Source organism: Dysidea avara, chromosome 9 (genome assembly GCF_963678975.1).
Source record: "Dysidea avara chromosome 9, odDysAvar1.4, whole genome shotgun sequence".
NCBI lineage: Eukaryota > Metazoa > Porifera > Demospongiae > Dictyoceratida > Dysideidae > Dysidea > Dysidea avara.
The window spans coordinates 10,699,424-10,771,512 of NC_089280.1; the positions used below are offsets into that span (position 1 = coordinate 10,699,424).

A 72,089-nucleotide genomic window follows, 5' to 3' on the forward strand; every position below is an offset into this window, starting at 1 on the left:
GTAACATGACATGGAGCAGAACAGTTTATACCAACTCCGGACACTTGTGGATGTGGAGACAGAGTAGCTACCCCTTCAGAAAACTTGTCACCATAACAAGTACATGCACTCTTTGTCTTTACAGGCAAACAAAAACCATGCCTTAGTTTGTGGGAATCAACAAATCTGTGATGATGACAGCTTCAGTAAGAGTAGGGAGTGTCTCTACTACTAACAGATCAACACCAGCTGAAAGTAGAGCTGATATTCTTGGTTGGTGCCACTCCTTTATCGCATCTGCTGGTACAGTGTCCACATATTCCCCAGTAATACTCTGAATTATCATGTAAATATGCACCGTAAGGTCCCACAGAACCTGCAATCAAAATGTCAGTCTGTTTTGAAGATTCTTTAGATATTCATGTCGTGCTTCATGAGTGTATTGTCCGGCCTGTCCTGGAATATGCCTATCCAGTGTGGCATCTTTAATTTACTCCAATACCATGCAATGTCAATCTTTTGGAATCCATACAACGTAGGGCTGCCCGTTGGGCTTCCAATAGTAGGTTGAATCCGTTATCATATTGCTGGAGTAAATCTTCTGATGACTGTATGCAAGAGTTACACTGGCCTACCATCAAACAGCGCCACAAGTATTTCTCCATTTGCCATGTATATGATAGTCTGCACCATAGAAGCTCTTTACCTTTTCAGTCATTTTCAGTTACCCGAAACCTCAACTAGATCTCATCCTTTATTGATCCGGCCAATTCAATTCAATTCAATTATTAGCTTTATAGTGCAATGTTACAGGTGTACATGGTTGTACAACAATAAAAGTGAGTTTGTATACAATTGCACTAAAGGTAATCTGGTAAGTACCAGATCCCATAGCATAAATTAAGTACTTATCATTACTTATATAATTACAATTAGCTGCTAAAGTTAGGTGGCTTGGGATGTTTGGAGCAGATGCTACAAGGACATATAAAATGGAAACTATGCTGGTTGTCTGGATCGAAGTTTCTTGTAAAATGCTGCCATAGGATTTTAGTTAGTTGAAATTTAATGGTAACAAAGGGTTGAGTTAGGTCAATTACTGGTAAGCTGTTGAAGGTTCGAGGAAGTCTGTTGAAGTAGAAGTTTCTTTGTTGATTAGATGATGTAAAAACATGTTCAAGTTTGTTGCTGGAAGAAGGCCAGTTGTATCTACTATTAGCTAATTCATATCGCTTCTCTTTTTTGTAAACAGCCCTTTTCTTTGGAACACCATACCGCATTCCATCCTACAGATTACGAAGTCAAATCTATTCCGTGCTGCCCTTCGCCGATTTCTATTCAAATAACTTTCTCTTTTTTGTCCTGTTGTGTATTGCTCTGTTATTAGCTATCTGTCTCGTCTTAGTTATTGTATTCGTGTGCATTTAATGTTACTTTATGTATGTATGTTTAATTGTGGGCAGGGCCACCCAGAGAAATTAAGGGGCCCAGGGCAAAGAGTTAAAGTGGGGCCCTTCACCCAAGCTGTAAGTTGAAGACCAAGAAAAAAAAAAAAAAAAAAAAAGGTCACAACCTGCTGGCAATGACAATAACTACCCATCACCAACCATATCTCCTTATCTATAAGCTTGCTACACTGCTCCTCTGAAGAATACTGTGACTGCTCTATTAGAGTATATCGATCTTTTAAACAGGTATTCAGGGGGCCCTTCATGGGGCCTCCTGGGGCCCGGGGAAAAATGCCCCAGTTGCCCCCCCCCCCCCCGTGGGCGGCCCTGATTGTGGGGAGTACGTTTGCAGGCTTGTCCTTCTGTACGACCCTGCCATTTTGACAAAATTGATGATTATAATAATAATAATAATAATAGCTAAAGTAACACTGCGTTTAATGAGGTCAATTGCTTCTGATACCTTCAGGTGCTGACAAAATGGCTTGGTATGAAGCAGTGATGATGACCTCACTGCTCAGCACCAGCAAATGAGTGTCTTTAATATCTTCAGGGTGAGAATGAAGGAGGCTGGCGTTCCAGAGTGGACTGTCGAGACGAGGGTAACGACGTCCTAGCAGCGAACCCACCGGCACCATGCACCATCAAGTAGTCTCGCGTAGCCAGACCCGAGGCCAGACGCTTTTTTTTCTTTTGTGTGGGCGTCGGGAAAAAAGGTCTGGTACACCTGCACTAAGAATTCTGTGTAACGGCACCACCATCAAGTAGTCTCGCGTAGCCAGACCGCTTTTTTTCTTTTGTGTGGGCGTCGGGGAAAAAAGGGTCTGGTACACCTGCATTAAGAATTCTGTGTAACCATGGTGTAACGTTCCACTGCAGTCAGAGTGAATGTTGATTGCTGCTGATTGGCGAAGCCCTAAACTTCTTAGACCTGTTAAAAGCGTCACGCGCGCCCTTCAGCTGCAATACAAGAGAACAGTACCGGTAAGGCCATACCATAGATAATTAACGAGCCATACCCCATACCTATTTGAAAAGTTGTTGCTCGGACCCGACCGACCCTCTTTTTATAAAAGACCAAAAAAAAAACTCACGTGATTGTTATGTTGGCGGACTTGTAGCCGAGATGGCGGCTAATGCGTGGTTATCTGTTATAGCGAAGAAAGGAGCTGTTGTTGTGTACCCTCGTACAATTCGTTGTCAACAATGGAATGACACGTTTGGAATGGTTTTTTAAAAATATGATGGGTTTTTTTTGGTTTTTTTTTTGGACCTACTGACCCTAACTTTTCCTTTAAAAATCCGAGCGGCAACAATTTTTCAGATAGGTATGGCCTAAGGCTGCACTTTTTAACAGGTCTAAGAAGTTTAGGGCTTCGCCAATCAGCAGTAATCAACATTCACCCTGACTGCAGTGGAACGTTACACAGAATTCTTAATGCAGGTGTACCAGACTCTTTTTTCCCGACGCCCACACAAAAGAAAAAAGCGGTCTGGCCAGTGTTGCCAGATGATTTGCTCCAAATGTTCATGTGAAAAAATAAATTTGTTCATAAAAAGTTCATAAATCCATAGTCACTTTCCGAAAACTAGCCTACACATTATAAATAGGTGGATCTCTGGGTTAGTAGGGCACTGAAGAGCAAAAAAAAAAAAAAAAAAAAAAAAAATGTTACCACCTAAAATTGCCAAAAGTTCATAAAAAGTTCACAGATTACTCCAGGTTCATAAAAAAGTTCATAGATTATTTCAGGTTCATAAACCAGCCAAAAGTTCATAAAAAGTTCATAGATTATTTCAGGTTCACAAACAAGACAAAAAGTTCATAAATCTATGAACTTTATTCACAGCATGGCAACACTGGGTCTGGCTACGAGAGGCTAACCATTGTCACTCCAATAAGCACTCGGTATCTACGACCGCGGACAAAGCCGGTCATTGACCGTTGACTTTTATCGAAATTAATTTGTCTTGACCATTGACCTGGTTCCATTTATTTTTGCTATATTTTCGTGCACTACTTGCTCGCGAAACTTTGACCGTGCTGGGAAAACAGCTTGATCGTTGTCCTTTCTTGAAAAATCATGACTGCGGTGGCAGATCATAGTACAGTATATATTGGAGTGACACCCCCTTGACACGTTGAGCTTACTGCCATCTACTTTCTATAATAATCGATTGTGGGTTTATAAAATGCTGAAAGCACTCGAGAAAACTCTACCAAAATACAGAAGAGTGGTATGTTTAGCTTCCAGGTAAGTATTTTAGCAGCAGCAGCAGTTTAAGCAGTAAGTACACTTCGTACCCACTGCAGGAATTTGAGCGAGCTACCTCAAGCCACTACTGACGATAAAGAAATGCAGAAATTTAGCAAAAGAGCCAGACGAATGTGGGATATGAATGGTCCAGATGTGGCCCTACACTACCTGAACCAGTTGAGAGTGCCACTTATCAGAAATGCTCTACTAAACTATCCACTGGAGAGTCAGACAGCGGATTGTAGGTGTTTAGTAGGTTGAAAACCCAAGGGCAAGGTTTGATTACCAAGGCATTACAAAACGTGTTGATAATGCATTACGTCCAACACTGCCCTGCTATAGCAACATGCCAGTTTCCAGATTACTTATAACCTCACACAAATGATCTATACTCGGTGTTACTCACATCTTCTATATGTACAGAAACAGTTTACCTCAGTCAGTATCCCTGCACCACAGCCAACATCCAGAATACTGTAACCTTTCAGTGGTTTTGGTTATAGTATTCTGGATGTTGGCTGTGGTGCAGGGATACTGACTGAGGTAAACTGTTTCTGTACATATAGAAGATGTGAGTAACACCGAGTATAGATCATTTGTGTGAGGTTATAAGTATAAGTGAGGTTATAAGTAATCTGGAAACTGGCATGTTGCTATAGCAGGGCAGTGTTGGACGTAATGCATTATTAACACGTTTTGTAATGCCTTGGTAATCAAACCTTGCACTTGGGTTTTCAACCTACTAAACACCTACAATGGGTACCTGTTTAGTCACGAGTAGTTTTCACTAGTGGTATGCATGCAACTTGGATTTTAGGATACAACAGCTGTATGTCTTGCAAATGTTACAATTAGTCTCTATTGTAATACATGCTCAGTGGTGATATAAACCTTGGTGATACTGTATGTAAATTATAGTTTTCTTTATCATGGCCACATTGGATATTAAATTTTTGAACAGCTGTGCCTCTATGAAAATTTAACTTGTGTACTGACACAACACACACACTGTCCAGAGATGTTCATCCCCACCCTGATCATCCATGGGAGGTATTTAGGTATTAGTAGTTAATACCAGGAGCTTATAAGTGCCGAAAACTATTAATACCGATGTAGTTTTCTAAAAATACCAAATTTAATGTAGTGATTAAATTTTTGATGGTTTAATGGTGGCCATACCAAAACCTATGCCCCATACAAACTATGTTTACGCTGCAGACAAGCACAGTCCTATGTGTGTCAAAGCACGTATTCACAATGTTTTACTTTTCGAACCTTACTTTGTGGTACAATTGTCATTTTACTTTGAAAAAGATAATTTCTACTGCTAGCACAATGGGTATAATTGTAACTCATAGCTTACCCTTGTTTTTAATATGAAAGGTATTTGGTGATACTGAGATATTTTCCTAATACCGTACTGTTCTTCAAAAATTCCTAGTATCTACCCACTCAGCCAAGGAATGCTGTTATAAGTGATTTATTTGGGCCAAGTGAGTGAACACCTCCAAGGAAGGTGGATTGGCCATGGAGAATAGCAGACACCTGAGTCTCTATCCTCTTCTGTGATGTATGAACTGTGTGCATGGTGTAAGCCCTATTGTTGAAATGCAAATCCAGCACAAGAGAACTCTGACCCTGCCTGGTCTCTACCACATGGTCAGGGCCACGGGTACTGCCATTAGCCACACCACCTACAAGTGGTGTGTTACTGGGCACACCACCATGAGGAGATTGACAGCATGGGCCCACACACCACATACATACACTCACCACACCCACTAAATATACACATATGTACACACACACACTACACCAGTGCTCCCGATAACGGTCGGACAACGGACAATTTCCGGACAAATTAGCATATGTCTGACCATAATTGTATTTGGCAGGACTTAATGTCCTATCAAAGGAGCCAAAAAAGCCCAGGTTGTGCATATTTGGTTTACTGTTTACTTTACTACTAATAGCTGTCTTTTGATTGCTAGGAGATTAAACATTCAAGCCACCCAAGAGAGTGACCAATAATGTACCAATGCCAACCCCTCTGCTGTACATAAACCTCACAAAATCACTTGTAATAGTGTCTCAGCACATAAAAGAATGTCTATCCTCAGCACAACAAAGGGAATGCCTACAGCCAGAGTACCTTACATCAGAGAATGCTTACTACAGGCAGTGTTATAGGTCACTTGTGTCCTTACAAAGTATAAATTTGTCCGGACAAGTTTGGATTTGTCAGGACATCGTGTCCTAACACTTAAGAATTCTTATCTGGAGCACTGCTACACTCTAAACTCCACACATACTGTACTATAGTATGTCTAAGAAAATGACAATGTAGTGTCCAACTGAAGACTGGTACCAATAATAATCTCGAAAATTAATGGGGGTGGCTACAGGCAAGCATTCATAATATTAAGAGAGAGTGTGTCTCAAACTGCCAATATAAGCAACTTTGAATATTGAATAATTAATGGCCAATTTGTACATGTATGCTGTAGTGGCTGTACCATACATACCATGGTTAAATGGCTGTTACCTAACTACATGTGCTTTCTTTTAATCAAAATAATATAATGTAGGTTTTAGCTCATCCTCTAGATATTTTTTCCCCTGGGTGTGGTTTACCTTGACATAGCCTCTCTGAGTATGAAGGATTTGTCATTCATAACAAATCAGTCTAAGCAAATGACATCTACATGTGCATCACACAACCGCTTATTTTGCTAGTTGACATATAAAGGAGAACAAACAGTTTATTTTGTGAAAATTTTCAATCAGTGCCAGAAAGCTATCTAACTGTTCACAAACAGCTCATGAGATTTTAAATCTCATTACTTGTAAACTTTTTTCTCCTCAAAAAACAACTCTATACACCATGTATGGTACATGGATGGGCAAGCCTACACCTCAGTTTTGTCAATATACAGTCTTGAAGCTTTGTATGGTGAGCAATGTCTTGTGTCATGTCATATGTACCACTGTACATTCATATGTAGTAAATGGAGTAGATCCCATAATACGTTCTCCTCATTGTATTGTATTAGCCACTGGCTAGATTAGGAGCAAGTGTTACTGTAGTTGATCCTGTTGAGGAGAACATCATTGTTGCTAGGGAACATGCTGCAGAAGATCCTTCACTTAGTGACACTCTTCAGTATGAGTGTTGTACTGTTGAAGATGTTGCCAATAGATCGCAACAGTTTGATGTTGTGGTAGCTTCAGAGGTTTTGGAACATGTGTCTCATCTTGACATCTTTGTGTCACAACTGTGTACCACTGTAAAGGTGAAGAATATGTACCATATTACCATTATTAATCTGAAATTGAATGACTGTTCTATTAGAGTATATTCTATACTTAAATAAGTATGTTTCATTAGAGTAATTGAACAAAGAGTTGTTAAATCTGACTTTTTACCTAGATATAATTCAGTTGTGCATCGTATAAGGACATCTTGCTTTATATTACTTCTTAAGATTGTGTGTTGGTAACTTCAATTTGTACAACTGTTATCTCTCGTACAATGATGAAGTACACTCTTTATGTGTTGTGTTTATAAAATGTTTGTTAAATCTCATTTCATAATCCTTTTGAAATTCCTGGTAAAGTAATTTAATAGGGCTGTACAAATACATCCTTTTGGAAGTGTTACTAATTAATAAAAGCTTTTCAGCATCCAAATGTAGTGAAACCGAACAGAACTTCATACTATTTGTCTCAGCCCTAACTTTACTTAAGGCTACAGTATATGTCTGCTACTACAATCCATCCAACCTTTTTGAATTTTGACTGTGTTTATTATTATACATAGTAGGGATGACGAACATGTGGGTGTGATGCACAATAAAAATATCACCCAAAAACCTGCCTCGATTTCCCTCATGATGTATTGGTCAGGTAAAATCCAGCCCAAAAATGCCTTCAGATCAACTCTAAATACTTTCGTCAATTTGCTACAGAATTATTTTAAAATGGAATTTTCTACTGCCTGCCTGCCTGATGCATTCAGTCAAGTGTAGTGGAAAAAGTGGCTACAGCTATGGCCCTACTTCTTCCACAGAAACAATTCAAATTCACTTAAGAAGAAGCCTTTGGTATATTGATAGCCATACACGACATGCGCTATTGTCTTACTTTTAACCTGAGCGGCCATAGCACAGTACAACTTCAATCTCCAGGTATGCATGTTTCAAAATGTTATTGCACCAAAATATTGGAATACTCGTGCGGGTAGTTCAGTGAGCTGTCTCTACAAGATGCTGCCTGCCACTAGGAAATGGACTGCTTGTGGAACAGTATGCACAAAGCATATGTATGGAAGTTGTGAGTTAGTCTGGCATAGTTGCGTGTAAGTGAATTAGTCCGGCGGCTACGCCAGATGTTGGTGCAGCTGGAACTTAAGTGGACAACCTTTGTGCTTTTATGAATAGATTCATGATTGGTGCAGATCATGTATATCCCTATGACTGCTCTATTAGAGTGTTTTTAGATGTTATTTGATGTAAATTTTCTATTGACTGTAGCTGCTATAGCCAATGCATAGTGTTTAATGACTTCTTTCCCATCTCCAGCCTGGAGGATACGGAGTATTCACCACCATCAATAGGACCTTCTTCTCATACATTGTTGCTATATTACTGGCTGAATATGTGGCCAGGCTCCTACCAGTAGGAACACACCAATGGGAGAAGTTCATCACACCATCTGAACTGGAAGAACTACTTAAAGGTAATGGATTCAGTGTGATCTTCCAGAGAGACACTTGGTATAATCCTCTGTTTAAAAGATTGAGTTGGTGTAGCCGTTCTGATGTTGGGTATGCCGTGGTCGCCAGCAAGCCACCACTAATAGATGATGATGATGACAATATATCAGAATAATATAATCAGTATATTCAGTCTATTGAAACATTCCATTTTAGTTGCTAGTTAATTTATACTGGTAGATAGATAGATTGATTATTGATTGTGGGTTGAATATAACATCACATCTTTTACAGACTGTAAACTTACAATTACTTTCCACATTGTTATTTGTAACTCACTGATCTGCTGTACCTCCTGAGTGAGGCATAGTAAATCAGTGATCGTTAGTGAGATCTGCAATGCTACTCAGCACATCAGTGATCATTAGTGAAGTGTGCTGTGTGTTGACTAGTATATTCTTCAGGTACGAAGAATATACTATCTATGACTCCCTCAACTGGAGATATGCTGCTAGAAGGTCTCTAACCAATTTGAGAACCTCTCCAAAGGTCTCTAGTGATTTTATGCACCTCATTATCTCCCAAAGTTCAAAGGGTTTTATGCATACATCTTGATTTTTGTACAAGGTGAATATTCAGCAAGTCAAACAAATGCTTACGACACTATTCCAGTTCAAATCCTTCCCCCACTAATCCCCATATAAATATTCATTCCTGGGTGAGGAATAACTTGTTTTTGTCACTACAGGTTTAAATAAACAGTAAGTGCATAGCATAATACAATAGGGTATGCTTGCAGGATGGCATAAGGCTCATGCATGTACTTTAAAAGTGACGTCAGCACACATACTATATACACATGAATGGAACTGATGTGTAATGCTTCGCTGCCATTACACAGGGCAAGTGACTGCCACTAAGAGCCTTTATGCCTCATCAGTGCAACCACCCTCAACTTCAGCACCCTTACCCAGCTTAGGCCCATCACAGTAACTCGCCTAATGACCTTAACCATAATATTATCTCATTAACTTTCTTCCATTAAAAATGCATATGGCTTATTATCTAGTTATGTTTAATTAAGTTGGGTGCTGTGTAATTAAAGTGTCAATATTATTTTTAAGCCAAACTCCCTGGGATGGGAGGATTTTTTTCCTCGGCTCTTTTGCCCATTTTCTGTTCCACCTTATCATTACTATAGTTAATTGTATAAGTGTAGTCATCTTGAAGTCTCCAGTTTGGTTAGGTAATCCAAAGGCTGCAGCACAAGTTGCTGTCAGATCTTCAGTGCTGGTTGCTGTAAAGCTTTTATGTTCTGTTAGAGCTATTGATATCTACTCTATTATTGAGTACATCATTTGTTTGTGAAATTGTTTTGTAGCTAGTTGGCTGGTTAAGCATGCTGCTGTGCCCACTTTACTCGATCATTCCTGTATAATTATGGCTAAAGTTATCATCGACCAACAGAAGATATCGTGGTGACATGATTAGGGTTTTTAGCGATTAAAAAAAATGTGAATCTTGACTCCTCTTTATTTTTCTCTTTTTCAAGTTTACCTACAAGAGGTCATCCTTTCAAGTTATATAAAACAACATGTACAAGGGACATTCGCCAACATGCATTTAGCTAAGGTGTGATTAACTCTTGAAATGGTATTCCTGTGGAAGTTGTTATGCACCTATCAATGTAATCCCTATAGAAACACGTGATACACAAATACTGCATAACACGCAGAGATCCCGAGTCTGTACAGCGGTTCTAAGAGACCTTGCTAGACAACAAGATGTCACGTGCGATAATTATTGTTTGAACTTCAAAAATGAATTGATTTGATTGGACGAAATCTTTTGCACGTGATTTTCACTTGTTTTGTTGTCGCTCAAGGTCTCTTAGAACCGCAGTAGACAGTAAATAGCATTAATCAACGATCATGTGCACTGCTGTTCTCACTCAGAAGAAATTGGTATGTAGATACAATTATAACATGTGCATGTTAGCTAGCTATACGGTTAGTGATACTGTCAGAGTAGCTCTTACGTATATAGCTACAGTCTATATCGCGGTGTGTGACTCCGCAGTCCTTGCGGCCCCGCCTATCGCTAGTCTAGACGATAGAGTCCTACATCTAGTAACTGAGTTGTGCGCATTGCAGTAGCTAGCTATAGCTAAAGCTACGTACTTATTAGAAATTTTAAAGCCACTCAGTGCGTGCAATGCTAAGTTTTCCCTTACTTCACCTTTAAGCTTATACTGTGTCATACGGGCGATTTTAAGGGAAAATCTTAGGGACTAAAGATGCAGAGTAGCTGGTCTTATAGCACTGCACCAGATTGAATATAAACATCACTGACATGATGAATGATATAGCTATAAAAACTGTGTGTCTCAATTGTGGTAGGCCATACCTAGCTGGCTATCTGTACTGAAGTGATAAATGTAGAATGAATAAAATTAATGTAGGTAGTTGCGACACCAGATAACTGGATATTAGCACTTATTGTATCAATTGGTGTGGTATGTGAATCATTCCTTTTACCTTACTCTTGACTGGGCGCATCCAGGGGGGTAGGACAAGCCCACGTCAATTCTTAATGGCATTACGTAAGGCCCTTAGCGCTACTAAAATATATTCAAAAGAAACGGATTCTTCTACCTCTCTGTAGGGGAAAAAAAAAGAAGATCTTTATAGCTAGATTTGGTGCTTTTACTGACAAGAATTGAATTAGCTACTAGCTGCATAATGCATACAACTTACAGATTGTTATAATAGAACGGTCAGTGTACTCAGCAACATCACCAAGGGCTTCACCAACTCTGAAGGTGTAAATTGGTAGCACTATATAAGAGTGCTCTATTTATTGGCTGATCTAGTGGGTAGCTACTCTATTATCGCAGGGCTGTTCTTCTATATTAGAGCTTTAGGAGTGTAGCATCTTGATTTTAAATCCTCTTCAGTCAACTTCCGGCTTTACTGAGGCAACTGCTTTGGTTACCTGAATGATGTATGCATGGCTATGCCACTATACAATCCTAAGGAATATGACCTTACAATAATGCTTTCATTGTGAACTTATATGGTATTTTGTTATTTAATCTGATTATGAGCTAGTGTAATATTATTTTCAAGTGCTTCATTATATTGGACTGTGTGTATAATCCTGGTGTTGGCTTTAACCTTTGAAATAGCTATCAAGCTGACAACAAATTTATAACTAACTACATGTTCACGTGCATTACTACTACTACTATGTGTGTGTGGATATGGAATATGCAGATACTACTGTACATGTGTCTGCGTTGGTACGTATACATATTATAGCACATGCTTATGGTGGCATGCTTTTTTTCCAAAATTGTACATAGTATATAGGTTTGGTCACCTTCCATCTTATGATGTACAGAACAGTTACACAACATCATTTTGAAGTGTGAACATCATAAAGTATGTAATGTTCCACAACCAAGTTTAGGCCTCTTCTCGATTTCAGATTTCAGTATATCAATTGCATATGTTCTGCATGCTCATGTACAGGAGGACTTCATGGGGATTTATGCGACATTCACTGGGAAGTATACTTTGTACCACTGAGAACAAGTAGCATATCATGTCCATAATATAATTATATAATTACAGTACTGTATACATTCCATTCAATTGCTAGGCCTGACTCCATGCAATTTCAACCTGGTTGATATTGGTATACGTAGCTATCAATATGTGACTGAATTTTGACATATTTGTGCATGAAATAACTGAAATTTGGAACTATAGTGGTGCTATTAAAAGCAAAAAGTGCTTCTCAAAATATTCTTGTAATTCAAGGTATTTATATCAAGGTAGACATTCACCATTAAAACGCTCTATTTAGCAACTATAAACATTCAATGTGGCTTCACTGGCTTCTTCACAATCACCCATATGGGTAATATTCAACATTTTATAATTAGTCATTTATGTGGAATTATGTAAAACTGTGATCAGTTCAGTTCTTAATACAGTCAATATATATATATATATATAGAATTGATTTATTCTTGCAATAGATATGCAGGGGCGGGTCAGAGTTTTGCAAGGGGGGTGCACCAAGGTAGTAAGTATAAATGGAGTAGGAGTTGTGCCCCCCTCTAAGAAGTTAAAACAATTTCATGTTTCAGGACTGATGTGCAGTGGCACATTATACTGCTTTCTAAGTGAACTAAATTTATCAAGAGTTGAGTAGTCAGTTCAGCTAGCTATAGCAGACACAAGACCATGTGCATTTCATTTGCAAAATATTCTAAACAGGCTAGGTATATACCCATGCATGCATAGGATAGTGCTACAGATGCTAGTTTTCATACTCAACAATTGTGGAGGATTCTCGATAGTAAGAGTTATATGTTGTGACTGTTCTATTAGAGCATTTGACTTTGACTGACTGCTCTATTAGAGTATCTCGATCTTGCATATTTTTGAATGAGTGAAGGGTGAAGGGGAGAGGGGTGCTTGGATCCGCCGCTGATACGTTCATTCTGTGTGTAGAAGGCAATACACCCATAAATTTTATGAGTCCTTTAACAGACCCTTTCATATATGTAATGCAATCTTATTATTTTTGTATAGTGGTTGATGATATTTTCAATGACCTCTATAATGCTGTGGTTTGAATATTATGATTATCAGACTAGCAAAACATTGATTTTTCCTTCAGTTACCAACATCTACAATTATCTCATTTCTTGCAGTTACAATAAAAATTGTAACACAGCCTCAGTCTATGTTCACAGCAGTAACAATAGCACTACCAATCGTACTAATACTTGTGATGGAGATTGCAAAGCTATGACAAACAACTTACAATCAAGAGGATTCACGATTGTCTCTTTATACTCAGAACAACAAGTAGGAGCAGCAATGAACCTTCTCACACTTTGTAAATGGAGCAAATATGTAGGAATATCACCCGTTGAACCATTTGTTCATGAGTCAGAATATGGGCTACCTAAATCACTTTCACAGACAGCTAGATCAGTGGTCCTTCGTTTCAGAGATTATTTTAATATCACATTTTGGAACAAGTTGTCTCCACAATATGGTGCAGCCAAGTTGGTATCTTGGACAACTTTTATGAAAAACAAACCACAAAGGTTTATTTTTGTAGTTCTTATGACTAACCTAAAATCTACAAATGGATCAAATCATATGTTTCTTGATGATGAAATAGAAAATGAATTATTGTGTAGAAGAGGATACTTACACCTACTTGCTAGTCACAAAAATAATATTAATCAAGTTTTACAAATAAAGTTGGTGCGACGTGTATGCATGTCATTTTATTTGCCAATGAGCATTGAGGAATTCAGTAAACAAATTTATGGTGAATTCAGCCCAAATGAAGTTACTGTGTGGTTTTCCACATGGAAAGGAATTGCTAAAGGCAACAGAATTAGAATATTTGAGGAAATGTATCACAGAGCTCCCGAGACAATTAAAATGATACAAATGAGTGGTAGAATCATGCAAGACAGCAAGTTATATGTTGAGAAGATGCTCGGATCATCTTATGGCAATTATATTGCTATATCTGTTCGTACTGCCAGAAGAGCAAGGTTTATTGATGCAAAACATCAGTATTCATTCTATCACAACTGTTTTACAAAGCTGAAGCAGAGTATTATCGCTGCAGCTATTAATATCAGCTCAGATAAGATATTTTTAGCAGCTGACCTTGGAAGATTTGGAGATACTTATGCTTATAAATATATGAGTGACAAGATGATGAAAACTGTCTCAAATGAACTATTCCAGGTGACATACAATGGATCATTGACAATAGACAAGTGGGAACAATCATTTGTTGACATCACTAATGGTATTACAGATAGTGGATATATTGCAGCATTGCAAAGTAACATATTACAAAATAGTGGATGTCTGGTAGTGTTTGGTGGGAAATCATACTTTCAGAGTACTGCGCTGTTCAAGTATAAACAAAGTAGTATTGGAAATACATGTGTTATTGAAGTCTGTTATATTCCAGAAAAAGGTACAATTGACTTCATATAAAAATTATAATCTGTATTTACCTAATGACCTTGTACGCATGCATTGCACATAGTCTATATATCTTACATTAGCATTTATCCTAGTAAAGTCATAATGTAACAGTAGTTATTGCCTGGAAAAGTACTGTACAGTTTAATAAGGTGTTAATATGAGCTCAAAGGAGGTACCACACATACTATAAATAAACAGCATACAAAGCCAGTTAACACATGCCTTGATATATATAATATAATATATATATATATATGGTATATTGCTCCTGCATGGTTGAACAGCTGGGTGGCTGGAGCAATGGGACAAAGTTTCTTGCTCAAGGAAATAACAGTATCAGTAAGTCCCAGCCTTGGCATTGAATCTGGATACGCATGGCTGAGTCAGATAATTTGTTCTCCTTGTGCAAAGCATGCATGCATATGACATGAACCTCTTGTTAGCTTGCAACTTGTTGTGAGTTACTTGTTTAATGATGCATGAAATTGTCAATATTATAGTGGCAGTAAGTAGAATTCCTTTTTATTAGTGTTTTATGCACACCAAGTAGGGTTAAGTCCATGAAACCACATGGCCAAATCTTTTTTATAGAACAGGTTTTGCTTCTGATCGAATCTGATGGACGTCTGCTTTACAGAATGGATAACTGACAGCGTTCATAGTCCACATATAATCTTGTTGCAAACACAGTTGAGAAGATCACAAAATATTATAGTATAAAGATGCCAAGATGGTGCCTGATGGAGCACCTGCTAGAAGGTTTCCTTAATTGTTATTGAAAACAACCTGTTGTGATAGATTTGTTTAAATCCTTTTTTATCCACAGCAAAAAAGAGGAGTACATATGCTGTAATGGTGGAGCTTGTAGAATAATTGCGAGTGAGGCACTTTGCTTTCTTGAAGTCCAAGAATAGAACATCACATGCATATAAATTTCCTTCCATCATAAAGGTAGCCTACAAAGTCATGCAAAGTGGTGCAACATTGCTAATACCATGTTTCTCGTCACACAAAATAATTATAAGCACTTATGTAAGTGCACTGATATGTTAGAATAAATGATGTGCTCTAGTACCTTTGAGCTAACATGCATGTAAGTAAAATCAGACTATTGGATCAGTCTGTATAGTTACTAGAATTCCTTATTAATACTGTAACTGTTTTTGATATCAGGGAGGACTGCACACTGACCTAAGGATGTCTGAAATAACTATAGATAAGACAGGAGGAACTTAAGCAGCAAAAAACGAGCTGATAGATTGTTGGTTGGGGCCCCTGGATTGTTCACATCCAGGTTAGTAAGTAAATGTTGTCATTGCGGATGTACATGCTGGATAGATGGGATCAGGTAAGGGGTCTTAATTCCAAGAAGGAATGTTAGCTAGTTATCAGTATTTTCAGTAGTCAAGGCTCAACTATTAAATCTACCTTTTCTTTGGGATCAGTATACGTGGTTCCATTGTGAATAAGCAGCGAACACTAGTGTGATCATGCTTCTTGCTCTTGATGAAAAACCTCTGTAATGTTCAGAAATAGCTTAGATTTTGTCTGTATGCAGAATAACACTGTAGACAAGTTTCCTTTTTTTGATGTTATTAGCTATATCAACCTAGTCAGATATTTGGTCTAGTGAGTTGTACCAAGCCTCATAATGAATAATTTTGTGATTTCAGTGAATACTCTATTAGAGCATGTAATCATGGACTGCATAATTATACAGAACACCTTCAGAATGCTTGTACCTATAGGCACTTGATAAAGTGCTATATACATTAGGGCTGAAACAAATACTGCAAATGCTCTCAAGTACTCATTTAGGGTTTTGGTACTTGGATAGCAAAATTGGTACCCAAGTACTAGTTAAGATCATATGACCCAGTTGATATGCCCCAGATGATATGATACATTTGCCATCAGGAAGTGAGATAATGAAGGCTACAGAGTTTAATTGGCATAATTTCTTGTCAGGAACACTAACATCAGTACTTGTTGTTACTGTATAAAGTCAGTATAAAACATGTTAACTGTGTATATGACTACAAGTAGCAGGTATTCGTGAGTACTCAATCATTAACTCTTGAGAGTATTCAAGCAAAACCATGATTGTTTCAGCCCTATATACATCATATAGGACTAATGAATTTACTTTAATAATGAATAATATTTAAAGAAACCAAATATGTTGTACCTGTCTCATTGGAGTGTATGAATATACTTTGCTGTTGTAAGGATCGATCTGATTGCCTGAATAAACAACTAGCTAGCTGAAGATGTACAATTGTTTCTAATATATGATAACAGTTATTTTGAAATGGGTCGTATTGAAATTCTCTTGAAAGCAATTAATCAACCAGATCTTTTAACAGTGAACTAGCTAATCACTTGAAGAAAAATTGAAGGGTGTTTGCATTAAAGACAATTGCCTGTAACTAATTCCCTTTAGTAATGAATCATGTTAAGGGACATAGAAAGACTTGTACTGTCACATATTACCATAATTACCATATAAATATAATTGCAATTGTATAAAATTAATTTGGTTAGATAGGTAACTGATCAACAAAGATGTCTGCATTCAAAGATATCTCTTTCATTACAAGAAATTTGAGACTGCTTTATTAGAGAGTTTTGATGACATTTAAAATATTTCTCCTGTTGTCTTTAGAGTAATTCAGCAGGAAACCATATACTTGTAATTCCCTTACAGGTGGTCAGCTAGCAGCTTATCTAACTAATGAAAGCCATATAAGTGCCAAATATATTCATAAGAGGCCTTGCAAAGGCACATTGAATTTCTTCACAAGGCATTTTGTTAATGTGATTCATTATTGCAATGAATAATTTTACCTATATGTCAGCTTACATTACACTATAAGAGGACTGTAATAGCAGAGATCAAAGACACTTAGCTATGCTTTGATGCAGGCCGAAATAATTTTAAAACTCTCTAATAGAGCATTCAATAGTGACCTCCATTTCTTGTAATGTTGTATGGCAGAAAGATTTTCAAACTAATAAAGCTGAATTTTTTCAGAATAAAATAATTATACTGAGTGAAAGAGAGTGTCTAACTGTCAATGCAGCCTGTACAAAATCTCTGGGTAACATTTAATACAATGAATAGACCAGACAATGATCTTTGAACGAATCAACAATTTTACTGAGATAGAGAACTGTTGATAGGTATTGAGTGCTGTTGATAAGTGCTAAATAAGGTAAAACCAGGTATGGATGCCCTCTAAGTTACACAGCGATTTTGCCTGAAAGTGCATGTCCTGGTTAGACACTCTCCCTCTGAGTCACTGAGTTTTTCTTATAGACCCTCACTATTTTTTTATCATGAACTCTTGCAATTGGTTGTACACATGCTGTTTCTTTCATGTTGATGTGTGTCAACTCACTCTTTGATAGTACGTCTAACCATGTCAGTTGACCATGTTAAAGTCATGCAGCTTGAGACCATGTATAGAGTGTGGGGAATCAGTTTAGTGATGATATATGATTTCACTGTAACAGCTCCATCCTCATGTTTGTGGATACAGAATAGTATCTTATACTTGAGAATTATATATCAACACAGACAGTTTTTTACATGTCAGTAAATGCCTCAAGTAGCTAGCTAGATGGAATTAATTAGAGACCGGCATGAACTTCATGCAGGTCACTAATTAATTCCATCTAACTTCATGCCGGTCACTAATTAACAGGGCCGTCCACAGGGGGGGGCAACTGGGGCATTTTTCCCGGGGCCCCAGCCTGAAAGGGGCCCCAGGAGGCCCCATGAAGGGCCCCCTGAACACCTGTTTAAAAGATCGATATATTCTAATAGAGCAGTCAGATCTAAATACTCTAATAGAGCAGTCACAGTATTCTTCAGAGGAGCAGTGTAGTAAGCTTATAGATAAGGAGATATGGTTGGTGACGGGTAGTTATTGTCATTGCCAGCAGGTTGTGACCTTTTTTTTTTTTTGGTCTTCACCTTACAACTTGGGTCAAGGGCCCCACTTTAACTCTTTGCCCTGGGCCCCTTAATTTCTCTGGGCGGCCCTGTTAATTAATTCCATCTAGCTAGCTACTTGAGGCATTTACTGACATGTGAAGGCTCTGTAAAAAACTGTCTGTGTTGATATATAATTCTCAACTGAGTATAAGATACTATTCTGTATCCACAAACATGGGATTTTCCGTGGCCATTAGCTACTGCAGCTGGCCATGAATTCCAGTTTTCACCTGCATGTGGCTACCGGGTATAGCTACCAGAAACTCTTGTAGAGTCTCTTGTGTCTGCAGTCAATGAGCATGGCGGCCAATGTGGTCAAGCAAGTGATGCAATAATCCTATTTTGATTGTGCGGGCGCCGTAATGTAATTCCTCTAATTAGATTTTACTTAGAGACTGAAAAGTTATTGGAGTCTGTCATCTCGTCGATTTCTAGTTTAAACAGCGATTCCTTGTAGCTAAGTACTGACTTAAGGTAGGGTGATAAACCGTACTACAGCCGTATGTGTATGTATACGTACCTGTACAGCATCAGCGGCGGAAGAAGTTGATATGAGGGGGGGCTCCGCTGGGCTGACCCAGACTTATTTCTATAGTTTGGTAAGGTGAGACCAAAAATAAAAATAAAAATAAAAATAAAAAGGTCACAACCAACTGACAAGAGTTTTCCACCTCACCAGCTACCATTTCTAGCTGATAAACTACATAAAAATCCTTACATAGCTCGCTACACACTGAATACTTTATTAGAGTGACTGCTCTATTAGAGTATCTCGATCTTTATCACGGTCTTCAAGAAAGATAATTTCGGTGTGATATCATTCTGAGGGGGGGCTAAGCCCCCCCTCAGCAGACCGAAGGGGGGCTTTAGCCCCCTAGCCCCCCCCTTTCCGCCGCCTATGCGGTGGGGACTATTCTACGGAACGGAACGGAACGGAACGGAACGGAATGATGGACTAAACTGCGGAACGGAATGCTTTCTCAGATTGAAGCTTGCAGCTTACCATTGCTGTACAAGTTATCAGTGGCACTTCCAGCAGGTAATCAAACGTACCCCAAGAAAGATAAAACGAATTTAAGGATCGATTGTGGGTTCTTGTTGGTTGTCATTAGTAACGAAGTACTAATTGTGGGAATAGCTGACTCAGTGTGTTCATCTTCGGATATATCAAGTAGGGAACTTAATGTATGACTTTTTTTACTAGTATGTGAGTTATTTTTACTTACTTGACTTTAGAATGTACAGTCTGAGGCCCAGCCTTTCTAATCGGCATAAATTAGTATGTGTATAGCTACACTATACAAAGGAAACAAGTATGGTGACAAGCTGAATCGACTCAGTCTAAGCAGAATCTAAAGGAATTTTGTGCAGTGTGTGAGGAGCAAACATTCAGATACCTCAAGGAGGCTATATTGTGTGAACATCAATAATTCATTAACAGAGTAGTGGACTATTGTCAGATATCTCAGCCTGAGTACTGAGTTCAATTCTGGATGGGGTCTATTTTACAGAATGGAATGCTTTCTGAATCAACTTGCAGCTTGGCTAGCTGCTATCATTGCTGAAATTGCATTTTATCAGTGGAACCTCCAGAAAAAATGGAATAGGATAATTATAAAACATTAATTAAGTGATTGTTTAGGTAATCATGACTTTATTCAGTCTAATAAACAGAATATATGGTTGATTGAGTGAGGTATCACTTTCAGAATGTTCAGACGACCAGTGATGAGATGCATGGATTCATCGAATTTTTGTTGTGGTTGGAGGCATTAAATATCCAAAAGCAAACTGACTGTATAATATTAATTCACTTTCTTTATATTTTCTCAATTTTGAGCCTGTATACAAATAATTGAATTTTCCTTGTCAATAGAAATCCTAGAATAAGATGGGGGAGAAACTTATCCTTGTTTACCTATACTGTACAACCAAGAGTTCGTAATCCTGATTTGTATGGGGGAGAGTGTCTAACTCTCAGTATGGCCTGTACAAACACCCTGCGTAAAGTTCACCTTTCATCAAATCAACACCTTTACTGGGGGATAGAAAACTGTTGATTAGTGTTGCTGAAGAAGGTAAAGCCTTTGTTCTGAAATAAGGCCGAGGTGTTACTTTAAGCAGGGTGTTTGGTGAATGCGTTCAAGTTAGACACTCTCCACCTTATTATGAACTCTTGGTACAACTTCAAAGGAAAATGAAGAAAACATACAGATGAATCAATAAAATCACTACAGTAAGGTGAATTACAGACTAGTGAGATCTTGGTTAATTAATGACAGTGGTTGGAGATCAAGTGTGGTAGCTTCTTGTTCTTGAATATGTTGCTAAGTGGAAGTACAAATCAAAATGGGATATCAATTTCATTATGAAAAATTTGTATACATAAATAATCTAGCATTACTATTTCATTTGTCCTCCACTTAAACATGCTACAACAGTACTAGTGTCAGTACATTGGCAGTGAGTCTACCTTGAAATCTCAACTCTAGAGTAGATCCAACACAGGACAGCCCGCACTGTAACAAATACATGTGATCCCATTGTAATTTCATGGACCAGCTGGACTGGGAATCACTTGAAAATAGACGAACAAATTTAACCTGTTTTGTTTGAAGTGAAGCATGTGAAATGTTACACTTAAGAAATCCTAGGATTCTTAGGTGGCATGTAATTAATGTGAGTGTTCCATTTCAGGTCTGACTAGATACATTGAAATTACACACACATCCTGGTCCAAATCACGTTTGCCTGGTGGCTATGGGCATGGTTTCACATGCGGCTTATAATAGAGATTTGGCTGATCTTGGAGTTTTGGCATTTAGCCTGATTCAAGGCTAGCAGTCAGACACATCCTTGAATTGTGCAACAGATAAAATCAGCTCACTATTGAATACGGCATTAGTCCATTGCACCAGCTGTTAATATATAAATAACTCCATGCATACACTTCAGTGATGTTTGCAGAATATACCCTCCTTGCGGTCTGCCAAAATATTTGCTCCTCACACACTGCACAAAATTCTTCAAGTTTTAATTCAGCTGGCTCTTTCCTGTTACCAGTATCTTCCTGCTTGCTTTATTTATACACTGACTTATGACTTGAAAGACCGGCCCAGACTGTTTTCTAAAGTCTAAATAAGAAAAACAGCTCACATAAAGTTCCCTTCCGTATGGATGAACATCACTGATACAGCTCATCCCACAATAATACTTCGTTACTAATGACAACCAACAAAAACCCACAATCGATCCGTTAATTCTTTTTATCTTATGTTTAATCACCCACTGGAGATGCCACTGCTAACTTATAAGGGAAGTTTCAGCAATGGTAAGTTGCAAGCTTCAATTTGAGAAAGCGTTCCGTTCCGTGGTTTAGTCCATCATTCCGTTCCGTTCCGTTCCGTTCCGTTCCGTTCCGTAGAATAGTCCCCACCGCCTATGCTGTACAGTGAATGTCTACCTGAGCTAGTCAAATTTTTTGTCTTCCTTGTCACACCCACTTGTGGGGCCGTCTGTGTTTAAGACAGGCCTGCCAACTTGGAAAGTAGAAAAATCTTGAGATTTCTGTACCTTTATTGTAGTATTGCAGTGTGTAGTAAAAAAAACTGGTAGCTAGATGCTATGCTGAGACCAAAAAAAAAGGTCTCGGCGACTTTTTAAACTTGAAATCCGTGACATTCGCGCTACAAACCGTGAGATTCTATCCAACGAAGGTTAGTGAAACCGTGAGAGTTAGCAGGCCTCAAAAACCGTGAGATTCGATCTGCTGCCCTTGAGCAGGGTAGTGAAACCGTGAGACTCACGGTAAACCCGTGAGAGTTGGCAGGCCTGTTAAGAGTGTGTCCGATGACTCACCACACTTAATGTTATACACATCATTACGATGGGGTCCATGTACGAAACTTCGCTAGATATAATCATTCAAAAAAATGAAACTGGTCTAGGCGCGCTTCGGCGCTTGGTATAGTGACAGATTCAATGTATTGAAGTGACAGATTGTATTGTAATCTGTGTAATCGTAAGATAATTATGTACGTAGAGATGTACGTACTGTAGAACCATATTTGCTATGTCATCTTGGACCATAGATAGTATACCACAGTGTCTGTGGTATACTATCTATGCTTGGACTCAGTTCACTTCGAACTCTACCTAGTCTGCATGGGTAGCTATAGACTGAAGTCTATACCGCAGCCACATGCCATTTCCTGTTTATTTACTAGTCAGATTGCAGCTGTCATGCTATGTAATGCGGTTATGAATACTTGTGCTGTCCATATAAACTAGCTCATCTGTGCAGTGCACAGAGTATATTAAATACTGGAACCTTTGTCATTAGCACTGGGCACCGTCTTAGGGGTGGCTATATACTAGCTAGTGGTGATCAACCAACATAGACCCTAATCTTTGCACTGGCTGTTTCTTGTAAATAATGCCTCTGTGGCAAAGTATTGGTATTGGCCAGGTAGGAGCCAATTTTCCACCAAAAAAATGTATCAATGTTAGATCAGCTGGTAAAAAGTGGTATCAGTGCATATAACAATGAAAATGAAAATATTTTAATGACAATTTAATATGCAGTAGAATCAACAGCAGACATGGCTTCATGTAAGCCTACAGATAGCAGCACATAAGTGGGCAGGTTCCAAAATAATACGTCTGTAGAAGGCAACACATTTTTAATAAGTGGGAATGGCTCTACAGAGACCAATACGCAATATCCTGTCTAGTTTTTTCCTAGCCCTTATTAATTGAAGATCTTATTCTACATACTTATATTGCTGTTGGAAAACTAGTTGATTATCGTAATCATTCAGCAACAACACTCTTGCAAGTATATGCACATTATTTTCTATATGTATTATCAAGAGTAAATAATAGAGAAGAGAGTATCCAACTGCCATATACCATATCAAAAATGATCCTGTAAAGTCCACTCTGCTTGTTAAAACATTTTCAAAGAAGGTGTTAAATTAGTCTATTAACAAGTGGTGTGCACACAGGCTTTGTATTGTGTGTAAGTGTTGAAGGTGATGATTACTAGATATGAACACTTCTATGATACCCTAAATTTTACTGAAATATGCAGAAAGACTTAACAGGATCATTTTTGATATGGTATATGGCAGTTGGATACTCTCTTCTCTATTATTTACTCTTGGTATTATCAATTCATTATCACAAGTGTAACCATATAATTGTACTACTAGTATGTTTTTTAATTGTTAATTTAAAAATGAAGTAGGGACCTGTGCAATAAAAAGTAGTGAAACAAGAGATGAATGATGGTATTACAGCATAGCTCGGTGGGAAGTCCCTACTTTGACATTGAACAAAATAATTGCTTTAACTAGGAGACTTTGGCACCGAGCCATGCTGTAATGACATCATTCATCTCTTGTTTCACTACTTTTTATTGCACAGATCCCTACTTCATTAACATTTTTTTTTTAAATACTAGTTTGTTTAGTTTTTTGTTGTAGCATAGCTATAGCTACAGTGTAACTTGTGACTGGTCTATTAAAATATCATACATGACCGTTGTATTAGAGTATCTCGAGTCAGCCAAGGGTGATTAGACCAAGGGGTCTTCTTGTTTGCTATTAAGTAAATAGCTACTGAGATTGTCAAGAGGTGTGGTCTTCGTACTCTATCGCTATTAGTAAACATAGATCTTTATTTGATATGTGTGATTGCAAACCTATCGCAAATGGGATCCTAATCGCAAAGTTGCAGATATCTAGCTAGTATATCTCCTCTTATAGTAGTGCCGAGACTGCTTCTGAAATCAAGCACTGAAATAAATCTGTTGTGTCTAAATATACTGCTGAAAGAAAGTGTTGATATGCAAATTAATGTCTCGGTATGGTTTCGTTGGATGAAGAAGACAAGCAGCCTGATTGAAGATAAAACTGTAACCATTCTGCGAAGACATCTAACTCTCTAAAGTTCTAGCTGGACTCGAAAGCACATTATAATGTTAATAGAATTTTCATTGTTGTATACCCATTTTATGGCGGTAATTTCACATAATAATATATACACAGAAGTATCTCTGGACTGTTTTATATTTATGTTTGTTATGTTTTCTTATGATAATACTCTAGATAAAGCCTCAAGGCTGCTCTTACACCTATCACAGGGAAGCACACCCTTTTAACTTAAAGGGATTCACCATTCTTGGTAGCCGTGGAGGTCAGCTGTATTATTTTTCAATAAATGTCTGAAAATCCCATATGTTCGGGACCTTCAGATGTTACATCCATGTTAATTTTGAAACTGGCATGAGTTATCCAATCTACCCTGCAGAAGTTTATTACAGGCTCTATAGTCCGCTTTAAAATGTTGATGTGCAAGGAGAGTACATGCATGGACAAATATACAAATCGTGTTACTAAACTGGGCATGCACCCACAGCCAACCTGTGGCCGGCTATGGGAGCTTGCATGATTTAGGCACTACTTAGCTACTATGCAAGTACTCGACTTTAAAGTAATCAATATCAGTCAGATAAGGAACATGATATGGACCAGTTCTTGTTTTATCCAAGCATCAGAATACTAGGATATTAGATTTAGTTATTTGTTGTACATGTGTGTGTGTTGCGTGTGTGTGCGCACGCGTGCGTGCGTGTATTTGTTTTCTTTGGGGAATTACTAATTAGTTTCTCCCTGGGTGCATTGGCAACTGCCATCTAACTATAAATAAATGAATAAAAGAATTTACTGGTTGTATTTATGCTCAAGTGGTGTATATAGAGTGTGTCTTTTCTTGTAGGAAAATGATTGTGTCTAAACTACGACTGCTAATATATGGACTATTGCTATCTTCTAGCTGTATGCTACTTTATTATGTGTCCAATTCATATACATTTGCTAACTTTAGATTGGCACATAGTAAGCTATTGAATATTGCTAATGATATCAATAGTAATAGAGACATAGTTATGCTCAGTTCAGAAAGAAGAGGTTTTGTGTTTGCTATTCACATTATTGAACAGCAAATTGGAGCATCAATGAATTTACTAACATTATCAAAGTGGGCTAAACATGTTGGAATTTCTCCTGTAGAACCTTTCGTAAATAACTCTGTTTTCAAGTGGCCTCCTATATGGTCACCATATGAATTATCTACAGCACTTCGTTTCCGTGACTATTTCAACCTTGATCATTGGAACAACATGTGCTCTAACTTTAATGCAGCACCACTAGTTCCATGGGAAACATTCTTACACAAAAGAACTGACAAATCTATTATAGTTTGTATTTTAATCACTAAACACTGCATACCAAAACAGGTGTTCATTGATGATGAAATTAACAGTGAAGATGACTGCAGGTATCATTTCAGTCATTTTGAGAAGGCCAATGATTATAATTTTAATAAAGTTTTGCAAACCAAAATTGTTAGACGTGTATGTATACCATTGTGTAAAAGAAGATTCCATATTGACACCATTAGTAATTATATTTACGGGAGTTTAAAGCCAGAGGAAACTACTGTGTTTATTATTAGATGGTTTGGAATGGGAAACAATAGCAGGTTAAGGATTTTGGAGGAGGAGTATAAAAGGACAGTGCAAACTGTGGAAATGTTACAGACGAGTGATAGGATTATTAAAGATAGTAGAAATTATGTTAAGAAATACTTGGATTCTGATTTTGGTGAATATGTAGCAATATCATTTCGATCAGTGACGAGAGCAAAACACTTAGACACATCTGAGCAACCTAATTTCTTTAAAAGTTGCATCAAAGAATTGGGACCCACAATTAATTCTTTTAAGTCTAGAAAAATATTTTTAGCAATGGACTTGGGGAGATTTGGAGATGTTAAATTACACACATACATATAGCTGATGATGTAGTGAAAATGATGGAACACGATTTGTTTCAAGTAGTTTTTAATGGCACATTGACAATGGAACAATGGGAGCAATCATTTACCAATATTACTAATGGTATAACGGATAGTGGATATATGGCAGCATTTCAAAGTAACATATTACAAAATAGTGGATGTGTGGTATTGTTTGGTGGGAGGTCATTCTTTCAGAAGAACATTCTGTTTGATTATAAACAAAAGCATACCAATGACACTATGTGTATTAAAGAAGTATGTTATATGGAACTCTAATATATACCACCTGTGTTCATGCATGTAGCCATTGGTTCATAGCAAATAATTCAGCCTTGGAGCTGCTTGTACATGTACATAATTTTTTATGCACATCATTGTGTTATCACATTATTATGTACTAATACACTAACTACGCATGTGCATGCCATTGATACCAACAATATAAATGCATGATAATTATATTGTTGAAATTTATGGCGAGTGTACATTGTTTGTGGTATATGCAGTACATAAGGCATCGTCTCCCAGTTGATGTGAAAAATTCTTACAAATGAAAGTGCATCCAGTGAAGGTATATATATACACCGCAGTTTATAAGAACTGTATGGTAATGATTGCTCAACAAATAACTACTATATATACAATCCAGTATAAAGTGTCAATATGAGCTCGAGGTTATTAAAGGAAGGTGTTAAACAGTTTAGGGGGACCCCCCTCCAAGTGTATGTCAATTATGGTATGTTTGATCATGTTAATAAAGTCAGCTTGAGACACCATGTATAGACTGTTCATGTAGGAGGGGAATCAGTTTAACAATGATGTTCGAATTTACTGTACACTAGTCCACAAACGTGAAATTTCCTTGGCCATAATCATATCTAGGCCCAGCTGTTACAGACCTGCAGACTGGACCAATTGCATGCAAGATCTCAAACGTAGCTACCAGCTACTCTTGTCCGGAGTCTCTCGCCTGGAGTTAATGAGCATGATCTCAGGTCAAGCAAGTGATGTTAGTAACTTTAAAATTGGCGCAGCGCCCCAAATAATAATATTCCGGGATATTTCTAATTAGAACTCCACTGAGAGCCGGAAGGAGGTGACTAGAAGTCTCAGTGTCATCTCGTCGATTTCTAGCGATTCCTGGTAAGAGTGGTAAACTTTACTCTATAAGCGTTATGTGTATGATACTACAGTGTATCTGTACAGTAGTTTTTTTGTCTTTTCTTTCGTGACTCCTTCCTTGCCACACCCACTTATGCATGGGGCCGTCTGTGTTAGTGTGTGTCCGAGGACTCAGCACACTTTTTATTATTATTAGCACTTTACAGTGACCAGCACTGAAGGTCTGACAGCAACATAACATGTGCCGCAGCCTTAGGATTACCTAACCTAATTTCAGGGACTTAGACCTAATGACTTAATTGACTTACTGACTAACTGATAAGGTGTAACAGAAAAGGGGCCAAAGTAAGGAAAAGAATCCCTCTAACCCCAGGATTCGAACTGCAGGTCACCCAATGTCTAGTCAGGGCCACACTCAGTCTTCCTCCAGGAGGGATGGATTTTCTTCCTTAAACCTAAAGTATTTATTATTATTAGCACTTTACACTTATTAATGATATACACACATTGCGGTTTTCACCATTAAGATGGGGTTCACTTGTCTACCGAAGTATTATGAAAACCATATGAAAACGTGTACAAATATAAAAACATCCAATCCATTAAATGGCATAGACATATCCAATCTAATTAGCTACGTGTAAAGCCAACCAGACACTAGCTTTGTTAAAGCGTAATCTAAAAGCATCTCTGTAGTTAAGAGAAAAAGAGCTTACCTTACATTGGTACGACTTAAGCTTGAGTATGCCACCACATATACCTAATAAATGATAATAATGTGTTGGAGAAAGTACAGGAATGTGCTGCTAGATATGTAAAAGGAGAGTATATTATGATGTCAGTGTTACGGAGATGCTAAATGAGTTACAGTGGGAATCACTGAATAATCACGTTGGGACCAGCTTAGTTTGATCATGCTCTATAACATCCTACAACTATCTACCATCAGAATAGACGGGTTACCTTTTAGGGCATGTCCTTGTGTAACACAAGCAAACGTGTGTTTCCCTGTTACGAATGTTGGTCAAGAAGTCAACAAAAGTCCATTGTTAAAAATAGCTTAGCAAACGGTATGGATTCTTTAAAGATACAAAACGTTTTAAAACCACATTCTGACTAGTAGCGAAGTCTTAAGAAGAATGTTTTCAGTGAGTTTTATTGCTTTCCCAAAACCCGAGATTGAGAGGAAATCACCTTCTCTTTCATCCTTAACCTTACGTGCTGGATATGTTTTGGCTCGAACCTAATACTATAACATACTTTCTGTTCTAAAAGCTGGCTAGTACTAACATGCTAAAATTAACTGAAATGTTTGTTTTCCCCATTGGCCATAATACATTTTTGACTTAGCAAACTCGGAAAGTATGCGATAAGATTATGGTAAAATGACCACGTCTTAAAAAGGCAACCAGCTGCAGTCTATATGTTCCAGAGTTTCACTCCCAGACATCACAATATATCAACTGCAAACTAGATCAAGCCACGTGTTCAGATTAACTGAATTGTGCTGTAATACAGACACCTACAAGCGCTCCTTCTTAATGTCATCACCAAGATCACATTGTTGAATGTACCACAACAGAATCTTTCAAATTATTGTTACTAAACTATTAGGGACTTTATAGTTGGCTATGATCTTCATTTTTGAAGTTTTCACAGTAATGATAATTAATAATAATAATAATAAATAATTTTATGTGGGTACTCGTGTTGGTCAGTCCTCGGACACATGCATCCATGACCTAAAAAGGCCTGTGTGGGCATGGCAAGGGTGTGGTTATACAAAAAATTAAGTAGTTACAGATTAATTAAATGACTGGATCCAGCCATTCTTTAAATGTTCTTGCCAGAAATATCCTCTCTGACACTAGGATCCTCTGGTGGGCAGCATCATCTCTAAGCACTTTAATTTCTGACATGAATTGTTGAACAGGGTTAGAAAATTTGATGCTATTCCCAGTAGAGGGTGGTTGATAATGACCAAGTGCTGAGATTTCAATGGTCTAATAGCAATTTGAGAAGTAAAATCAATCAAATTCTGCTGATATTCAACCTTGGATTGTTTCCTATTGCACGCTGATTAAATATGATGGATATAGAGCCTATAGGAAATGTCATTTCCAACATAGCAATAGAAGCACCTTGCAAATTGTAAACAGCAATATCTGGCCGATATAGAGTTGGTAGAATGGAGGCTGAAATGGTAGGATGCTTCACAGGCCCAGTAGTTATCCAAGTCAGCAAACACACGAATATATGGGCAATCATTGAAAACTTTGATGAGCATAGTTTCCAGAATATGAAGAACCTGGTTATGGTTATAAGTGATATGCTGCTGAGTCAATGCAACAGGGCAGCCATTTAAGACATGTTCTGTTGCCTTGACTCAGTTCATGTGCTGTAACTTCTCAGACATGTGCTGTTGCATCGAGTGGAATCACATACGTATTGAGCCCATTTTGCATTACACATTGATGGAACACTGACAGCAATGGGTAGAGTATCAGAAGCAGCTTGTAAAAGAAAAGATAGCTGACCAGGATGAAAACCTGCCAGATGACAGATTCGATGTATTGAAGTAACAGATTGTATTGTAATCGTTAGTTTAATTATAACACACTGTGTACATCGAGATGTACATACTGCAAAACCATATTTACTTTGTCATCTTTGGCTCAGTTCACTTCAAGCTGTATAGTCTGCATGGCTTAATAGACTGTGGTCTACTGCAACCACATACCAATTGCTGTTAGTGATTGATGTAGTAGCTGTTATGTGATGTAATGCATTTATGTGATGAAATGCGTTTATGAATGCTTATCAGGGTGTGACTATTCATTGGAATACTGAAATGGACTACTAGACTGCATGGTTTTTGTACATTATGCAGTTGAATTTATTGAGTCTCACCAGTTAATGGCTGTTCAGGAGCCTGCAGCCCACTATTAAACACTGAATATATGGGCAGTGAAATATACAAAAACTGTCCTTTAATAATTATGCTACTGTTCAGCTATGCCACCATACAGCATGAAGCTCAACAGCACCATATATTGCTGCTATGTGACAGCAATAGTTATTCAGGGATCATCTTGCCAGTTGATGAAGATATCCTTATAACAAGCTTAACGAGTTAGCTATGTAGTTTTGTGTGACCTCTATTTCAGCACAGGGGTTTAGGTTTTCAGCACAGGTACTTATAATCTCTAATTTATAAGCCCCTGTTGCTTTGAAATAGACATCTAGACACATGAGACTACATAGCTTGCTCGCTCTAAGGATATCTTCATCAACTGGCAAGATGACAGGTGATTGACTATTGCTGTCACATATCAGCAGTGTATGGTAAGGAGTAAGTGCTGTTGAGCTCCATGCTGTATAGTGACTAGCATAATTACATATTAAAAGACATTTTGTGTATATTTAACTGCCCACATTCATTGTTTAATAGTGGACTGCAGGCCCCTGAACAGCCATTAACTGGTGAGACTCAATAAATCCAACCATATAATGTGCAAAAACCAAAAATATGCCAGTCCAGTGTTCCAGTCCAGTACCCCAGTCCACTGAATAGTGACACCCTGCTGATCATGTGTTTGCCATTTTTTCACACAAATTCATGATCTGTTGAGGTTTACTCAGTGTACAGAGTAATACTGGAACCTTTTGTCATTGGCACTGGGCACCGTCTTAAGGGTACTCAAGTGGTGTCCTAGAGGTAACGAACAACATAGACCCTAATCTTTGCATGGTACTTGTCTAGTATTTATATCAAGAATTTCTATGATTACATTATGTAACGGGGCGATGGTTTTTGCCAGTGGCTATATGTACAAACAATAATCAGATTATTCTTGCAGGATATAAGTCAAGCAAGCACTATAAGTTTTGGCTGGTCAAATTCACCACTAGTGGAGCAATTCTCAGAATAAATCTCCACTATTCGTCCATGTACACTAGGGAGTGGGGCTTAATATTGATAGATGCATATCACTTAGTTTATATCTCTATAATCAATATAGAGTGCATGTGCTGAGTAGAATCAGCTGGCCACTGCATGCAAGACCGGCTAAGGGTGGTCATGTCCTTATATAGACCTCTAGATGTGTGTCCATTATTTAGATGTCTTGAGATGTTGTTATAATTTTTTGGAACATGAGGCTCATCCCCTCATACACAAACACACACACATCAGGGTTGAAACCAGGTCCATACTGACTGCTGAGTCCATGCAGATAGTAATCTGTGTAATTAATGACCTGATTTAGTATATTATAATGTACATCCGCTATAAGAGAAGTATGCCATGAAATGTCTATGACTACTGAAGGCCTGTATTAAATATGCCAGTATAATCAACTTTCCCGCCCACACACATTTTCTAAATGCAACTAGATGTTTTCTACAAGGGATGTTATACTCTTATATTATCCATGCTCATTTGTATACTATAATGTACTACTTAATACTGTTTTTAGTTGTCTATATGGTGTTGCCACATGCATGTTTAAAAACAGTGATAAAGTATGTGATAAATTTCTTTTCTGAAGTCATAAATTGACTTTACAGCATCATAAAACAAAAACTAAACGGAATATCAAAAAAACTGTCATCACAAAGTTTTGGTCTAGTCATTCTTCTTCAAAATATAATGAAGTCAAATTCAAATTCTTACGTATGTGTAACAAATAATAAAACGGTTTTTCAAAACACCATGAAAGTAGGAAAAATGGATATAACTTTCAAATTTTCAAAATCCGTCACCACAAATTGTTAGGCTCAATGAGAGCATTTATGAACTACAATTGTTTGGCAAAACTCAAAAGTGACTAGGACTAGTTTCAAAATAAGTAATTTTCACAACACGGCATAATCGTGGTGGTTAGCATGGAAAGTGTACAAACTAATGAAAATTTGTGAGTATAATCATATGCAAAAAAAAGATATCTATTGTTAATATAAAGTTATGGTCAAAGTAACTTTTGGAAGTAAATGTCTTGGTGCACTATACCTTTTAAAGGAGCATTTGATGAACTGCAACTAACTAACTTGTTATATTCGTTAACTCTTTAATTGTCAATCTGAATAAATATTTCCTTTTGTACAGTGGCTTGCACAATTCTGCTTATAGTGTACAAATCTGTTGTTCTGCTCTTCCTGCCATCTATCACATTATAACTCCAAGTGTATAACCAGACAATACTGAAACTTTAACAGCCCAGTTGGGTTTTTCCCTCTAGACAAATTATATAAATTAGTTGGATTTTTGCACAACAGGTTATGATCTATGTGCTAATATCATGAGTGTGATGGGAGCCCTTTGTCATTTAAAATGAAGATTTTTAACCTTATTGCTGCATAGAATAAGTGGATTAAATTTCTCACTTGAGAATTTCAAGTTGATATTTTTACTCTTGACAGGTTCCACTGAGTCAATATAGTTCAGTAGTTGTAAACCCTATGTGAAGCATTCCTGAAATGTAAAATTATCATATTCTATAGACAAAACCTCAAGGCTGCTCTTCATTGTTGTACACCTATATTAGTTAGGTGGCTTAGCAAAAAAATGTGGACACAACTGACAAAAGCACCAATTTTTTTCTGTGAGTTCCTTATCACATTAGATTATAAAATTTTTTAATAGGATCCACCTCAGGCATGCATGCTGGGAAGCCATCCAAGGCTCGGAAATATGCCTGTTTGCAATTTTGGTGTTTTAAATAGTAATTTGAAACTTTAGAATAACCTAGAGTATTTCAAGTGACATTAAATTATAAAGTATGTCATTAAAGTATAAATTATGTCATTAAATTTAAATATTTATCAACACATGTCTATGTTTTTGTGTTTTATTCACAATTACTCTATTAGAGCAGTTGGGCAGTCCTGTAACACAAAGATAAGTACATCTCCACTCTGCGTTTTACATTCACTCGTACCACAATCACTTAAAGCATGCAATAGTCCACCATACCACCACCACAAGTATCCCTAGGCTGTGATGCGCTGTGTTGTGCAGTGCATAGGCACTCTCCTCAAGCATGAATATACGTATTTTGACAGATGAAATCTTTGGATTAGCTTGGCATGCTTTGAAGTGTACAATTTCCAGTCTAGGGGCCCAGATCTAGGAGTGTTTACCCCCTAAGAAATTTAACCATGTACTTGCTTATAGGAAAAGCTAGTAGAGTACATTTCATCATTTGTTTGCTTATGATACAACAAGCGTACCATAACAGAAAGATAAAAACAGCAAGGAAAAGAACTGAGCTCTTCTGAAAACTAATCAGTGCTGCATGGTCAAAATTATATTTGCAGGAATGATTTATTGAATGTGGGAATTTGAAAGAATAATACTGCTAGAACAGTTATCTATAAAGTTCTGCTACACAGTAATAAAATTACCATGACCACTGTGCTAGTTGAACTCTTCTTTGCATGCAATTTCAGCACAGCTATCTTACCCAATATTGTATGCATACAATTGTGCCAAACATGTCATAGTTGAAATTCTACACTTTTGATTAACTGATTGACGACATATTGCAATTCTGTGTTCTTTACATCCTAACCTAGCATGTCAAAGCTAACTATGTGTAATCTTTGGCTGCTAAGTTTCACGGTAATTGTGAATGTAAACATGCAATACTAAAAGTTATTTTTCACTGCTACAATTTGATCTTAAAATTGCAATACTTCATCAGATTGCATCATATGTCTGAAACATCTTTAAAACTGTAGCATTTGATATATACATACCTGCATGTCCAGTCAAGCTCTGGTAGCAAGGCAATTATATTTACGTGTACGTAGTTAGTCATTGCTTAATGAAAGCTGTTTGGAAATTCATGAAAAAATCCATGGTGACTGCATCCCATGGTTATACTGTACTTAAACCACACTTTGCTCTCACAAACCCTGTGAAATCCTATACATTATATCCACTACTACAAATACACATTTTTAGCATTAATTCAGCTTGAGACTTGAGTAAAGGAATTTTATCTTACATAGTATACAGCTGTACTGCTGGATTAATGGTATGAAGAACCTTATTGTTGTGGTCATGTATGTGATTTCAGCATAAACACAAAATCAAGCATGTAGCAAGAACACATATTTTCATACTAAATAACAAGAGCTGGTGTAGTATAAGTTGATAAGTTATCAAGCTATACCTACTTCGCAAACAGGCACAAAATGAATTCTGTATAAGGTGTGACATCTGAATGACTACAGTATTTATTTATTTATTTATTTATTTATTTATTCATTTATTAAGGCTTTACAGCACAAGTGCTGAAGCTCTGTTGAACACCTGGTCCTACAGCCTGTTTAAAGTTGTTACATAAAGTGTGTTTGAAAAGGTGAAGAAAGGAGAAAAAATCCATGACTGGACCTGGGCAGCCTCAAACCTGCAGCCATCCAATTAACGCTTGAACAGGCTGTAGGACCAGGTGTCCTACAGACCTTCAGCACTTGTGCTGTGAAGCCTTAATAAATTAATAAACTAAAAGGTATTAGGTAAGAGATTTATATAATATTATCACAAACTAATTACTGCAAATATTTCAGTGTATATTCATTTCCATAGTGAGCAACTATAGAGAAATTTCTCTATACAATTTGTGGATCATACAAGCTGTATACGCTGTAAACTATAGGTGACCGGATTTGCGAAAGGTTCCTTTTCCACACATTTTACATACCAGCAAACAAAATGACGTAGCACTTGATTCCTTATACTGATTAACTTGCTATTAGTATCAGAATGCAGCCAGATACTGTAGTTACACCCATGGAAATTTCAGGCTATTATATGCCATGATCAAAAAGTTATGAAGCTTTAAAGTTCAAAACAAGGGTCAAATTTTGTGTGTGGAAAAGGTACCTTTTTGCAAATCCGGTCACAGTCAGTATGAATGAAAAAATTACTTGTCAGCATTAAATAAAGCTTGTGAGAGTAATATTACTGTTTATCAGGTCTTGCTTTAATGTTCAACCTTGCATAATGTTCTCTTGCATGAAATAGAGCAAAACTAGCACTTATATGGCTTGTTGATTTGAAAATTCTTTAGTTACATAACTATAAATGCTTTTATGGAAAGGCCCTTTTTAGAATAAGATGGATCCTATCAAAAAGTTTAAGTTAAGGTTGTGCTACATATGTGGAGAAAGTTTGGTGCTTTTGTCACTTGTGTCCACATTAGTTTTAAATTTGACTTTAAGCAACCTAACTATATGAAAGGGATACACATCCATTTAACTTGAAAGAATTTATTATTCTTGGTAGTCTTGGAGGTCAGCAGTACTGTTATTCAATTGTTATATATGCTTGAAAAAACCCATTGTGAAAGGTTTTCAGCCACAGAAACCTGTTACATCTATGTTTGAAACTGGCATGAGTAATCCACACTGTGGATGTTTCATACATGCGGTTAATCTGTGGCTGGCTGTGGGAGCTTGCATGATTTAAACACTGCTCAAATTACTATCATGCAAACATTCAAGGTATCATCCTTAAATTAACGAATATATCAATAAGGATTATGGATACATGGACCAGTTCTTAGGATTGATATATAGTCAGAAAACCTGAATATAATGAGTCAATTTAGTAATCACTTTCTATTTAGTTATTTGCTGAATGCGTGTATGTGCGATTTCTTTGGGGCATTAATTAGGTGCCCCTTGAGGGCATTGGTCTACTTGGTAACAACGAATAACAGAGTTGTATTAAATTTTATTCTAAAATGGAAGCATATATAGAGTGTGTCTTTTCTTGTAGGAAAATGATTGTGTCTAAACAACGACTGCTAATATATGGACTATTGCTATCTTCTAGCTGTATGCTACTTTATTATGTGTCCAATTCATATACATTTACAAACTTTAGATTGGCACATAGTAAGCTACTGAATATTGCTAATGATATCAATAGTAATAGAGACACGGTTACGCTCAGTTCAGAAAGAAGAGGTTTTGTGTTTGCTATTCACATTATTGAACAGCAAATTGGAGCATCAATGAATTTACTAACATTATCAAAGTGGGCTAAACATGTTGGAATTTCTCCTGTAGAACCTTTCGTAAATAACTCTGTTTTCAAGTGGCCTCCTATATGGTCACCATATGAATTATCTACAGCACTTCGTTTCCGTGACTATTTCAACCTTGATCATTGGAACAACATGTGCTCTAAGTTTAATGCAGCACCACTAGTTCCATGGGAAACATTCTTACACAAAAGAACTGACAAATCTATTATAGTTTGTATTTTAATCACTAAACACCGCATACCAAAACAAGTGTTCATTGATGATGAAATTAACAGTGAAGATGACTGCAGGTATCATTTCGGTCATTTTGAGAAGGCCAATGATTATAATTTTAATCAAATTTTGCAAACCAAAATTGTTAGACGTGTATGTATACCTCTGTGTAAAAGAAGATTCCATATTGACACAATTAGCAATTATATTTACGGGAGTTTAAAACCAGAGGAAACTACTGTGTTTATTATTAGTTGGCTTGGAATGGGAAAAAATTACAGGTTAAGGGTTTTGGAGGAGGAGTATAGAAGGACAGAACAAACTGTGGAAATGTTACAGACGAGTGATAGGATTATTAAAGATAGTAGAAATTTTGTTAAGAAATACTTGGATTCTGATTTTGGTGAATATGTAGCAATATCATTTCGATCAGTGACAAGAGCAAAATTAGTAGACCCATCTGAGCAGCCTCATTTCTTCAAAAGTTGCTTAAAAAAATTAAGACCCACAATTAATTCTTTGAAGTCTAGAAAAATATTTTTAGCAATGGACTTTGGGAGATTTGGAGATGTTAAATTACACACATACATAGCTGATGATGTAGTGAAAATGATGGAACACGATTTGTTTCAAGTAGTTTTTAATAGCACATTGACAATGGAACAATGGGAGCAATCATTTACCAATATCACTAATGGTATAACAGATAGTGGATATATTGCAGCATTACAAAGTAACATATTACAAAATAGTGGATGTCTAGTAGTGTTTGGTGGGAAGTCATTCTTTCAAAAGAATGTTCTGTATGATTATAAACAAAAGCATACCAATGACACTATGTGTATTAAAGAAGTATGTTATATGTCTTAGCACAATATAGTATGTATGCATACACTATAATACAGCCTGTATTAGGGTATATGCATGCAGCTCCTGTTTAATATCTATTATGCACAAAAATATTAATAATAATAATGAACACCAGTACTTCTATTCTTTATAGTTTGTTTACATAGGTGGTATTTTCACTATAATAATTTTTATTTAAAATGTATGCCAATGTTAATTACACTTTATAGTGTGTTATTTTTATATAGTATACTTTGTTGATGTTACTAGTTTTGGTGTATATTGTATTCTCTAAGATAGTTGGCATTTTTGTAAGTGTATGGATGGTGAAACAAGAGAAGAGTACATGCCCCCACCCTCCCTCTACAGGGATACAATTTTTCAAATTCATGGCTAGGAGATGGGGATATTCTTAGTGAGCAATCAATTATTCTAATACAGTATAAAATCCAAACCTTAATTTGATTATCCGAATGGTAGTGTGACTGTTCTATTAAACTATTTTGTCAACAAGTGTATTACTTCCCCAGTGTTAGTGACATTATAGGTATACTTCTCAAGCATAAATCCTAGAGCTAAAAATGCTAAACTATCTGTTAATAAAAATATTCAACAAAATAAAAGATTTGTCAAATTGCTTTGAAAGTCATAGCTGATTTACTGCATGTTACACAGACAATTGATGATGTGTACCCTTGCTCAGCAACAAAGCTGGGAATCAGCAAACAAAACTTTACTATCTATAAGCTACAAGAAACTTGCTGTGTACCCACTGACTAAATGATTTTTCTTGTAACAATTGGGCAACTCCTACAGGACTCATCCTGAACTTGTTGATTGTGTTAAATCTGTAATGTGTGTTAGTAATTAGTGTATGTGTGTATAGTTTTATTTTTGTATTTGTTTGGGCTGTATACGCATGTGTTTTAGCTCTGGTAAGGAAGAACAGCTCATGACGATTACCAATTGGCAAGAGTATAATAAATAAATAAATGAATAAATAAATAAATAAATAAATCAGGACAGCAGGAGTGTACATTGCCAAAAGTGGTTTCAAATTTGCATGGTAGTGAGTCACAGATGCAGGGGCCTTGATGTGCAGTCCCAGCTACAGACAGATTTTGAACACTGGTGATAAAGTGATCCTAAATGCATGTGGTTCCATGAATAATGCTTGGTTCTTTTAAGCCCCTTAATGTCAGTTATGGCTTGTGGGTTAGCATGAGATGTCTGTGGAGATCTCAATCCAATCACATCTTCAAATTCAGTCTCCAATTGAAAATGGAAAGTGCAAAATGTAGTTAGTAGTTTTGAAGGTCAAAATTATTACCTGGTCCAACATTTACACCCATTTTAAAAAGTACACTGTTCAAATTCATAACATCTCTAAGGGTGTTCACTTGCATGTTCAAAAACAGCTCCCTTGGGATGTTAGAAGAGGTGCTGTGATGACAGATGTTAGGTGTTGTAATAAGAGTAATTGTGTTAGAAAAGGTGCTTAGATGACAATCGCAGGATGCACATGCTACAGAGGAGCACTATGGTATGCAACAAGAGCACTATGGTATGCAACAAGAGCACTATGGTATGCAACAAGAGCACTATGGTATGCAACAAGAGCACTATGGTATGCAACAAGAGTAATCACTATACACATGTAGCATAAGCCAGATTAGGAGAAAATGTTTGCTCAAATTAAATGACAAACAAATTAATTGAAAGAAAACATACAAATTGAAGCTTTCACCATATCATTTACATGCAAGACTTCCAACAGTGTCCGGAAAATGTTACTGACCTAGCACTGATCTCAACAGTTCAGAGTAACAGCGTAATGATCCAGCTCATTGCAAATACTCTAGTTTTTGACAACAGGCTAAAGTGATGTGATGTTTTGAGTTAAGAGGACATGAGTGTTCCAGAATACTCAATACATGAGTAGCAAAGTCTGTTATAAAACTACCAATATCAGGCTGAATGACATGGGGTTGGAACCTCTTTTAACAAACTCTCCAACTTAAGAATAAATGAGGACAAGGGTTTTTTAGTTTTGGTCCATTCTAGGCTCTGAAAGAGGATAATATATGAAAAATCAATCTAAATTTCTTGGTCATAAAGTGTTTGCTACTTGGAGGTTCCACCTGGAGCACAGACTGGTTCTCAGAGGTTTAAATTTCTTGTAGATAGAAGCATGGTATATACCCCTACAATGCTAAAAAATTTTTATGGATCAGATTCCTCCATTAAAGTGTATTGCATATGTGATGCATATCTTTAATAATGCCATAAGTCCACTGTAGTATTATATAGCTGACTGCTTTTCAGGAAAAAAAAGTTGATGATCTAGTCTGGCGGCGCCCACCTGAGCAGGCGCCGCCAGACTAGTAATGATAGCTTATGAGGTATACGATTCATGGCAAAATTTTAAGCTAAAGTATAGATCCTGGATCTATGGCTAAAGAGAGGCCAGGGTGAGTACATGTAGCAGCACTATGGAGCCCCGCCCACAATAGAATTAACAGTACCCTACGGAGTACCGAGTAATTGTCGGGCGCCGTGGTGTAGTATTTACTTAGATACGCGCCTCTATTATCTATGATATGATAAAACGAATATCGACCAGGACTGATATCGATCGCTCATAGGTTCCGCTGTTCCGGATTCGATAAAGGTTGGATGGTGAACTTGCTTACCCCGTAAAGGATTTGACCAGGTAAATACACTGGTCTCGGCGCTTGTGTCAGTTTGATGATTCAGTGAGGAAATTGACAACTTGTATACTGTACTGAATAACGCACTATGTATTGTATTTACTCTGTATCTTGGTTACTATTCAGTTTCGTGGTCACTGTATTCATAGATGTTAACTATAGAGCCTACGTTCTAATAACTATGGATGGCGAAATTTGACACCTAGTAATTAACTACCGTGACACACCCCTAAGTGGGGTGTATCCATTCACTGGACTGGACTACTGGACTGGCATATTTTTGGTTTTTGTACATTCTGTGGTTAAAATTTTTTGAGTCTCGCAAGCCAAGGGTCCTGAGGGAACCTACAGCCCACTACTAAATGCTGAATATGAGCAGTAGAGTATGTGATAGCTGTCTTAATAATTTTGCTGTGATTTATTATGTCCTACAACACTTATTCCCTACCCTGGTGTATAGTAATGCTGTAGGGAATGTATATCAGCAATAGTTCACCAGCGATCAACTCACCAGTTGACAAGATATCCTTAGTGTGAGCTCAAGGAGCAAGCTATATATAGTATAGTCTTGCATGGCAAGACCTTTACTTCTGGAGAAGGGCTTACCGATTAGAAATTTTTCAGCGTGTGCTTAATTATAATCATTGCATCCCACAGCACTGAAAACAAGTCCATCCATGCTAGCTCAATTCCTGAGCTCACACTAAGGATATCTTGAAGGATATTGTCAACTGGCAAGTCAATCGCTGGTTAATTATTGCTGATATACATTCCCTACAGCATTACTGTATACCAGGGTAAGGAATAAGTGTTGTATGACATAATAAATCACAGCGAAAATATTAAAAGACAGTTATCACATACTCTACTGCTCATATTCAGCATTTAGTAGTGGGCTGTAGGTTCCCTCAGGACCCTTGACTTGTGAGACTCAATAAATTTTAACCGCAGAATGTGCAAAAACCAAAAATATACCAGTCCAGTATTCCAGTCCAGTAGTCCAGTGAATGGATACACCCTTCCTAAGTGATCTGCTGGTAATATGGAACTTTCAGTAAAAATTTGAGCTCAATATCACATTTTATAGTGAAGTTATGGCTATTAAAATAACAAGTAAAATTAGATACCTTTTTACATAGGAAAAATGGCACAAAAAGGTGCATTTATTATGTTTCTGAATTACACATTATAAAGAAATGTTGTCGATGAATGAACAGCTATGTAACAACTTCTAAGGCCCCTAAGTCAATGTCCTCATGTAAATTAAGTGGTAACACATCATCTTCACCTTCATACCGCACATTGTACCATTCATCAGTCCCTGCAACCTTACTCAGGACTTCGCCAAAGTACCATTGCTCAACACCACTTTCGTCCAACCACCTATACTTAATGTTTTTTCCAACCAATGACTCCCTTCCTTCATTAGCTAGCCCAGAGACTGCCTCTTCCTCATTAATCAATTTGGCAAGGTTATCCATCAACTCCCCTACAGTATGCTGTTGTCCATTTTTAGAAAACAAAAACAGTTCTTTATGACGATAGCTTCTCTGGTCTAATACCCGTTCCCTAAAGTTAAACTGAACTTTCAAAGCCCTCAACTTTGCAGTCTTGGATCTCTCCTTAGCAATACTTCAGCAATATCATCTTTGCTTTGCCACAGGCCATACTGAATAATATCTTTAGTAAGATTTTCTTTAATCCTTAGTTGTTTTACACGTGCAGCCTCCAATGCATGTTGCTTTTCATGCAGAGCTTTAATGCTCTCTTTCAGAATATTTTGCTTCCTCTCCTTAAACAATCTTCTGAATTCTGTTGCTAATTTCCTGGCAGCTTGAAGAAGGTGCTGTACTTCCTCTGGTGACTTAAAAGTCAGCCAATTCATAGTTTTGTTGTTGGAAACAAAATCATAGCTTCCAAAGACAGTATAGTGGTGTTTGGCTTTTCACGCAAAAGACAATCCAGTTTTCAAAAGTCTGTTCACTCACAACGTTTGTTTTGGAAACTGACTTAGTTTCATTGGAGAGCTCAGCACTAGGATTACAGTGTGCTCCACCAGGTAAGGGGTCTTAGAAACAAGAGCTGAGAAAACGTTACACAAAACCTCAAGCAATTCCTGTGTAGTTGCATCGTGATCTGTACTAGCAATTAAGCAATACCAAATCTCATCCTTTGTTGGAGGATAATCTGCATACAATTCTGCATCCCCTTGCGACAATCTGCTGGCATCTTGAGCCCATGCATCTAGTTTTATGATCAACACATCAAAATACATATTCATCTCCAGAATTGTTACATTGTCAGATTCTAGCACACGCCAAAGAGGACCACTGACACTCATCTACAGAGAATGAAAGAAATTGACTTCAATTCTCACATAATTGCTATGGTTTTCATTAGTAGAAACAGCTCTCGATTAAAGCCTGCTCATGGAGCTAACAATAACCACTAGCCAACCAACAAAGATATTTCTTCACTGATTCTGGCTACAAAGGAGCATAAAATACCTATTACCGGCTTTATAAAGGAGCATAGTGCCCATTTCCTTTTCACGAAGCAAATACAATAACGTGGGCTAAAAGAATACATCAGTCGGTCACAAAATACTACAACAGTGACACAAGCACCTCAATGAATTCGAGTATAGTACGTACAGGCTAGATATATGCACTTTAAGTACAAATAAACTGAAATACACTGTATGTGGTATTTACACCTAGTAAACTGGCCTTACCTCTTCCTTATCACTCGTACGGTTGTCAGAATCGAAATCAGCACTATTGAAAATCTATACAAGCTCTAAATCACGCTGGATCCAGCTGTAACCTCTTGGAAATGCTAATTAGTTCAAGGTGCATCAGGTGCCACGAGTGTAATAGAATTTTGCTCTAATTACTTGAGCCTAATGTTTACATGAAGATTTTATTTGTAGATTTTCAAAATCCAATAACTTTTTAAATACCAAACCAAATAATTTTAAATAAAATTTTGATAGATGCGCTGGAATCCAGGAATCGAGTTTTGCATAAAGATTAGTTAAAAGAAGACGGAGTTTTAACTGAGGAGAGACTTTACGGCTGTGTGTCGAAAACCACGAGATTACAAATCACTATTATGAAGTAACTACGTAAATTAAATTGTAACTACAATTTCATTGGCATTAGTAAGATCATTGGTATATATCATTGGTAAGGTCATTAGTATATATCATTGGTAAGTCACAACTTCTTTATTGCACTCAGTTATGGTGCCCACATTTGATGAAAGATACACTGAACCTTGAACAAATTCAGCATCGTGCCAGTTCATACTTAACAATTATATTAGCAGTTACAAATCTTGACTGGCTAAACTTAAACTTTTCCATTTTGATGTATCTGTTTGAACTCCAGGCTATACTTTTTGCAGCCAAATCCATCAACAACCAGTCTAATATTACTAATTGTATGTGACTCGCTGAGCAAAAACCCGACTTGTTTGCATTTCCTTGAATTTTATTTTATGACTTTTGTTGTCTAGAGGGAAAAACCAATGGGCTGTTAAAGTTTCAACCTTATTTGGTAAGAGCTTTCAGACTTATAGTGATAGACAACAAGAAGTGCAAAACAATTGATTTGTACAGTGCCTATACTGAAAAAAATTACAGGCGCTCGTTTAATCAATCATAAGTCTCAAGTGCAACGGACTACAGAGTTAGGAGTTGTGACCATGAACTGGGGCATTCGTCAAGGTATAGATTTTGGGCTAAACATACCCATGCTATCAAACAAGAAGGCTGTTAAAGCTTAGAAACAGTGACAATAAAGTTACATTTTATTGCAACGTAAACAAACACACATAACTCACATCTGCTTCATGGTACAGAAAAATGGTCTTACTCTCCATGAAGAGGTGAATCCGTTGGCATATCTGCCTTCACTGTTTACTGAAGCGATTAAAACGTATGTAAAATTATTTATGTATAGCATGGATTTTTTTCCCAATGTATTTCAATGGCATTTATCTCAAAAATAGAATTATGCAAACAAGTCGGGTTTTCACTCAGTGGGTCAAATATAAAATTCACTGGATCTGGTATTAGCAACAAACTAATTCATCCTTACCATTTAAATAACAGTCTCATCACTCTTACTTTCACAGATTCTCATCACTTTAAAACACTATGCCTGTGCTTGACCTGAATTTGTGATAAAGTACAAACTTAATATCTATGAAGTCATTTCTTAACATTAAATTTCGACAACAATATTAACTATCCATTACACTACCTTTGTACCTGCTCAAGTTGTCATCAGTCCAAGCTTCCCACCTTTAATTTGCATCACTTGTAACTAACATTATTATTCTGTTTGTAAATCAGGACACACGATATTGTGTCATGTGGCCAAGTGTAGCTAGTGTGGACACGTGACAGACAAGTGTGTACTTTACAGGAACCAAGAAAATGTTGTTTTCATGCAGTCATAACTCAATAGTTCCTGGACAGCAGTTAACCAATTTTGCTGTGAAAACTCCCTTGGGGTAGGGCACCTCCTATTCCAAATGTTAGTTGAATCTGCCTAGCCATCACTGAGATATGCACCTTCAAAGTTCGTCTTATTTTCTTCATACTTTTCTTCATCTGCTTTTTTCTTCTTTTCGCTCCACTCGTTAGAACTCATATATGCTTTAGTCAATTGACTTCAAATTTGGAAGGCAGTACGAGCATAATGCAGTACAATTTTCATACAGATTGAACTAACAACAATGGAATTGTGTGTGATTTTGAAAATTGCAAAAGCGATGTTGTCATGCCTACAGTGTAATCCGCTTGACGGAATAACTTGAAAATTAGTCTGTACATGAAGTTACTATCATAGTGTAAACCTTTTGTGGTTTGAAAATACTGAGAGTATTACAGTACCACCCAAAGGTAACGTTACACTCATGAGCAGTTGACACTCGTGTAGTCCATTGTTAAACTGTGAGTTTCTTTGTCATGTGTGTGCTAGTTATCTCACCAAGTGTAGCCACAACACGCGAGCTCCCTCTGGCCAGTAACCACGTGTCTTCGCACGTAATGTGTTCCAGTTGTGCATCGTGTCAAGTCGTGGCCTGGATTTGAGCATTCGCGAGGGATTGTAACATTACTTCTGGGCAGTGTATCTAAGGAGATATAAAGCAAAACCATACACGTGAAAACAGTGCAGTCGAGACACTCTAATAGAACAGTCACTGATAAGTAAAAACCATGCGTGAAAAACGTTGAAAAAAAATTCTCCAGGTTTCAAACCAGGGACCTCCACACCTATATACCCAAGCCCTTTACCACTCTGCCACTGCTGTCAGTTGTTCCCCTTACTTAATTTCTACCTTATAAATGAAGTTCTGATTTAGTACACTAGAATGATACCTCATTAACAGAAAATTAAGTCATTCATAGAAATCCACAATTGTCCATGGAACTCTAATGCTTGCACATTTATTTCTTGTATAAACCAACTGAGCCATGTGCACAAATAGAGTATCTTCAAACATATAACAGAAAACACAGATATTTTGTATTTCTAAATACTAATTACAAAAGCAATTACCAATGTGGCAAGAAAAGTGGTATGTGGGCGGGTGATGGGAAATTAAATTCCCAGCTTACCTATGCTTATTACACTCACTATTGCCACCTACTCCACTACACAACACAGTGTCATCAACAATGAATTGCCAGGTGATCATGAGTTTCTTCCCCGAAACCATAGCTAACAATTTAATCCAACAAATAATTGAATCCAACTCACTCAATACATTTTATAACTGATCGCTACAAATAGCCATGACTGAACCAGTAATTATGTACATGTAGTTATACCGTATCATACTCAGGGGCAGATCCAAGGGGTTTTAGAAGCTGGTCAAGTATATTTTAGCAATTAAAATTGATTTTCCAATCTACAAGGTATCAAAAGTTCAGATTGAAATACTCTAATAGAACAGTCAACTATCAACAGTTACATTTTAGATTTTTAAAACTTACATAGTTTACTTGTACCTACACAGTAAAAATAATTTAAAAATTGCATCTGAGAGGGTTAAAGACCTGACATTTTTTCTGTGGCATGCCCTCTGAATGGCATTCATATATGTTGTATGTTTCAAAATTCAAACTTCACCTCTAAACTCTTTAGCCTGTTCCTGATGCTGCGCCAGCAAGAGTTTTTGGTGAAACTTGTTACCAGATTCAATCTCAGAATATAAAATTTTCTTGTGAAGTGTGCCTCAAGCTTTAAGTGTACATACAACAGAAAATTTGGAAACCTGTCACCAATTGAAATTCCTGGAGACACCCTTGATACTGTACAGTAGTACTGTTACTGTACAAGGTTTGTACTTTCTCATAAAAGATATTAACCCAAAACCAGCATCACAATACCTTCATGGCACCTTGGCAGTATTGGTTAGGTAGGGGTTAGCCCCAAAGTGTCTTTAGAGTTGCCAAAATGGTTCCAATGAGTTGCTACAAAAAAATTTTTTTTTTTAATTATTAAGCAGAATTTTCTACAGACCAGCTGCCTGCCCGATACATTCAGATAAGCGTAACTTAATAACAGCTAAGGTTATACAGGCTTGATTTTTTCGTTGTTAGATGTTGCTTTAGCCTGACAGGTGCCTTTTGGCAACATTAAGTATGGCGTTATTCTTTCTTTCTTTTGATGCATATGCACTGTGTGTTAATTATGATACAAAAAAGGTAACCAAACAAGTAGGAGGATTTTAAGTTTGATCAGGGATCATAGACATAAACAAAGGAGTATGCCTGCACCTGCAGATATACTAGTAGACATTTAATCCCTAATGGGTATAGACTAAAGTAGGAATTAAATGTCCACTAGCTTTCATATCTGTGACCACCTTTGTTCTACTTTTAATGTCTATGATCTCTAATTTAACTTGAAATTCATTCTACTTGTTACATTAAGTATCTACTGTAGCGATGTTTCAGTTCCCTGGGACAAAATCAGCTAATGCTGCCTATTCCAGTATCTAATCAATCAATCTGGTTAATCATAATCAATTAATCAATTAGTCAATCAATCAACCCCTTTATGAGACTGTTTTGTGAGTGAAGCTCCCAGAAGGGTGTAACCTGTACGTATCTCGATAAGTTTCAATAACAAAACCCATTTTATCATGATAAACAATATTATCTCAATAATAAAATATTATCATACGTAATGTACTTATAAAAGCACAGTTTTGTGTATTAATAATTGTTTTAAGGCTAGTATCTCTTGTCCATTACCACAGCTGATTGTGATCTTACTCATTAGAATACCATCTGCCTGCATTTAATATACAATAGTCTATGGAGATTTACTATTATCTTGAGATATCGATAATATCACGATAATGACATAGGTATCACGATAATCATGTTATATCGTTATTATCGCACAGCCCTACTTGTAACCTCCATTGAAGAAGTAGCAGCATATGCTAGTTGTGGTTTATCAGTTAGTTAAGGGGCGAGATGATATGACCATCAATCTTCTGGGATCTCATGAGCTTGCTTAATGTTTTCAAAAGTTGCTTCAATACATCTTTAGCTGAGTGGGGAACTAGATTAACTTCCAATGAATTGTAATCCAGTGGAACCTTCTCCTTGAGGGTTGCTATGTCCACTAGAGCTTCCTTCATCTGCTGCATTTGTACTTGGACTGTCTTCCCTCGTTGTGCCATTTCAGCTATTGAAATTCAGTCATCTCTCTCTCATGAGGATTGCATTCTTCTAGCAGCGTTTGCACCATATCCTCTGGGGTTTTGGTATTTGACAATCTTGGCTAGTTTCTGGTCTTGTTTTGACATAGTAACACAGTAGCTTCCAGGGTCATAGTTTTAACTAAAATTACTCTTGAGCCCTCCTGTCATCAAATGTCACAGTGTGACTTGCTTTGCCACTTTGTATAGAAGCTATCTCTGATCATAAGTTTCCACTAACAAAACTAAGCAAAGCATTTATAGGCAGAAGTGTAGCCAGAACCCGGGCCACCTGGGCCCAGGTCCAGGTATCAATAATTCAAGATACTCTTATAGAGCAGTTAAGATCAAGATACTCTAATAGAGCAGTCACAGTATTCAGAGAAAAGCAGTGTAGCAAGCTACGTATGTAGTTATATAAGTAGTTGGTGTAGGGAAGCTATATTGTCAGCAGATAGCTAGTTACCTTTTTTGGTTTTCAGCTTACAGCTAGGCCCTGGCATCACCAAAAGTCTGGCTACGCCCCCTGTTTATAGGTACAAAACTATGCATAAAACTCTACAAAGCATGCATGCAGAATAAGAGTACACAAAAAATTTTATCTTTGCAATATACAGTACACAAAAAAACAAAATTCTTCAGTAAAATGTGCCTACTCTACAAGTTACATAATTACAATACTCACCAATGCAGAAATCACAATAGAAATAATAAAGAGTTCAGTTCAGTCTCTTACACAAGACAATAGCATGGCCTGGGTAAACCTGGTCCAAATCCTCAATGTGTATGCATCAAGTGAAAGGACAGCGTGGGGGAAACCCATAACCCTCAAACGTCACCATAATCAAAACAATAAGCTGTGGGAAAGGGTGTGGCCATCAAATACAGTCTAGTTTGAATTTTGTAAAGATGTGACACCAAAGGATGGCCTCCAAGAAATGACTGCAGTGATATTAATGTGACACATTAACGTTACAGCCATTTCTTGACTGCCACCCTTTAAAGATTGTTTTTGATGGCCACACTTTTTCACAGCTTGGCTTAAGCAATCTCCAAAGCTTATCTGCTGCTGTCTTTGTAACTTTCTTCTAAAAGTGAGTCTAAGATTCCACAGGTGGATTTTTGGCTGCTGCTGCTTTTGGCTGCTACTATTGCTGCTGTTGTATATAAGAAATCCCTACTGAGGCATGTAGTTCAGTGTTCAATGATAAAGGTGACTGCTTTATTAGGGTATCCCAATCTCACTGTTTGCAATTAGTGGGTCTCATGGCCAGGCATATTCCTCAACCTTTTATATACACTTCTATGGCATCTATGTATATACACACCTGTAAGGAAAGTGTTTATGCAATAAATTATACCTTGATGTGACTTACTTGTATGAAGATGACAAGTAGGAAAAGTAAGTGAAATGATTTGTGACAGTTTACAATTCCACACATGCCCAAATAAAACAGACAAGAACACAAAAACTGCCATGTACAGCTGTTGTCAAGGGATCATCTTTAAAACAATTGACAGAGAATATGTACATTGGTTGTGTTTATTCTTGAGTTACAAGTGTAAATAAAATGTATCTTTTCTTGTAGAAAAATGATTTTATCTAAACGACGACTGTTAATATGGGGACTATTGCTGTGTTTTAGCTGTGTACTATTTTTCTATGTGTCCAATTCATATTCAAACTTTAAATTGGCGCATGCTAGTTTAGAAGACATGCTACCTGTTGTATCAAAGAGCATTCATGTAAATGACGTGGGCCATAACAGAGACACCATTATGCATGGTTTAGAAAACAGAGGTTTTGTGTTTTGTGTTCACACTATTGAACAGCAACTCGGAGCAGCAATGAATTTACTAACATTATCAAAGTGGGCTAAACATGTTGGAATTTCTCCTGTAGAACCTTTCGTAAACAAGTCTGTTTTCAAGTGGCCTCCTATATGGTCACCATATGAATTATCTACAGCACTTCGTTTCCGTGACTATTTCAACCTTGATCATTGGAACAACATGTGCTCTAAGTTTAATGCAGCACCACTAGTTCCATGGGAAACATTCTTACACAAAAGAACTGACAAATCTATTATAGTTTGTATTTTAATCACTAAACACTGCATACCAAAACAAGTATTCATTGATGATGAAATTAACAGTGAAGATGACTGCAGGTCTCATTTCAGTCATTTTGAGAAGGCCAATGATTATAATTTTAATCAAATTTTGCAAACCAAAATTGTTAGACGTGTATGTATACCATTGTGTAAAAGAAGATTCCATATTGACACCATTAGCAATTATATTTACGGGAGTTTAAAGCCAGATGAAACTACTGTGTTTATTATTAGATGGTTTGGAATGGGAAAAAATTACAGGTTAAGGATTTTGGAGGATGAGTATGGAAGAACAGGTCAAACTGTAGAAATGTTACAGACAAGTGATAGGATTATTAAAGATAGTAGAAATTATGTTAAGAAATACTTGGATTCTGATTTTGGTGAATATGTAGCAATATCGTTTCGATCAGGCAAAAGAGCAAAATTAGTAGACCCATCTGAGCAACCTCATTTCTTCAAAAAATGCATCAAAAATTTGGGACCCACAATCAATTCTTTTAAGTCCAGAAAAATATTTTTAGCTATGGACTTTGGGAAATTTGGAGATGTTAAATTACCCACATACATGGCTGATGATGTAGTGAAAATGATGGAACACGATTTGTTTCATGTGGTTTTTAATGGCACATTAATAATGGAACAATGGGAGCAATCATTTATCAATATCACTAATGGTATAACAGATAGTGGATATATTGCAGCATTACAAAGTAACATATTACAGAATAGTGGATGTATTATCATGTTTGGTGGAAATTCATACTTTCAGAAGAATATTCTGTTTGATTATAAACAAAAGCATACGAATGACAGTATGTGTGTTAAAGAAGTGTGTTATATAGGACTCTAGTATCATGTATTGGTTCATAATTCAGGAGCTGCTTGTACATATACATAATATACACATCAGTAAAACAATATTATATAAAACTACGTGCAAGTATTATTCTTTGTCATGGCTCATGTCTATGCTAGTTTCAAAGATTATTCTCAACTTAATTCCTTTTCATTACAGACTGATCCACTAGGATATCTGCAGGTGTAGCCACAGTGTTACACATTTATAATAAATATAATACATTGAAATGTAAATTGGATGGCTGCAGGTTTGAGGCTGCCCAGGTTCAGTCATGGATTTTTTTTCCTTTCTGCACATTTTCAAACATACTTATATAACAACTTTAAACAGGCAGTAGGACCAGGTGTCCTACAGACCTTCAGCACTTATGCTGTAAAGCCTTAATATAAAAATAAATAACACAGAAACAAAGTAAATCTAAAGATACGGTTTTTAAAAATATCATTATTTTTACTGCCCATATATCTGATTTGTTATTATGTTACATGCATGATTTGGATACTTTCATACTAGAGTATTCTATTAGAGTATCTTGCTCTAAGAAGATTTTCCTACTATATAAATAAGCATGCTATATAAAACATGCAAAGGTCTATCCTCCATCCTTGTGCTCTAGATCGATCCTGAGAATAAATGTATGCTTCATGCTATAGTTATTGCACTGCACTGCTCTTACTTGCATTATAAAGAGCCTAAACAGTATGCTAGATCAAAGGATGTTTCCTGAAGTCCATGGAAATCCTTTTCCCTGCATGTGACCCTGTGTGTGGTTATTAGCTGTGCTATACACGTTTATATTACAGACTCTTGTATAGCTTTTATAAATTCTGTTGTAATAGCTATAAATTCTTCACAGACAGTTAGCATCAGAGTGCTACTGCATAAGTCAGCTGAATATACGTGGTACATCACCTGTACAATAATACTGGCCACAACCACCTAGAAATTGGTTAGAATTAGTATACTGGGCAGAGTTTGCCTCTCTGCCCACTGTTTAAGTGTTTATTTATATTATCATTATCTTTATAACTGTATAATGGTTGCAGTGCTATAGTGACCACTTGTATATATATATGTTCACTTTTGTGCAAACATTGAGTCTTTTTATATGTTGTGTTATTATCATTGTTTACTTGCAGTCCTGGGTTGCTGTAGCTAATTTATAGTGCAGTAAATAACACATGCATGGATGCATATAATATTGTACATGTGTGCATTTGAATACTTGTCCATGCATAATGTGAATGTGTTTGAATTTTGAATTCTTTGACCTGAACAGGTTTATTCAGTGGGACGTCTCTAGACTTATAATAGGCACATTTAGGTCAAGAAAGCTTAACCTTAGAGATACTAATAATTATATTCATTCACCTATAGCTAATGTTTGTTTTTCCTTGTTTTGCATATTTAACTAATCCTTTAATTGAGAGGACGCTTTTTAAAAGTAGTGACACCTTATGCTCCTTTACACAAGCATGTAGTAAAAGGAAAGCTATAGCAGTGACACAAATACTTGTGAAGTTTTGTATTCTCTATAGGACTTATAAACAATTTGCAAACCTTTGAACATTTATTTGAACAATTAACAAGCTAGCTAAACGTACACAAGGCCTTTTCCATGCAAGTATTTGCTTGTAAGGATATATGCCCATATATATTAGAAATTGGTACACGGCCCTAGTACATGCGTGACGTCACAAAAAGAATTTCTATGTTTACTAGGTACTTCCTCAATCTTATTAATGCCACAGTAGTAGTATACCAATAGCAAAATATAGTTATCTGATGATAGTCAAGAATTTAACATCCTTAAATGGATTCCCTGCATGTATGTTATAGTTACCTGTTACCAGCCAAACATGATGCTTTAAATAATTGTTTTTACCAATCTGAAAAAGTATTGAAAGTATATGAATGTCTATAACGGTAGTTCTTTTAGATATGTAATATATATAGTCTGCAATAGCAAGTTGAAACATTAATATTTCGAAACAAAGACTGAGAGCTGGGTTCATATGTTTGTCATTTTCCTAAAGAATTAGTTTAAATTTAATCCCTATAAAATATTTTACTTGCAAGGAAGAAGAAAGCAGGAAGAGTACATTCCTTTATTTGCTGGTCAGCCTCTCCCTTCCCTACTCTATGAAGATGTTTATTAACAATAATAATAATCAATTCTATACATGTATACTGACTGTGTTTTAAACAAAGATCTGCACAATAGTCATAACAAGTTCATGACACATATTAAAGTACTGATAATGTACGAAGCCATATTCAATGGTAACTGCCAACAAACACAGAAGCCTAGTAAAAATGCAACTCCATGCCCATGCATGCAGGTATCAGAGGGTTTTCATATAGTATTGTATATATCTATATACCTGGACACACAAAAATATATTGGCAAGAATGTAGCTACAAGCCATGAAGTGCAATGAAGCCTCCTTGCATGCACCTTGACAACTATATAAGCCTTACACAGTAAAAATAAGTAATGAATACTGTTGACCATCACTAAGAATTTCCAGTGACGTTCATTATTTGCCACAGGATTCACTACTTATTTTTTACTGTGTATAATGCTAAGAATTCAAGAAAGCTAGTGTCTACTGAAATACATTCAGTAAACATGTTATTTAAAGTAGTGTAACAAGACTTAATTGGCCTAATTAAATGCTGCAGTCCTCTGTTGTGCCAGCTACACATGCATACAGCTGTAACTTTTACCTAATCATAAACTATATACACAGAAGTTCATGTGGTTGTATAGGGCCATATAGGAGGACACTCTGCTCCCTCTACAATTATGATGAACTCTTGTCAAATACATGCATGTACAGCTGAGTGCAGAAGTTGAAACGGAAACACTAGCAGTGTAAACATAGCTAGGTACACACACACACACACACACACACACACACACACACTAGTGCATTAATTTAATGAATTGGGTATATACAGAAAACTTCTAACTGTCAATTTTGTCAACAGTTAATGTGCATGCATGGATTGATATTTCCATAAAACAAATGAATGATGCAAGTTCCTCAATAATGGAGGTCATGTTTGGTATAGACAGATGAAAATATAATCTGCAGTTATACTTGAGTACAAACTCGAAAGTACTTGCAGGTACAGTACTTTGATTAACTTGTATCACAATTTACCACTGTAAATAAGGTTAACAGACAAGGGAGGCTCGGGTATAGTTAGTTAGTATTGAATCCCATTTAATAGAACTGGAACCCACAATTGTTAATAATCAATACTGTTGCACATGCAAACGGCGATCACACGATCTCTACTCATGGCAAAAGGGGTGTTATTTGGAATTGCTTATACTGAGCTCAATCATAAAGATTGAAGCTGTTGCAAACAATCACCCACCCTTGGCTAATCACCTTCACTCAACCGATACAATCATACGTGCTAGCACACTTGGTATAAATATATTATTTCACATTTGGGCACCCAGGGCATGGCGCAGTCAGACTGCTTGATGTGACTAAGTACTGGATATAGCAATATAAATACAGCAGCTAACTTCCTCACCAGCAGGTGCATTTAGCATCTGGCAGTGTCCTGGGCTGCCCCGTTTATCCCCGAACTATGCATAACTCTGATGCATGCCATGCATGCAGGCCAAACGGACATAGGATATTAACTGTAATTTAACAGTGTACTTATACTGATACTTCCTGTCCGAGAGGTGCATGCACTGATATGAATGTTCATGCAGATAACTCAATAGTACAACATAGCCCAGCCATCCAGTCAATAAACAAAGCTGATATGACTTGGTGGCTTGTAGCTTTATCCTTCCTTCAACGATATCAATTTGTGCCCTTTATGGTGTGGAGTATAGTTATTTGCAACCCATCCACTACTATAAAAGTATAAATGTATATAGTGTAAATTCAATAAATACACAACAGTTGACATTTTATTATAGCTAATATGTATTACTATGTTTACTTAGAGCACGTGCAGGTATTTCTGCACAATTTTGTATAATTACACCAAGAGGTGAGCATGGATGTTTCATCAAACTGTAAAATACAACGCATATATATAGCAGCTGGGTGGAGAGGAACCAAATTGCTGGTCTTGCACAGTTTATGTAGCTAGCAAGCTAAAAGCGCAATTAACATTTGAAATATACATACATATATCATGTAGTTATATACTCTGTCTCAATTATAGTCTCTTTATATGTGACTGTCTCTGGAAAAACCAGTCTTATCGCCCATTTAAAAGAATCAAGAAACGCCGGTTTTAACTATTCAGACTTTCGAGTGTTGTAGCTGGCCAATGGTGGTAGCTACGCATGGGTGTATCCATTCACTGGACTGGATTACTGGACTGGACTACTGGACTCACATAAAATTTGCTCAAGCAAATATTTTCAACCACAAACACCTTTTTCAACCACTAAAAGTGATTTCATAGAGTAGTACACCACACTTGAAGCTAGGGCTCTCCTCTCCATGTCTTGTCTTGCATAAAAAATAGGCACATACAGCTAACTGTAGTCTATCTTTTTTTTAAATTAGGCGTTACAGTGCACGTTCTGAAGGTCTGTAAGATACCTGGTCCTACAGCCTGTTTAAAGATGTTAGTTTGATAAAGGTGCTATATAGTTTTGGAGGTCTATAACTTTGGTTTGAACCCGTTACACTCACTGTATTTTTTTGCAAATATGCGTAACCTTACCTTCGATTCCTGTTTGAAAATTGGGAAGCAATTCTTTAACGCTGCATACTTGTTGCTATTTACAAACATTATAAACCAAAGAGCCTTAAAGCTAGAGTGAATGTATAGACTACAGGCAATTTCTATATCATAATGGTGTAAAACGTATATACGGTGGCTATTTTACAAAAGAAGGCTAAATAGATAAGACGGCAGTGTTAACAGTGCACAGTGCTTGAAACACTGCTAGTAGTAGGCAAATTACGATAAAGAACTGCACCAAGGTTTTAGTATAGTTTTTGTGAACAATGTACAAGTTTTATATATCTCGTGGTGAATGGTGTCAGTTTCTAAGACACTTATTTTAGTTAAGTCTGGTGATAAAAGGCAAGAAAACAAAAAAAAAAGAAAAAAAAAAAACTTGAGTCCAGTAGTCCATCCAGTAATCCAGTCCATTAATCCAGTCCAGTAGTCCAGTCCAGTGAATGGATACACCCAGCTATGTATACCAAATTTTCACACGTTTTACAACAATCTCTTACCTTCCAGATCATCCACTGAAGATCTAGTCAACAGTTAAGTTTCCCACCATTTTAGATAGTTTTAAACCGAGGTTGAGTGGCTGTATCAGGTTCAGTATCAGGCGAGCTACAGACAGGGTGGGAGGTGGGGGCCCTGAAAGGAAAGGCAGGCAAGATGGTGTTAAAAAAAGGGAACGTGTTGGGATGAATTAGGCCAAGCTATGGCCCATTCAGGGCTCAGAACTGGCTAAAATGAAAGAAAATTTACAGCACAGGTCATTGCGGTCCAACACCACGGAGCTGTACAGCCACACACATGCAGCCATCTCCTGGTTGGCTGCCATCAAGACCCCAGACCACCCGTACGGCTTTCCACTGCTTTTAAAAAGCAGACCACTTTACTCTGGTCCAGGGCCGCCCAGAGAAATTAAGGGGCCAGGGAAAAGAGTTAAAGTGGGGCCCCAGGAGCAAGGAGGTTTCCATTCTGAATCACTTCACCCAAGCTGTATGTTGAAGACCAAAAAAAAGTCATTATATGGTAACAATGACAATAGCTACCCCTCACCAACCATATCTCCTTATTTATAAGCTTGCTATACACTGCTCCTCTGAAGAATACTGTGACTGCTCTATTAGAGTATTTAGATCTGACTGCTCTATTAGAGTATATCGATCTTCTAAACAGGTACTTCCTGGGGCCCGGGGAAAAATGCCCCAGTTGCCCTCCCCCCCCCCCCCCCGTGGGCGGCCCTGCTCTGGTCGACTGTGACAGCGAAATCTAATAGTGCATATAGACTTTGTGTTCGTGTGAAAAAAATCAAACTTCCTGTCTTGGGCGATATACAGTTTCGCAGATCCAGTCACATATATGGTAGCTATATACTTTTTGTCAGTATGAACACAAATGTGTGATCATGCATGAACCAACTAATACTGCACAAGCCATGCTCAGGGGGGTTTCAGGAAATCCCTTTGGATTTTAGACCACTCCAACACAATTCCTTGTTTCCCATTTCATTGACCTTAAAAATACATGCGGGCGGGCGGTACATTATCCATTATTCATTACAGATATTTCCACTAATTTTCGAAATCATAATCTTACAGGTAATAGAAATGTGCCAAAAACAGCTCAGCTGTAAAAAAAGGCGAGGCCAAGAATGCACAAGTATACATGTTCATGGAGTAACTACAACCAAAAGACATGCATGGTATCAAAATCTGGCCAAGAAAGCATTTACAGTATAGGCACTTTTGTGCATTCATTTTCTATATGCTTCACATTATCACATCCAGCTAGCTGTACATGTGTGCTTGCAATATAAACAATACTACTGAGATGATAAAAGATATTACACTGCATTGTTACCAAAATTAAAAATTTACAATTAGTTTCTACTTGGCCATCTTTTTATTTTAATATACAGTGCAAAAAGATGGCCAAGTAGAAACCAATTGTAAATTTTTAGTTAAATTAATTTTGGTAACAATGCAGTGTAATATCTTTTATCATCTCAGTAGTATTGCTTATATTGCAAGCACACATGTACAGCTAGCTGGATGTGATAATGTGAAGCAGAAAGAAAATGAATGCACAAAAGTGCCTATACTGTAAATGCTTTCTTAGCCAGATTTTGATATCATGTCTTTTGGTTGCTCCATGAACATGTACTTGTGCATTCTTGGCCTCGCCATTTTTTACAGCTGGGCTGCAGGATATCACTACTTTTTGTTGAATAGAGAACATACAGTTAGGTATTATAATAACATAGGAGACACTGCATGCATGCATGCATGCATAATAACAGCTTCAGCAACAGATTAGCTATTAGCTAAATTAGTAGCAAAAGCTTCCAAGTTCAGTGTTTAGGAGCGCTACTAAAAGTGACTTGCTAAGAGAAAATTCATTCAAATTCCCGCAAGGACTCGCGTGATGTATCACGTAAATAAGAACCGGTAAAGTCGAGGCTACAGTCTTAACTGTTCTTGCTGAAGCAATGGGTTGGTGATATAACTATAGTCTAGTCGAAATCTGTGCGTGAGAAGTGGAGCTGAATCAGCTGCGAGTTGTTGCTGAATGTATTCCTCGGAATAGACATGAAGCCTGACAGCACTGCCGGAATGCATCACACTATTCTCCCAGCAAATTGCCGGGTAAGTTCGTGTAGCTATATAGCTAAGTCAGTGTAAACGGCTATATAACTACCGTCGTAATTTTAGACAGGAATCTCCCATGCCATAGCTGCTTCCTGGGATTATATACTTTGCTTCTGTAGGCCAGAGCCTCGTAGTTTGCTTGTTCTATAGCTGTGTGGGTCAGACCACGAACACTGAAGTTGAGCTGAACCCTGAGAAAACAGCTAAAAATGAAAGAGGATATTTTCTCAACGTTTCAACCAACCAAGATGGTTGGTGATGACAACAAAGATGTCAAGAGCAAACAAGTGCTTCCGCCAACAGTTTAGGAAAGGTAAATAGGCTATATACACTATTAAAACAGGGGAGTAACACTGAGTAACTAGGGGAGTGAAATATTTTACTCTGAAAGGGGAGTTTGGACTGATTACTAGGAGAGTAACAGTAACCCACTAAGGGTAAAGAGAACTCCAAGTAAGTGAAGGCACCAAACTGAAGAGTTCCCATTACCAGCTAGCTAGTAGCTAAGGTGAACTCAGTGAGCCAGCAGGGCTGCCCACAGGGGCAACTGGGGCATTTTGCCTCGGGCCCCAACCTGAAAGAGGCCCCATGAAGGGCCCCCTGAATACCTGTTTAAAAGATCGATATACTCTAATAGAGCAGTCAGATCTAAATACTCTAATAGAGCAGTCACAGTATTCTTCAGAGGAGCAGTGTAGCAAGCTTATAGATTATAGATAAGAAGATATGGTTGGTGATGGGTAGTTATTGTCATTGCCAGCCGGTTGTGACCTTTTTTTTTTTTTCTTGGTCTTCACCTTACAACTTGGGTCAAGGGCCCCACTTTAACTCTTTGCCCTGGGCCCCTTAATTTCTCTGGGCGGCCCTGTGAGCCAGTATGGCTGAGGCCACATATGAATGAGCCACATGCAGGTTATAGCTGTCTGTCTCACTATATTATTTTCTCCATTAACTAACCAGTTCAATTCTAGCCACTCAATGTAAAAAAGGAAAGTAATTATTTAGGCTTCCTTTTCAATGGCAGCCATTTGCTCATGTTTTATTTTACAGGCTAACCAAGACATAGTGAAGGAAACAGAGAGTACGAAAACAGGAGGACGAATTGTTACTCAAGAATATTTTGAAATACATATGTATAATTATTAAATACCATTTCTATTACAAGCGCATTATTTAGAGTGAAGAGTATTACCATAGAAACGGCTTCTTTAACAACAGAGCCGTGTTGAGTAGTTGAAAGCGGTTTGCTTCTCTGAGGAATTGTAGTGCTTAAAAGGTGATACTAAATTGTTTGCTTGTTCGTGAATAATTACTGGACGTTCACTAGAGTCTATCTCGTTCATTGTTTCTTCAGGTACGTTTGAGCTCATATCTGAGTCGTCTCGTGTGACACACCGGCTTATTAAACTGGCTCCAACAGAAGTCACCACTGCTCGTGAGGGTTTAGGCACCTTATTGTGACACGGCAGAAATAGTTCAAGACTCAGGGAAAGAGAATAAAATTCTAGTCGTATCCGCACTGACTGGTACGTACAGTATTTACTATTCAGCCCATCCAAGCTCACCGCTAGCTACTAGTAGTCAGTGTGTAAGAAGTTGAAGACTTGAGGGAGGAGAGAAAAGCCACCTAGCTTAAACATGGCGAACATATCATGTCCGTCTGCCTTCAGTTGACGTTAGGCCAATGAAACTTGATTACCAGTTTCTCGCTCAGATTTTTGAAAATTTGATGCGGGCGGTTATTATCCCAAAAGTACAACACACATCCAAACATGAAGATTTCTGCCAAAAAACAGTGAGATCTACACTGATAACTCTTGCATTAAATAGCTAAAGTACGTTACTAATCTATAACAAGTGATTTTTCCATTAGAATACAGCTGATTGCTCTATTAGAGTAAAAGTGACTGTTCTATTAGAGTATTTCAATCTGAAATACCAATAATGAAATTCCATGCGGGTGTATCAAGAGCATGCGGGAGATGACGCGAAACTGCTAATCAAGTTTCATTGGCCTTAGCAACCGGACACAATGGTGGGGTCTATTTTAAGGAACGATGGACTAAACCATGGAACGGAACACTTTCTCAAATAGCCAGGCTATATAAACTACTCTAATATAACAGTCACTTAGCTGTCGAAATTCCTATGTACGCCCCTGATGCTAGTGTTATACCATTATAGCATCAGGAACTCGAGCCTTAAGGTTACGGGATACTGTAAACCCCACATGTACACTATCGATCATTTTTCATGATTAGGGGTTTGATTTCTCTTAATGCATTGTTATCAAATATTTATGCATTCTTAACTTCTCATAAATCGACATGGAATTCAACTGTTGTTATGGAAACATGAGTTGTCCCCATGCCAAACAGTGAAAACTGTGAACCAAAAATCAGACCAATGAAGAACCATGAGAACTTACTAACAATTCTAAGGTTTGAAGAACATCACTTGTGAGGGACTGACAAGAGGATTTGTGAATAATGTGTATAGTTGCTGAAATGTGACTACAATATGGCCTAAAGCAAGACACTGTGGTCACAAAATTATTTTTTTAATTGATATCACAAGCACTAGAAACATTATTTCTAACAAATGGCTCCGTCAGGACCTAGACAAGAAGCCAGACTAGTAGTCTGTTTATACAAAATGTTAACAACTAGTTTGACAGTCCTGATTTTTGGTTCAGGAAAATATCGCCATTAGTCAGCAAAACTACGCATGCGCTTACAGGTGCGCCAGTTGCTAAGTGTGTTGTATCTATGTTATCTTGTACTGTTACGTGTGTTTTCTTGAACCTTGTAACTGTCCAGTCAGCACGCTATTATTCTCCCAACAATTTAAGCCTGTTACCAGCTGATACAAAACACAACACCAAGCCCGCCTTAATTACGTAATAAAATTTTTGTTTGACAGTCGCTCACTATCCCGTAACCTTAAGTGTGCTTATGGGTTTCTGATGTATAGCTTTATAATGGGCTCCTGTTGTGATGTATAGCCTTACACTGTTAAAGTTGGGTGTTCTCAAACACCCATGTTGCTGTGTTCAGGGGCGTAGCTAGCCAGAAGGTGATGGAGGTGCAGGCATGCCCTCACGAAACGCTCAAAATAATTCGTGATTGAAAAAAGGGCTAATGACCCAATGGTGGGCTAGCCAACATATGGTGTTGTATTATTACAGCTCACACAACTAGCTACGTAACTACTACAGTATTGATTGCTTATCTTTTATCAATGATTCATTCGTCGAGCATCATCACACGTGCCACCATAGATAATACACGTAATAAAGGATTGGCAACGGGCTAGTTATAAAAACCGGAATCGAAACGGGAAACGAAACGAAACGAAACGAAATCAGCCTACACTCTAGTAGAGGACAATCACTATATTATGCACAGTTACACTATAATATATCATAGATAATATACATTATCTATGAATATATGCACGTAGTACCTGTTTATGCATCAAGCAAGACTCCAGGTGGCAGATTTCTCTGCGCGGCGCTTATCGATTAGAGATATTAAACGCCTGCTCCTATCCGAGGGTCTGGGGACTATACAATAGAAAAGTTCTGTGCTTGAGTAGGTGAGCCGTTGATTATCCCTTAACCACTTTCATAAGAAGCGTGCCATAATAGCCACAGATGGATCCCTTAGTCTGGTGGCGCCCGCCCCTTCACATAGAGTAAGCTAAGGGGCGGGCGCCGCCAGACTATGGATCCCTATGGCTTCAGACTCGTCAACCCACTGCTTTTTTTTACCGTAAACGGTTTGTAATGATCAAGTAGTTATTCCTAGTCACTCCTCTTATAAAAGTGGTCAAGGGACAATCAACGCTCACCTACCCAAGCACAGCATTTTTCTATTATAGAGTCCCCAGACCCTCGGATAGGAGCAGGCGTTTAATATCTCTATCTAATCGATAAGCGCCGTGCAGAGAAATCTGCCACCTGGAGTCTTGCTTGATGCATAAACAGGTACTGCGTGCATATATTATAGTGTAACTGCATAATATTGTGATTGTCCTCCACTATACTGTAGGCTGATTTCGTTTCGTTTCGTTTCGTTTCGTTTCCCATTTCGATTCCGGTTTTTATAACTGTCCTTGGCAACGCGCATAGCAACTATTAGACAATTCTCGTTACGGTCGCGTGACCTATTATGTAACTTCTGCGCGTCTATCGTCATAGATACGGCTACCCCACAGAATGAATGCTCCGTTTTATCATTCCCAGTGCTGTTATTTCGCTATCCAGTAGTAGAGAGGAGCTACTCATGTAACCCAAGATGTAACCAGTATCGATTGTAGTGAGCTATCAACTAGCGGATTTTGGGTGCTGGCAGCAACTTGGTGAGTCGTGGGGTTGGATTCTTATTTACCGTGGCACAGGAATATCGAATCCTATGAAAAATTCGATGCGCTCCTGGTAGCCAGCTGCAGTAGGTCATAATAAGGATGGGCTATGTAAACCAGGGTTTACATAGCTGACTTAATGACTTTTAAACCAGACTTAATGACTTATAGCTGGAAAGGTGTAACAGAAAAGGGGCCAAAGTAAGGAAAAAATCTAGACCTGGACAGTCCTGTGGATTACTAGACCTGTCCCAGGAGGATTCTGCACAAGATTCTAGTGCCTGAGTGGTACACAGGCATCCCAGTGTTGGTTTGCTGGGTGACAATAATTGTTTAACACAACTTCTGGCTTAGGCTCTGGGTGTGTGGTGTGTGTGTGGAGGACAAGAGTTCAACACTCCATTCTATTTTCGTCATGTTGTTCACATGTGATGTGTTGTTTCATTAGGCCATGGTATGTGTTGTATTGTGTGGGAATTCCAGGGGTCGGTAACTCAGAAAATCCGTGAAACTTGGTTATCAAAATTGCAGCAAGTTTCAATGGTGATATTTCAGAAAATAAATCTCCTTTTATACCTGGGGCTAATTGTTTGTAGGAAACCATACCAAGGGGCCATATTTACTCCAGAAACCATGGTAGATCTTGCAATGGCTGTTGTTTTAGGTATGTGGAAAGTATTCGAAAAAAATAATTGACAAATTTCTGAACTTTGATCAATATTTCACTGAGTGAGAGACCTCTCAACCAACATCCCTAAATTGTGTAATGTTTTAGGGATTTCAAGTATTTGATTAGAATTTCAATAATATAAATCTTTATCTAGGTGTTTACTAGAATCATTTCACTGCTACTATTGCACGAAATGAGTAACTGACAGGACCTCAATGGAGATGCAGGTGTGCTTTGCACAAATCAATTAATGGAGCATCCATCAGTCAATTATCTAGCTAACTCTAAGCCATCCTGGAAACCTCAAAGGATGTGTCTGTCACATATGGTTCTTATAATCAAGACAGAAGCAAAAATAACTGATTTTTTATATAGTTCAGAATTTTAAGATTTTCTTTCTGAGATTGTGTGTGAGAGTCCTATGTCATTTGTGACTCCTAGGGTTGTGATTTTTATCTGATCTGAATATTTGAATTCATTGAATGCTTTATTAGAATAGCGAGTGTTCTATTAGAGAAGTTAAACTATTTTTTTTCATGTTTTACAAATGTGTTTAAGAGATTTTGTACAAAACTTCATTTATCAGGTATCTGAACTGCAGGTGGTCCCTAGGAGTTCAAATGTGTTTCTATTGTTTATATCAATTATTATAATATAGCTAGACGTTAGTCCACAACATCAGTTTCCAGCACTGACGAACACAAGGACGTCATTTGATTTCCACTGGATGGTATTTGCTGTGAGCTGCTACATTTCCAAAAACGTTCATTATTCCCTGTCTAAGCTTGAAGTCATGGTACAATATTTTACCACAAACAGCTCCTTCATGTTGATAATATGCTCCATTCCACTACACCTTTTATACCCCATTTTCACATACTTTGATGGCTAATGCCACATCTGAATTTGAGCTCGTACATATTTGCGTTCCACCACCATAACATTGAGCTCTCTTGTGCTGAATAGTAACTTGATGTTTCTCCACATAGTACCACAATAAAACTCCAAAACCCAGCACAACGAAACAGCTTCAAACCATAGTTTGGTAAGTGGTACGCCTACACAAAACAAAGCATTCCACTCTATTAACGGTTACAATTAATTCTTTACACATTGTTCGGAAAAAAGCACTTTAGTTTCCTTGTTAAAACTCCAAAACTGAGAAAAGCCATGAAGCAGTGGGCCTTATCTTGCGTTGGGTTAAAAATGACAGTGTGTTTCACTATTTTATTACATCAGATACTCACCTTAGTAGTTGTACGTTCATTTGAACTAAGGCCACACCAAGTCAAACCTTAGTTTCTGGTCACCCGCCCGCATGGAAAACTGGAACCCCAGTTTATGAGGACTATTATTAATATTACAAGCGCTTAAGTGTACGTGACCAAGGACAATGATTTTTAAACACTGCAAAAGATCGAGATACTCTAATAGAGCAGTCAGGCATTCTAATAGAGCAGTCACGCTACCCTTAACTCTAATACTAGAATAGACAGATACTACTATAACGTTTTTGACTTGTCCTTGATTAGCTATATAGCTAGCTATTAGTAATGCTTCTGTTGCCAGTAAGTAACTTCAGTACAGTATGTATGTAGCATTGATCACTAGCCTAATGACCAGATATACCATAGCTTTAAACTTTCCTAACAATTCAGATGTAGTCCTCTAATGATTAGTCTAGTAACTCTTCTAGTGGATCTAAACTTGGACTTCCTTATCACTGATCACTGATATACTGACTAGAAATCCGGTAACATTTGGTGAGCTCAAACTTCAACTTTTCCATGGTTACATAATTGCAAGTATGGTCCTAAATTAGCAAATGCATGACATCCCTTAGTTAAAACATTAACTTAGCTTTCCCACATGATCACTGAAAAACACTAGCCTGGAGCACTCAACAACTCAACTCAAAACTTTGACAGCTACTTTACTCAAGGTTTACTGTATAGAAGGCTGGAAACGCATGCATATATAGTTGGCTAAGACTTCACATTTGAAAGAGTTTCTGATGATGTGTTAATATAGTTTTGGATTATTATTAGCTAGCTAATAAATAATAATTTCCTGACGTAGCTAATGAAACATTTCATTTGTAAAGCAAAAGTAGCTACATGAGCAGACCTTTCCTTAGTGTTAGCTACACATTATTGTGCTCAGCAGTGTAGCTAGCCATCAACAATTTTCCTGGTGCATTTTGCAGAAGCATAATTAACTACTTATGCTATAAGAATGTTGGTTAAGCTTGGTTGTAAACTCAATATGAAATGGGTAAATTTAGCAAAATTAATAACATTACAGTATTACTGGTACGGTGTATATGTAAGAGTCTATGATAGTCCTGAAGTCCTGATCATCCGCCCGCCCGCATCCTTTTGTTGGCTAGGGAGTGACCAGAAACTAAGGTATGACTTGGAGTGGCCTAAGCTTTACGTATTTACTGAGTAGCACTTTGCTACGGCACAAGGAACGAAGCGGCCTAGTGCGTTTAGTAACGGGTGAGAGGGTGCGTTAACTGGATGACGTACCATAACGAGGATTGTGCGTTACGTCACTACAGGTTTAATAGGCGCGTTGCCAATCCTTTATTGTGCCACAACTGTACTCCAACAAATTCATCCAGTCCGGTAGAGCTATATTGTTAATATTTTAGTGCTAATACAAGTTACTTTACGTTAGCCACAGCTTGTGTTGCAGTCCTAGCACACTGCTGAAAGAATGACATGTTCACTCACTTCACTCGGCGAAATTCAAATGCCACGTATTACATGAAATCCCACCGGTCTTTCTTGCTAGCAGAACTTGTAAGCTTGTGACTGATCCAGGCCCGTAGCCAGGGGGTTCTGAAGAACCGCCCTCTTGGAATAGGCCGACTACACTGGCAGCACTGCCGTACAAAGATCTAGTGTGATCGACTCAAGAAAATAAACTTGGTAGACTACATTTAACACTTTATGACCTCATAGGCAGTAGATCCTTAGCGTTATCTGGTCTCCTTTATCACTTGTGAGTTGTGACTCCTGCCACGGCAAGGTCCTTTCAGCGGGTCACTCTTTAGATTCGAAATGCTCTTTCACGTGAGTAATCTAGGCTAAATATAGAAGTGTGTCTCTAATATTTTCGTTCGGTGGATTCACGAGCGAATTGAATGTTGTGTGTGCGCGTTCACTAGCAACCCCTGGTGGTACCGCGTAGTAGCGCGCATAATTTATAGTCATTTGCGTGTCAGTTTAATATTGGCAAGCTTGTGACGGAGGTTTTTAAAAAAACCACTACGGTGATGGGGGGGCAAATGCCCCCCCTTGCCACCCCCTTGGCTACGCCTCTGGCTGTGTTACCTAAGCACCCACATCTGTTATGGTGTAGTAGGAACACCCTTGGGTATAGACGATATGCACACTCTATTACTCGAACGAAAAATGATCAATTAAGCGTAGACGGCGCAAAACTCGACGGTAACTTAAAAGCGGAAGTCCCATACAAAAGTATGGGAAGCAAATGCGGCTCGAGCAATAACTCACCACTCGAGCTAAGGACAGGCCATCTCGCTTGCCATACACTTCTTTTGCACGGAAAGAAGTGTATGGCAAGCGAGATGGCCTGTCCTTAGCTCGAGTGGTGAGTTATTGCTCGAGCCGCATTTGCTTCCCATACTTTTGTATGGGACTTCCGCTTTTAAGTTACCGTCGAGTTTTGCGCCGTCTACGCTTAATTGATCATTTTTCGTTCGAGTAATAGAGTGTGCATATCGTCTATTTGCACTGCACTAATTCAATTTTGAACACTTCTTGGTGTTTGTTAACACCCTTTGGTGTTTATGTACACCTGGTTTAGTTAATAAAATTAACACAATTCGGTCACACATTAAGTTTGTAAGTCAATAAGAGCATACAGGCTAGCATTTACAAACAAAAATATCTTCCAGCATTGCACATACATTAAATCATTAATCATTTACAATGAAGAAGGCAAAACAATGGAAAACATATAGCATGTGACTCTACCACTGATGTATCTCATGCACATGCATATAAGATGTACATGCAATAGATTTGCGTAGGTGTTAATTACAGTGAGATGACAGCGTGATGGAAATATCATGTACCTGTACACTATTATTTCTTAACAACCATGCAGTAGTTCATTTCAGAGCCTTTTCAATGAAACCCACAATCAAAAGTCATGCTTATTGGTTATGTTATAAATATAAACTGAAAACCATAAGAGGTAGGAAGAGTTGATGATACTGAATGTATGTATTAATACCATATATCCATGTTTCTTGTACATTCTTTGTGTCAATGATACAAATGATGATGTTTGAAATTGTTTGGTAAAAACGTGATTGGCTGTATAAGGCCCCTATTTGGTGATTATTAGTTTCTCATCCACCGCCCGCATCCTTCTTAAGCTACCGCATGGTAAGCCATTATTTACTCTGCGCATGCTCAGAAGAACACGTGATACCAAACTGTTATAATTTTTGTTGATGAACGCTACAATTCGCTATATATCATCAGGGGAACTGTTGTTTTCCTTAGCAAATTGCTGCAGTGCCAGTTGCAATCGTGCTCTATCGACTTCATCAAAGCAGGCTTTCAGTTGACTGTCGAAAAACAGTTGGCGATCACGAAAAGTAGCCTGAGAATCAGCTGGTGAAGGAAATGTTTGTAGTAAGAAAGAAAGACAATTTGGACAAGGTCTGTACATCAGTGTGTTAATATTATACAATAATGGCATAATGGTAATACCCTCCCGCCCGCATCATAATAATTAGAAAGGCTGGATGAGAAACTAATAATCACCGAATAGGGGCCTAACAATGAAAACAATCCATTTCCATTTTCTTTTAAAATATCTTCTACACCCCATGGGTGTAATTGAAGTATCCTATGGGTGTAACAGAACACCCTCAGAGGAGCCTGGTGTAAATGGCAGCTATAGCACCCCAAAAAGTGTTTTACAAACACCTTTTTTTAACAGTGTATATAAACTAATTTTGATAGTGTTTATATATATAAATTTTGAGTTTTTATACAATAGCATAACTCCCATCCCCATATCTAATGACATATATTATATAGTCATGATCAGTCATCACAATAAAACATCAACATGATGGTTCAATCACGCGCACCTTCCGCACAAACTGCAGTTGCCTAACTTAATGTTTAGTATAATCCTGCTAATATCCATGCAGTCAGAAAAAAACACAAAGTACAAAGAAATTAGAATGATACAAAAAATGTGTCTACAGTATTATATGATCCTATAAACTAAATAAAAATATGTAATAATAATAAAGTAACATTGTTAAAACTTATTTAGCAATTGATTCTCTCAACAACTATGTGTATATATACTAGCTCACACTATAAAACATTACAGATTTAATTCTAAGCATACAATAATGCATGACTATATAAAAAGCTTCAATCTTAAGACCATTTTTCTGCTGTGTATCGTTCTATCTTCCCATTAGAGTTGTAGGTCAGTGTGACCATTTGACCATAATTGGGAGTGTGAAAGCAGCCAAACACAAGCTCACAGGCACCACCAGCTGGGAAGTCAGGAGGAATACTACAAACAAGATCATCATCAAATAACTGCACGACACGGTCAGAATTAGAAAACATTCGGATTGATTCAGTAGGATAGCTGCACAGATCTCCACCATCTGTCTCATCCAGTGCACGTGTATGGCTCCTCCACTGTCTGCGGCAACTCTTCCCTTCTAGCGACCGTATGAAACCATCAATGGTCCCCCTAACTTGGTTCTGTGGTGGCTTTAGGGGAAAATCACACCAGTGCTCACATCTAAATGGAGTTATGCTAATCGAATCTAACAAAAGCCGACCAGAGGTAGAATCTAAAGCATACATAACTACAATCATAGATCGAGATCTCTGGTAGAAGAAATTCACTTCTGCTGCAAAAATATTTGAGTTAGTATCAACACTACATTGGCCTCCACTATCTTTAAAATTAAAAGCTTTTCCTCCCTGATTATAACTTTTCCTACTTATCGGGAGAATCTTTTCGCCTTGGGTGAATCTCAGCCCTTTACCATGCCGCACACCAGTATCTGCATCCAGAAAGTAGATGTGATACTGTACCTGGTCAATAACAAGGACAGGAGCAGGCAACATCACATCATTCATCTCAGCAATGAAGCTAGAATGATTCAACTTTCCACCATGTTCTTCACCTTTATTTTTCTGGTACAAAGTTGTCCTTCCTTGCCATTTGCCACAAAAATTTATTTTACATAATTCCCACTGTCTGTCAAAAGCAGTGCCAGTAGCATCCACCTTTAGTGGCCCATTAGTTGGTAGCCCTCGTGAAACTGGATCTACTCCAGCGATGGGCAAAGACCATTCATAATTTTCTGGCAAGAGGGCATGGAGTTTGGCAGTAGACAAAATTTTGCTCCTCTCCATAGTGCTATGGGGAGGAATTATTTCTTGAAGCAAATCCATGTTGACTGCTCGTACTAGGTCTTGTATTCTAAATGCCCCACATGATGTTAAAATTCTCTGTCCATGAATGTGATCATCGGCATCACTACCTTTCTTGATTTTCTCAATAAAGATGTTGATAATCTTACATATGTCGTTTATGTGGATACAATTCAGTAACGTGAAACCATTTTTGAAGTATCCCTTGGACAAAAATGATTTTACAGTTCGTGGAGGCCCATACCCACTCACATGGTTTCCAGCCACGCCACCATTGGTTTCCTCATCACCAAAAATTCCCGACAAATGAAGAACTGTTGCTCCTCTTGCCAGAATCCATTCTTCACCCTTTACACGGTCAGTTAAAGGAAGCCCAATCACGGATTTCCCTGTAAGAGGTGCGGTCTCATCAACTATTGAATCATAGCCACCAGATTGGAAGCACGAAGATGTTCCAAGACAAATTATCGGTCTATCAGTTGCGAGATGTGTTTCCCACAGTCTATTCAGCTGAGGCAAATGAGTTCCCAACAGTTCAAATGTGATTATTGTTGCTTCGATGTCCGACTTCGGCGGCAGATTGGACCACGTCTCTTCCTTTTGTAGGTCAAACTGAACTGCGTTTATCCCCACAGTCGAAATTAACTCTGAAAGCTTCTCAACACTTCGTGCAGTCGTAATAAATTTTGAAGAGTCACGTAAACAGAGCCTCGAACCAACCCAACCACCACCCAGTACCAAGACTGGCATAATGTTTCTTTCCTTCAGTTCTCAAACGTGCGTACGGATTTATAAATACCCAAATTGGGTTTCGTTACTTTCACATCGTTTGATGCCCCACGTAAAATTACGTAACAACATTGCGTTAGAGGCGCTTTAATAAAATAATTATTAAGCACTGACTGAGACAAGCGAGGACACGCTTTATCAAACCAGATACATAGAATCTAATGGGGAGAGGTAACAGCAGCCAGCTAGTGTTCTGTGACTAAGGGGTCTGTCTGCCAGAATAACAGAGGTAAGTAATGTATGCAGCAGTATATATCACATCACCACCAAGATCACTTTAATATGCCTGGTTCAGGGGCGGATCCAGGAACTGGCAAGGGGAGGGGCACAAATAGGCTAAGTTGTAGGTGGTTGGGGAAAGCCAAATTCTCTTGTTAATTGGTGCATTTTTGAAGCACCAAATAATCACCTCTTTATAGTGTCTCACTGTTGAATTTTGCCATTTTGGCCTTTGCAGATGGTTGTGAAGTCGTAAAAACTGTTCAAAAGGCTTCAAATATCTTAAATAACAGCAACACGATAATTATTTTAGAGGCGCTTAGTACGCACGAAGATCTGTGTAACAATTTCACAACTAGTTTGACTGGTTTGCTTTGATTTCAGGTGAAATTCTACTAAAATGTGCATATTTTCACAAGTTTTATAGCAAAACTGATCTTGGCCTGACAAAGTTCAGTATTTTATTCAGAAGTAGCTATGGCTAGCTTCTAGTCCACAAGGTGAGGGGGGCATTTGTCCCAAATGCCCCATCCTGAATCCGCCATTGTGGTTGTAATGTTTTATGCTGCAATACCGCTATTAATGCTATGAACAGAACTCTTAACACAGACATGGTAACAATTTCCTTCACTCCAGATATATTTCAACCTGCCTTGGTCAATTATAGTAAGGCCAGAGGCTCAGATTGTCCCATGCAGTTGCAGTGGTGTTGATGTTTTTGCAGCAGTGTTCGTAGTTGAAGTATTCTTTACTAGAGGAATAGCATAACTGTAGCTAATGGATAATACTGTAGCCTCTTTCCCAAGGGTCTGAAACTCACATAATCTTACAATTTCTGAAACAGTTTTGTTACTTTCACATTGTTTGATGCACCTCTACATACCATTATGTAACAACACTACATTATAGGCACATTGATAAAGCACTGAGACAAGTCAAACTCAATAGGTGACAGCAGCCAGTCTTGTGATGACTGAAGATGATGTGCGACTAATTGGTCTGCCAGGATAACAGAGGTATGTATGCATTATGTATCACATCACCTCTATTACCTTCCATTATCCTTGAGTGTACTGTTTTAAAAATGCTATGAACAGAATTCTTAGCACAAGCATGGTGATAATTTACTTCAGGGATATTTCAACCTACTGGTGACCATCTTTTAATAGGGACGTAGTGTACGTTTGTTTCACTGGGGTGTCACACAAGCACTCACTATTGGATGATCTGCGTCAAAGACAAAATTTACCT

At 37.6% G+C, this 72,089-nt stretch overlaps 4 protein-coding genes and 1 long non-coding RNA gene across 8 annotated transcripts in view; all 5 read left to right on the forward strand.

Annotated features, from left to right (window-relative positions):
* Positions 1–4,100: 4,100 nt before the first annotated feature.
* LOC136267472 (ubiquinone biosynthesis O-methyltransferase, mitochondrial-like) lies at positions 4,101–8,684 on the forward strand. The gene is made up of 4 exons (XM_066062636.1): positions 4,101–4,123; positions 4,174–4,228; positions 6,739–6,978; positions 8,266–8,684. The coding sequence occupies exons 1-4, from the start codon at positions 4,101–4,103 to the stop codon at positions 8,572–8,574; spliced, it is 627 nt and encodes a 208-aa protein (XP_065918708.1). The 3' UTR covers positions 8,575–8,684.
* Positions 8,685–18,809: 10,125 nt separating this feature from the next.
* Positions 18,810–26,637, forward strand: LOC136266211 (uncharacterized). The gene is made up of 2 exons (XM_066061220.1): positions 18,810–18,911; positions 25,218–26,637. The coding sequence occupies exon 2, from the start codon at positions 25,222–25,224 to the stop codon at positions 26,293–26,295; it is 1,074 nt and encodes a 357-aa protein (XP_065917292.1). The 5' UTR covers positions 18,810–18,911; positions 25,218–25,221; the 3' UTR covers positions 26,296–26,637.
* Positions 26,638–27,361: 724 nt separating this feature from the next.
* LOC136266310 (uncharacterized) lies at positions 27,362–38,456 on the forward strand. Of its 3 annotated transcripts, XM_066061321.1 has the most exons (3): positions 27,396–27,443; positions 36,211–36,269; positions 36,319–38,455. In XM_066061321.1, the coding sequence occupies exon 3, from the start codon at positions 36,449–36,451 to the stop codon at positions 37,562–37,564; it is 1,116 nt and encodes a 371-aa protein (XP_065917393.1). In that variant the 5' UTR covers positions 27,396–27,443; positions 36,211–36,269; positions 36,319–36,448; the 3' UTR covers positions 37,565–38,455. The 3 variants fall into 3 exon arrangements, with proteins under 3 accessions (XP_065917391.1, XP_065917392.1, XP_065917393.1); XM_066061319.1 differs by having other exon boundaries at positions 27,362–27,443; positions 36,211–38,456; XM_066061320.1 differs by lacking the exon at positions 36,211–36,269 and having other exon boundaries at positions 27,363–27,443.
* A 1,668-nt stretch (positions 38,457–40,124) lies between these two features.
* Positions 40,125–51,032, forward strand: LOC136267119 (uncharacterized). Of its 2 annotated transcripts, none has more exons than XM_066062185.1 (2): positions 40,125–40,256; positions 49,575–51,032. In XM_066062185.1, the coding sequence occupies exon 2, from the start codon at positions 49,579–49,581 to the stop codon at positions 50,950–50,952; it is 1,374 nt and encodes a 457-aa protein (XP_065918257.1). In that variant the 5' UTR covers positions 40,125–40,256; positions 49,575–49,578; the 3' UTR covers positions 50,953–51,032. The 2 variants fall into 2 exon arrangements, with proteins under 2 accessions (XP_065918257.1, XP_065918255.1); XM_066062183.1 differs by having other exon boundaries at positions 40,131–40,299.
* A 19,681-nt stretch (positions 51,033–70,713) lies between these two features.
* Positions 70,714–72,089, forward strand: part of LOC136267000 (uncharacterized) — a 3,656-nt gene continuing 2,280 nt past the window's right edge. Inside the window, exons 1-2 of the long non-coding RNA XR_010706444.1 lie at positions 70,714–70,848; positions 71,748–71,854. This is a non-coding gene — a long non-coding RNA (uncharacterized lncRNA). The remainder of the gene's footprint in view (positions 70,849–71,747; positions 71,855–72,089) is intronic.

Coding starts and splice junctions, on each gene's coding strand:
- LOC136266310 (XM_066061319.1), top strand. CDS start 36,215: ATGATTGTGTCTAAACAACGACTGCTAATATATGGACTATTGCTATCT.
- LOC136267472 (XM_066062636.1), top strand. CDS start 4,101: ATGTACAGAAACAGTTTACCTCA. Junction 4,229..6,738: donor GTGCAGGGATACTGACTGAG/GTAAACTGTTTC, acceptor GTATTGTATTAG/CCACTGGCTAGATTAGGAGC. Junction 6,979..8,265: donor AACTGTGTACCACTGTAAAG/GTGAAGAATATG, acceptor TCCCATCTCCAG/CCTGGAGGATACGGAGTATT.
- LOC136266211 (XM_066061220.1), top strand. CDS start 25,222: ATGATTGTGTCTAAACTACGACTGCTAATATATGGACTATTGCTATCT.